The following is a 58001-nucleotide window of genomic DNA, read 5'->3' as shown; positions in this document are numbered from 1 at the left end:
TTTCACTTGACTTTCTTAACACACCATCTTCATCCACCTTCTCAAACTTTGCTTGCTCTTCATGTGTACATCTAGAATCACCCTTAACTCTGTCTAGTCACTTTGATCGTCCGGCACCAAGCACCCCGTTTAGCCCCGATCATCCCGTTATTGATTGTCAAGTTGCATCATCACCTACACATCATAAGACAAGCACAGAAGTTTCTCTAACTCTATTTTTCTCCATCTTCGATTAGTCATAATCATAATTATGCATTGTAATATATAGACATGCTCATGCAAACCAAATTTAACTCAACTTAAACTATATCAATGACTAACCACTTGATTTCTCAGGAACATCGGAACCACTATATACGAAATTCACACTCCTTCAATGAAATTACTACCAAAATCCACATCAAACACTATCCCTTGGGAGCTACATTTGCCAGCGAAAGAGGACACTTTTAAGGCACCCTATTTTTAACTGCAGTGTCGGATATGTGGTAAGGAACATAAATGGAAGGAAACACACAAGTGTCATAGACACATAATAGTGTTAAGAAATAGTTTTCAACCGCTCATGCTGTGATATAGCACAAGAACACATGGATACATAGATGTAGGGGAAGGAGCCTTTTGAATTCTTATCTTTATTTGGTATGCCCCATATACTGGGGCATATTTGATATTTTGCCTAGGGGCATATTTGGTACTTCGCCCACACAAGGAACACTACCCTAAGAGGGAAGATTAACCCTCATTTAGGTAAGGATGGGAAGAAGATAAGCTTGCTTTTAAAGCTGTTCTCCTCTTCCCATTAGGGTTCCATAACAATGCCACCTCGAGCAGGGGCGAAGCTACGTTATGTTACCCTGGTGCACGTGCACCACGGTAAACGAAAAATTTGCATTAACTAACTCATTTCACCTTGTATTTAGTTTGAAGGCACTAGGCAAACGACACCATGGCACCACCATCACTCTGACCCTAGCTTCGCCACTGCCCTCGAGTCGGTAAAGAGTGCTGTTTTGGAGTCCACCGCAAAGACCAAGGTTCCATAATTAGGTAAATATTATGATCATGTTACCCCTATTATCTTTTCTTCATGCGCTTAATCAGTCCAGGGCTCAAACCTGGCTCGCATGCATCTTTATGAAGAAAATGTGGTGGCTGGGATATAGCCAGATGTTAAAACCATTAAATTAGATGGTGTCATTGTCAGCTCTTCTAAGGCAAACTGTGCTGCAGAGAGTTTAGATGATAGAAGCAAGGGGTTTATATACACTCTGATAATGTATCCAATACTTCAGAGGCTTTTGAAGATGGCATAGTAAATTGATTCTACTAGTATTCTCTATCTAGAATCAAAATCTCTCACATCCTAAACTTTTCCGTGTGCATTTTCGTTCTACAGCTAGTATTCTCTAGCTACGATGTGTGTAAATCATATTTTGACAAAGTGTCAAAACTCCACAAAGTGCTAATGCTAGAATTATCACACATGTTATAATTCTAGTGTGTAACAGCCCAGTTTCTAAAACCAAAGAAAATAAAAAAAAATTATAAAACAAAAATAAAAAGTTTTGCAAAACCAAATAAAAACCCTAAGTGTATGTATGTGTACACACACACACATGTATGTGAGTATATATTTTATATGTATAAACACATATATACATCGAGGGATAGTTTTCTTATAAAAGAATATATATATATATATATATATATATATATATATATATATATATATTGTTTGTTTGTTTGTTTGACCGATTGTTTTGATAGATTATGTGAGCTAATATAAATATGTATATAATGTATAAGTATATATATACATGTATATACACCAGAGAAATATAGGAAATGGAGGAAAAGGAAAAAAGAAAAGCATTTCAAGTTAATCAGGTCGAAACCCAACTCCCTTCCCTCTCTCTTTTCTTTTCCGGCCTGGCCGCCACCCTTCTCTTCCCTCTCTCTTTTCTCTCTGGGCCACAGCCCACCGTGTCAGCCGACCGGCCCACCAGACTGTCCTCCTCCTCTAGCCTCATTCTCCCTCTCTCTCTCTCTCTCTCGCTGTCGAGCTACGCCACCGAGGAACTCTGCCAGCCATGGGAAGCTGGACGAATCAGACGCGCACACGACCCAGAATGCCATCTAGAAGCTCGCTAACAGAAGAGGACGCAAAGATCACGGACAAGGATCACCTTATCTCTAACGGGATCGAATTGAAATGCCAAGTCCGCTCGTTCAAATCAAGTCAGAGTCCCTCATGAGCTCTATCTCTCCCGGGTATAAAAAGCAACCGAGACCCCTCCTCTAGAGCATCCCAAAACTAGCAGCCGGTTTAGAGCTCTAGGGTTGCCGCATTGCGTTGTCATCGCCGACACTAGTGAAGAACGCTGTCGTCCTCAATCTCGGTCAATGAAGCTCAATCATCGTCGCCGAGGGGTTCATCAACATCACATGAGCACGAGGAAGCTTTCCGTGGCAATCTCAACCACCAATTGATACCGGAGCACCATCCACGATGCCAACCAAGGAGCATCGCCACCGTGTGCCATCGCCGACCTAGTTAGAGACCTCCCCGAGCTCCAACGTGTGTCTAGGTGAGTTCCCCACAAGCATGTGGACATGTTATGCCTCTCATCGTCGATGTTAGGGCATTGTGGTGCTATTTAGACCAAACGCCAGTGGTGCACCGCCGTGGCTGCCGTTCCCACTACTGTTCTCTCGGAGAAGAGGATTCAAGCTCCATCAGCCATCCAATCTTCATTGAACAGCTAAGATTAGATCATCTCGTACCATTTAGTTTGAACCCAGTTAACATTACTTAACCCAAGTCAGCACGCCCACATGGCCACCATGTAGGCGCATCTATCTGACGTGTCACATCATGCTAGAAGCTGAGTCAGCAGCCCAGTCAACGATTTTTTTCCCTTTTTAATTGATTTATTTCTCTGTTGATGTCATATATGTTATATATTGTGCAATAAATAGTTTTTTAGTATAAAATAATTTAGAAAATTAGTAATAAATAGGAAAATAATTTTAATGATGTTTTTATAGATTTATTTAATTCTATTTAATAGTTTTATAATTCAAATAAATGCTAGAAAATCCTAGAAAATCATGGATACCTCTAAAAATTCTAAAAAAAAATTCTAGTTTCATAATTTCACTTTTTGTCGTGTTTTACTCTTTCGGAAGCCATAACTTGTTAGCTATAGTTCTGATTTGATATGTTCTTTCGCCGGATTGTTCAGAAAGGTGTGATCTTGTGTGTGATGATGTTTGTTGTGTGTTATTTGGTATTTTAGATCTTGGTGTTTATGTGTTGCCTTTTCATGTATGTTTACGAGTAGATGCCAACGTTCTGAAGGAGCTAGTAGGACTAAATGATCAGGACTTTGAAGACTCAACTGAGTACAATAAAGGTAAGTTGTGTTCTTGAACATATTTGTCTCAATTTTAAAAATGTTTTATTTTACAAACATGCATGCTAATAATTTTGTCAGGAATCCCAAGAGTTAGACTTTACCCTAGTTTTCCCTTATCATCCTTGTCGCCATGGTTTTGGTTATGGAAGAATAGTTGATGCTTAGCCTTGCTTTGGGATGGTGATCATGATAGTTGCTCTACAAAGCTTGATAATGACCCTATGCAACAATGATAAAAGATGATGGTATAATTTTTGTAGCAACATGGTATATGGATTTGAGGATGTGGTATGATAAGACTGGTATAGGTTGTATAGTTGAGATGTGGTAGTCTTGCTCAAACTTAAAAAATGGTTCATGAAGTGATCTTTCCCTGTAAACCGTGCAACCACAAGCCTGATATGAAGTAGGCATAGCCAAGTAATTTGTATACTCCCAACATTGTGTAAACCATCCGGTTGGGTAGAATGGAAGAGTGTAATTCCAGGATGTTCTATTGGCGCAAGCGAAGGCTTCTGTTGTTGAGGTGTATTCATGTGGTGATGAAACCTTAGTGGGTGTCCACGTGCTGAGAGGGGCATTGTAGAAACTTTGCAGTGGATTCCTAGCACACACATCGGAAGTGTGTAAGAGTTTCCATCGGTCAATGGATGCTCAACAAAAACAGGATGAAACGTCTTATGGGTAAAGTGTACGACCTCTACAGAGTGTAAAACTGGTTAATCAGTCATACTCACGGTTATGAGTGGCATAAAAAAACTACAATAATTAGAACTTTATGTGTTGGTTGACTAGGTCAATTGTGGTGGTGGGAACCATAGTTAAAGTGTTGTCAACTACAGTGGTGGGAATTGTGGTTGAGGTGGTCTTGATAGTTGTTCAACCTTGGTGATGGGAACCTTAGTTGAGGTGTTGAAAAATTGGTTAAGTCAAGATGGTTGGAATCTTGAAGTGGTTGGTTATTTACAATTATTTACTTAATTACTATTACTTTTCAAATACTTCTACTTAAATATTGTTTATGCAAAAGAGTCATATTATCATATCATTGTTTATACATATTATTTCCTTCATAACTTACCGAGTACGACAAGTGCTCACTCTTGTTATCACCAAACACTTAGATGAAGAAGGTATCAAGGAGTTTGCTAAGGATGCATCATTCTAAGATGCATTCTATGTCGATTGTGCCTGTGGAAATGTCGTGAAGGATTAGAGTACACGTAGCTACGTTATAATTTTTTGTTTGGATCTTGGCTCTCAAATGTCACTTTTGTAAGATGATATATTTGATTAAGGTATGCATATTATAATGATTATTATTAAAAAAGTCACTATATGTTGGGATTGATTCCTAGGCTCAGCATATAGATAAGATTGGTTTGTCACTTAAACCGGTCTTGACATAGTGTGAAGAGAGCATCTTAATGGGACAGTTCACATGAAGATAATGTTGTGTTTCAACAAGTCAGTTGATTGCTTGAATAAAGATATTTCACTTGTTCCATAACTTTGTCGTATACATTTTCGTTCAACAGCTTAGTGTTGTCTAGCTAAAACGTGTATAAAGCACTTATTTGCAACTTAAAACAAGATGTGTGTAAACTCCACAAAGTGCTAGTGTAATATAATAGAAATTTCTAGAAGAGAGGATTCACAATAATTAAATGTGATGGCCGGAGTAGAGCGATGTGTTAAAATCAACAAGTCAGGTTGTTGTCATGCCTGAATCTTCGGTGGCAAATAGTGTTGCAAAGAGTTTGGATGATAGAAGGAAAACAGTGTTGCAAAGAGTTTACAAAGAGTTCGGTGGCAAACAGTGTTGTAAAGAGAATTTATTATGAATTTTACAAGCCTCACATCACCTGATGAACAGTAACTACGGAAGTTCCGCATTTTTGCGGAAGTTCCGTACTTTCCAGAAAAGCTCCATTTTGAGCGAAAACTTTGCCAAATCGATTTGCAATCCTCTCCAATCCAAAGGGGAACATGTTTGAGATGGTTTATGGAGTCTAGAATTCACTCATCAACCTAGCAACTCGATTCCCAACTCAAATCTTATCTAAATCCTTATTTTGGTTCAAAACTTCAAAACTCATGAACTTTGCTCCAATTCAAAATCGACCACCCAAATCACGAATTCATGTTATGGGGAGCCTAAGAGACTTACCCAAGATGCTTGTGGAGTTGGGTGACTGCCGGGGAATGGAGGAAACGGACGGAAATCGAAGAACTCTGGTGTTCCTCGTGCATCAACCAAGAACACCAAAAGACATCAAATCCGGTTCGAATATTTCGAGAAAGAGTAAACAAATTTGAGGGATAGGAAGCTTATGAGCTAAGGATTGTGTGAATACCACATACTCACCTCGAATCTTCTCCTAGGAGGCGGATTTGAGGGAGAAGGAGAGGAAGCTTGAGAGAGAGGGAAAGGGAGAGCTCCCAGCTGTTGCACGGGTGGAGAGAGAGCACGTGAGAGTGATGGAGGAGAGAGAGGGCAGGTGGGGTGCTGCCCACTTGAGAGAGGGAGTGGGTGAGGTGAGGAGCATACGTGTTAGAGAAAGGAGTCTGTTTTGACTGCGAATTCAACTCTTTTCTCTCCCGAATTTTCTTCCCTCATCCAATTGATTTTTAACGAAGTGCATTAGTATTCTCAATTACAATTACGCAAAATTAAATATAATACCTAAGAAGCATGATTATGCTTAATTATGTGGTTAAGAATTTGTGACGTGACACATGCCCTTGTTCTTTTTTTCACTAGGTGAGATCAAAGTAGTGATGATCTTTTTTATGATGACCAAATAACCTAGGGTAAGTTCATAAAAGAATATCACATGAAATGATAAAGATGCATACAAATAGAGCATTATAAAAGAACTCATTTTTTCACAAAATAACCTAAGGTTGTAAATATTTTTATAAATTATTATATCACATGAGAAGAATGTTAGTAATTTTTCTGATTTTTTGGAATTTATTTGAGACATTAAAAATTGTTAGAAGTTATAAAAGTAAGTTTCATTGGAGAATTTTAATTAAATATTGCTTAGACTTTTTGATCAAACCAATTAAAATATGTTGCTAAGCGAGACTTGGATCTCATCTGATGAACGAGCGATTGTAGCATATTCTTACAATTTATTGAAACAATGGTATAATTTTACAAATAATAAAACAATAAAATATATAAATAAAAAATCATGGATGGACCGGAAATGGGGGATTGGGGGCTAAGAATTTTGGGGCCTTGTGTAGCCACACAAGCTGCACAAATACTTGGTACAAATCTGCTTTTGATTCCATCTATTAAAGACGTTCAAATGGGTCGTGTTTACTGGACCGGTCCATGGCCCAACACTGTAGTTATGACCCAGGCACAGCACGAGGCCACGGGCCATGCCTGGGCTGAGTGTGCCGACACTGCACGGCCCGGCTGAGATGGGCCAGCACATGCACCGCCCAGTTCGGTCAGGCTCGGCCAGCTGGGAGCCGTTGCGCGTGCGGCCGGCCCAGCTAGGCACGAGCGGCACGAGAGGGCACACGGGGGAACACCCGGGTTAACGGGTTAAACGAGCCGGGCACAACCCGTTTAACCTGTTAACCCATTATTTTTGAATTTTCTAGCCGTTTTGTTACTGTTTAGGCTCCAAAAAATTCAAAAAAATTTGCAAAAATTATCATTTTTCACCTATAAATAGAGGAACACCCTGTCCTTCCATTCCACACCAGCTACAACATTATCTCTCTTGTTTCATCCTCTCACTCTTGTCTCAAAGTTCTTTAGAATTTGCAATAATTTGACAAAATTAGTTTGAATTGTTGCCAAAAGTCCGAGAAAATTCAAAACTGTCATCCTGCTGTCTTGAAGAAATCTTGGTGAATGTTTACATCATTGTTCTATCTTGTTTTATTATTGATTATTCCTAACTCCGAATATTTGAATTTTTTTAGTGCTATTCGACATTAATCATGGACGCTGATGATCATGATAATATTTTCATCGATCATGATTTTTTTTCTTCAAGGACTCACAGGGGACTACGGCCCCTTCAATAGCAGTGCTGCAAGTGAAGGACCCGAAGGTTAACCTCCGGTTAGTTCACATGCAGCAGCACCTCCATCATCAGGCTCTACAAGTGCGCACACATTAGCAAGCATTGGCTCTAAAAGATCAAGAGCGAGTACTTCCGAAATTTGGCAAGACTTTTAAAGGTTCTACAAAAAGGAAGATGGGGTAACTATCAGGTATGCTAGGTGTTATACGACTTTGCCTTTATTTTTAGATCCTAGAGCTAAAATTGCAGCTTTTTTAGGGTTATCGCAATTCTAGGTGATGCTCTTGGTCACAATTATTCTAATTTTTACACTAATATTCGTTGTAAGTTATTCAAAATTTATAGTAAATATTAAACAAAGTATGGCGGAGTTCGTCTGCAACGACCTCCACTAACATCCACAACAAGTAAGAAGGCGATAACGTGGGGGAAAATATTTGGTGTAGGTTATTCATCAAGAAGTTTAGGCTCTTTATCATGATCATCTACGAGCGCCGGAATTCCAACATCCGGAGGGGAGCTAACTAACTTCATCGACAGCGACGTTATCAGCCATGAACAAGAAAACTTCAACATACTGCAATGGTGGTATGAGCACAAGACGAATTATCTAGTGCTTTCACTGTTAGCATGAGATTTATTAACGGTTCTCGTATCTACAATTTCTTCTGAGGCTGCCTTCAATCTTACTGGAAGGATAATCGAAGAGAGAAGAACAAATCTGTCAAGTGAGATGGTTGAAATACTCGCCATAGTAAAAAATTATGAATAAGCTAAAGCACGAATGCAACACAATGCAGAGAACACTGGGCTTGAAGATTCATTCCAAAATTTATATCTAGATGTTGATGATAACGTGTAATTTTTAATTTTCTGAGCTAGGTTGTACTCTTTTTTCCTTTGTTAGAAAGGTTTTTAACGAGACAATCTATCAATAAAGCTCATTTTTTAATTAATTATGTGTCCCTGTTATTTCTAAGTTTTTTATTTTATTAATGATTTTTCTTTATTTTTTTCGAAAACGATCCGCCACATATCTCTCATCTTGACCTATAAATACCATCTCAAGCTCCTTATGATCCCATCGACCACTCATCTCTCTTTTTCTACTTGGTAGCTAATAACCATTTGCCTACTTCAAGAGATCAATTCCATATTTTCATTCATGGATGACGCCGAGAACTCGTGTGCATGGTCATGGGTGTGGCAACATTTTGAAAAGGTATTTAGAGAAATTATCGGGGAACATGTAATATTTGCTAAGTGTAATATATGCAGCTATGAATTAGGTACCAGATCTCCAAATGGAACGGAACACTTAAGGAAGCATATTAAATATTACAAGCAAAGTTCTAGAGTTTCTAACGAAATCATGTAATTTTCGGAGCATAGCTATAGGTTGTACTCTTTTTTCTTCTAGTAGAAAGGTTTTTAACGAGGCAATAAATCAGTAAAGCTCTTTTTTATTTATTTTCTATATATTTTTAATTTTTTTAATTTTGTAACTATTATTTTTGATTTTTTTATATTTTTAAAGTGCTACCGAACTAAACATACCTCCATCGTGCCCGCCAGCTCAGCCGTGCGTCGCCGTACCACCGACCTGCCACCGTGCCTACCGAACCCATCGTGCCGACTGTGCCATCGTGCCATAATCGTTCCTAAACTGACTTGGCACAGCGCGATAAAAGATATGATGTGAGCCGAGGACGCGTCATGCAAGCTGGCACGATACGGTTCGCTATAGTAGTTGAACCTATCGAATCGTGCTGCAGTCAGATTGTGTTGAGCTAGCTCCGTGCCGAGCCAGCCAAGTGGCTTTGGTCATCTCTGCCATCTATTATTGGTTAATTTAAACTTTGTCTGAGATGTTGAACTAATTTATTCGTTAGTGAACCAGGCCCTAAAACCCCGCTCCGTTACACGCGCAGACAGGATAGGATTTGTCTCCCTCCCCCCGCGCCTCTCCATTCTCGCCATGGCCGCGGTCGCCTCCCTCCTGCCGGCCTCCGCCGCTGGCCCCCTTCACCGAGTACCCGCCCCGCTCCCGCGGCACGGCCTCGTCACCGTCCCGCCCTCCCCTGCGCGCAAGGACGGCCCTCGCGGGTGCAGCATGGTCGGCGCCAGCGTCAGCAACCGCCGCGCGCCTACCGTTCGACGGAACGCCGCCGCGGAGACCTACGTCCCGGGATCCGGAAAGTACATCGCGCCGGACTACCTCGTGGTACGATGTGCCGCCGAGCTCGATCAGAAACCTTGCGCGCTCCATGCTCTCTCCGGTTTGGTGTGTCTGAGTGGGGCTTTTCTCTGTTCGTGGGTTGCAGAAGAAGGTGACGGCCAAGGAGGTGGAGGAGCTGGTGAGGGGGGAGAGGAAGGTGCCACTCATCGTCGACTTCTACGCGACGTGGTGCGGGCCCTGCGTTCAAATGGCTCAGGACATCGAGATGGTACGCCACGCCCCCTGCCAGTTTGGCATCCTTAGGTTCTGTCGTTGCTGTGTGATTTCGATTATTTTGGGCAACACAACTCCTGCCTGTAGGTTTCTTGGCTCTTAATCTTGAGACCGGTGGTATAAACTAGGTATGCCCATTGGTGGCGCCATCCGAGATGGCGATGAGATGAAATGGAAAGGAATGTGTTGCGCTACTCTGTTTTCTCAACTCGTTTAGGCAATGTGCAAAGCTTCTGAATATTTTTCAAAACCTCCATTGGACAATTTAGTGTAACCAGTACCAGACTGGACATCATTTGATAGTTTGTATAGTCTGTTACTGCACAAGACTTTATTGATAAGAATTTGGACAGTTTAAAATCTCATCTGAAATGAACTGAAAACAAATTATTTTTGAAATAATGAAAGACTTGCTTCCCTACAAAATATTGGTATACTGGCAATTAGTGATTCCTTTGAACAATATTGCATATACCAATTTAGGATGTCTAGCTTCTATTAAAGCATTGTCAATTGTCTGGGACTTTGTTCAGTTATTGTTGATATCCTGAAACTTGAGCTGCTAGCACTTCCCTGTGCTCTGAGTTTGGTGAACATTTGTTCACATTGGGATAAGTATCATGGGAAAGATGGCCTGACATCATATCTGAAGGCGGTTAGGATAAAAAGCATCCGTGGAGCCCTTCAGTGGAGAAATGTATGATTAGAAAGGCCAGGGAAATAAACATATTGAGATGAAAGCATATTTGGGAGAAGATAGACTAATTGTTCTGCCTTTCTTGATACATCTCGCAGTATCTTTAAGCATTTCTTGCTATATATTGTTGCAGCTTGCAGTTGAATACGAAGACAACGCCCTATTTGTGAAGGTGGACACAGATGATGAATATGAATTTGCAAGAGACATGCAGGTAAATCCTGGCACGCTTTTGAGCCAACAAAGTATTGATCGCAGTTTTCTTTAGGTTTCTCCTTTTTTGCTTCATCTTCTAAATAAGCACGGAGGGGCTAATTCCTTTGCTATGATCAGAAACATCATTGGTAATTCTTTAGCATTGCTGAAACATACAGGTAAGAGGACTTCCGACACTGTATTTCTTCAGTCCAGATCAGAGCAAAGACGCCATACGCACGGAGGGGCTAATTCCTATTACTATGATCAGAAACATCATTGATAACGAGTTATGATTGTTGTCTGTACCAGCTGAGTTTTTTCTTTCTTTCTTTGGAATGAAGTTAGTCTTCTGTGCTGGATTCGGCTTTTGTATTGCTCCAGTGGTAGGGTTTCCAGTGTGCAAAATCTGCAGGTGCAGCATGTTAGCGTGTAGCATAGGGATTGGTACTTGAGACTCAAGCCCAAGTCACTTTTGTTGTCGCTGTCCTTCAAGTGACATGTTTGGGCTCAAATTAATCCATCTGAAGGGCTAGAGTGAATCCATGAGGACAAATAAGGTGTTTGGTTACTACGAATAAGGCGGCGATATACCAGTCAATTCGATTCCTCAAACTAAAAAAGTGGTCACGCTGTCAATTCGATTCCTCGAACTAAACAAATGGTCAGGGCCAGAGTTTGAATCAGGCACACAACAGAATCAAGCCTGGTTTGAATGGTTAGTGAAGGTGGTTATATCTTTTGTCATTAGGGATTAAATTTTAGATTTTCTTCTTATGTGTCTCACTAAGATGGATTTTTTTTTGGTTGGTGACGTACTTATCAACAGCAAGATGTCTATGATGATTTTATCAATATTCATATTTTCGGTCTTTAGCAGGTGTTGCATCGGTGTGTAAAAAAATCAGACACACGATGCACGCTGCTCCGAGATTAATGAGATCGGCTACCGAGTGCGCCAGGGAACAGCCCAGCCCAGCCCAGCCCATTCGATGAAGGATGCTGCTCAAGTTGCAGCGTTAAGGCCCCGTCACGTCCGAACAGCCTTTCTAGTCTTCCAAAACGGTTCTGCCGAGCGCTGTGCCTGTCTCTCCTCCTCCGCCGCCGCCGTTCACCTCGCCGCCCTTGAGGTATGCTTTTATCCCTCTCTCCATCCCTCCCTTCCTTCCCCTCTCTTTCTGTTTTCTGTCGTATCTGCTGGCTTCCATCCGAGCGAGGCGAAGCGAGACAGGGAGAGGCGTACTTCTTTGGGCCACGATCCGATCGTCCGATGCCGCCGTCCCTTCATGCGCCCGTGCCAGAAATGGAGGGGAAAAGGAATCAGATTTTCGCCCTCAGTAACCTGCCAACGACGATGTTGCGCTGCTTGAATTCGCCTTGTGCTGCTCCTTTTTTTTTGGGGGGGGGGGGGGGGGGGCGGGCGGAGCGCATCATCGAATCTGGGATGTCAATCTCTTTCTTCCCTCGCGTCTGCTGCGTTTGCGGTGCGCTATATACCCTGTATTCACTGCGCATCTTTGCATGGATGCTCATCTTTTGAGCGTTATTGATTCCGTTCCCTGGTACTGCTGCTGCCGATTGTGTTCACTGGATCCCGGCTTGTTGCTGCTCGATTAGTTAGGATACCAGTTTGTCTTGGTACAAAGAAATGTAGTCTATGCAGGGATCTGATGAGAGCTTTGAGAACTTGATTTAGTTTCATTGACCAATCAGTTCACCCAAAAGCTTAAGCCGATGAAGAAATGTGGACAATATACTTAAACATTACGCCCTGCCCTCACGCATAGGCTCCCTAGTGTAGAAGTGGGCTGACATTATTTATGTATTTTTTTTAAAATGTGTTAGCCAGATCTGTGCCCCAGGATTTTGGGGTTTGTAATCCCGAGCTGAACAGAGGCAAGCCAAAAAACCAAACCAAATCGATCATCTCAGTCTGGTATTCAATACGGTACATGAAATTTTGTAACTTTTTTTGGTTCGTGGAGCTCGCAAACCAAAGGAAACTGGCCAAAGAAAACCCTTTTTCAACAGCCCACCACCAGTCCAATTCTAACTGCCCCCATGTTATGCGGTAGCGTAAACATAGTGCAGGCTCTCTGGCATTCCCAGCTGCTCATCCTCCCTCTACCTTATGGTGCTGCGCCACCCTCTCATCCCCCATCCCAACCTTTGTGTCCCCTCACCCCTTGTCTCCATCATGCCAACCTGGCTCTCTTTGTTGCACCTCATCATCGGCCATCTCCTAGCCACTGCACAGCAACACTGCAGCTGCCACCATCCCACCACCCACCCAGGTTCCAGGATCTGTATGTGCTGACTTCTTTGGATCTTAAGACTCCTCTTGGATATATTGCTGTTAGTCACTCTTCTTCAGACTCGGTTGCTGCTTACCTTAGTAAATCGCCCCTTGCTTTTTCACTAGGATACGATTGTATATGTGTGTGTAGGTACAACAAGAAAGATTGGTGCAGATGGTCCAAATGTTGGGCCTTGGAAACCTATTCAATTTATTTGGTTGAGGCCTGGATGCCTTAGGTTCATGTAGTTTGTTTTTCAAGTTTTAGATGTATCTTGGAAATGGATCCTTGGATGTTCAGTTAACCAGATACTGCAATGACAAGCGGCAACATCCTCATGTTATCATCTGTTTTCAATTTTGAGATATGATTTTTTTTCTTGGAAGTCATGATATGAGATGAAAACGGAGAGAAGCAAGCTTACTAATAATAATATTATCAGGTTTAAGTGGCTTACTAGGCACATTTTGGTTTGTGGGCTGTCCATGTGTAGTAGGCTAGTGGTTCATTCTCCATTGCTTGTTTGCTGCTTTGTAGCTTCATTTGTCATACTTGTTATTGTGGAGAAGGTTGGCTAAACTGGAAATATTATGCTACAAATGGGAGTCAATAAAGATATATGTTTGCTAAAGTGGAACTGTAATAGTTGGTTCCTGATATCCTTACTATTCACCTAAGTACATTTTATACACTCTTGCTTTCTTGAACCACAATGTTATACTCCTACTTTCTCTCTGCCCTCCCTTCTCTTCTAAATATGTTGTTCCATACTTTGGTGCATGTTTAGTTAAGTTCCATTACGTATTTTTTGTTAAATATATATATGTTCAATTGTTTCATTTTGATATCTTATTAGGCACTTTTCCAAACACTAAGGAGGTTTTGTATTGTGTGCATAAAACACAGTTTATGAACACTTCACTAGCCATGTCCAGTATTTATGAGGAGGAACCACCTACAGAGGTTTCCGCTGATCCTTTATGTTCAAGGAACAGCATTGATGAGGATGATGACTGGGTAATAGTCAAGAAACAGCGTATCACCGTATTAATTCCTCCACCATCACCTGATGCTGCAAGCCCTCAAGAAGATAGGCCCAAACTAAGTTCTAAACAGTCTAGCTTAACAAAGAGCAAAAGAGACTCAGATGCTACTAGAAAGAAGCACCCAAAGCAGATGACTGCCAATACATCTCAGAACCCCCCTCCAGAGGATGTCAATAGCGAGAAAGCTCAAGTAAACCATTCTGAAAGTTTAGTCCATATAGATGTTTCAAGGATGAAGAGTGAGATATCACCGCACAGTCCTACTGCTGCTGTTGTAAAATCAGAATGGATTATGGGTTCAGGTCTTGCTGTTCAAGGATTGTTTCATCAAGGCAGTGAGAAAGTGACAAGTTCCTTTGGAAACATGGATAAGCCAAGGATGCCAATTGTTTCGTCCCATGTTGCGAATAAGATAATGAGAGCACGGCTTCTTAAGAGACGGGTTGCTGGTTTTGGCGGACTGAGGAATTGGCTTTTCGATTGTGGTCTTGGATGGTTTGTCGACATATTGGACAGTGAAAAGCTTGGGATGTATCAGCTAGTCTCCCTTACAATGAACCAGCTGAAAGAGATGGGCCTTGTCGCTGTAGGTCCACGGAGAAAACTGATCCATGCCATCGACAGTCTCTGCCGCCCACACCAGGTTGAGATGATTTCTTGATCCCCAGCGCACTTTAGTCGGTTAGAGATTTCCAAAGCTACAACATTTTAACAGCCTTTCATTCTGTAAGAGCTGATAACTTTGTTGGACGTGTTGGGTCTCTTCCCAGACAACTCTGAGATGTCTCGGTGGGAAGTCACATAATTGTACAACTGCTGTGCTTTGAGCTGCAAGCATTCCTGCGGTCTGCAATTCGAGGACCTGACTCATGAAACGAACTTGAGTCAGGACCAAAGACACACAGACATGCACGGGTGCTAGAGTCTGTGCTAAATAGTTTAATAAAGTTTAACAAAAAAGTACCTAAAAAAAGAAAAGTTTAATTAGGCCGCCTGTAACGTTTTATGTCTTAGCTGATGTTTAAGAGAAGAGAGAGTAAGATATTAATATTAAGAAATAAGCTTTCAATACATACATATATGTTTTTAGTTTCTTAAGGTCTCACAAAACAATTAATTATCTCAAAGAGCTATTGTCTTCCATAAAAAATAAGCTCTTTCTCTTTAAATTGTTTGTCATATCAGATTTTTTATTTAGATGGACATCTAATTAATATCTAAGATATAAGTTAAGGTGGAGCATTAGGATTTAGGAGAGACCTTAAGAGTAAATTATACGTCCAGGTTTCTAGCATCTGTCGCATGTCATTCCTCGGAAAAGTTTAGCTTGTCCCGAATACTTCATATAAGTTTCAGCGTAGTCCCATCTTGTTCCGCAAGTTGCAGTCTGGTTTCAAAGTTGTTTCAGCAAAGTTCCAACATATTTCAAAACTTTTAGTTTCAAAATGAACAGCTGCGCTGAGGAGATGCGATGGACATTCAGCGGCAAATTGAAGGGGCAGTTGCGTGATTTGTAAGTGGTAAGGATGTTGGCCCAAACCCACACCACTCAACTAAAATGTAAATTTATTTAGCTGATAATTCATGCTGTCCATGGGTTATAGTCAATGATTTTTTTCTTACTTTGCCGTGTCCTTCTCGACCTATAAACCACTTTTTTAATGGAACAATGCACTCGTAGAACTATTCTACCTACTAGGTGGTGTCTATATTTATACAGAGGCAAATGATTTCAGTATTTTAAACGATTAGGTCTTTACACGTGTGATAGAGGTGTACTCACGTGTAACGTGCGCCCGTCTTCTTCTAATCATTGACTCCACCTCTAGCTAGGTCCATCGATGAGCACCACCCACCATCTTTACCATTGCCTAACCGGCTATTGACGCTACCTTCTTTACTCTACATCCACTTGATCTATTGATATTTTTTCCCAACACCTACTTGCTTAATTCATGTGTTTCCATCGCAACCCATCACCTTATTGTGTTCTCAAACACCACATATTCATGTGGTCACCACTAGTGTTGTCATTATGTATATATTATCCTATTATTATAATGCTAGAGCTTTATTGTTTGAAACCAAATTTTACTCTAGATATTTTACTAGCTAAATACGAGAAAAATGCACCGGATGCATAGAGTTACCATGATAGCATGACTAAACATATTTCTAAAAGTTTGCTTGAATATTGAAGTCGTCTTTAAAATGGTTATCCTATTGTTGTAATGCTAGAGCTTTATTGTTTGAAGCCAAATCTTACTGTAGATATTTTACTAGCTAAATATGAGGAAAATGCACCGGATAAGTAGAATTACCATGATAGCATGCCTAAAAATATTTCTGAAAGTTTGCTTGAAAATTAAAGTCGCCTTTAAAATGAAGAATAGTGCTAGAGTTTTACTGTTAGAAGCCAAATCTTACTCTAGATATTTTACTAGCTAAATACAAGGAAAATACATTGTATACGTAAAATTATTATGGTAATATGACTAAAAATATTTCTAAAAGTTTGCTTGAAAATTAAAGTCTGTCTTTTGAAATGGGCCGTAAGGGAGAGACCCAAGTAAAACCCTCCCACGAAGAAAAAAAAACCCCGCCTCCCCTTCTCCCTCGCTACAATCATCCATGGCGGCTCCGCCGGCAGCCGCAAACCCCAACCCTAACCGCAATCTGAAGCGGAAGCCAAAGCCAAAGCCGAAAGCAGCCGGCCCCTCCGCCCTAAACCCTAACTGGGCGCAGCTCCAGTCCAAGCTCCCCCACCGCCCCGCAGCCACCCGCCTCGGCAAGCGCAAGGACCGGGCCGGCCCTCCTCCACCGCCCGAGACTGCGGAGCAGTCTTCTACCACGGATGCTGCGGCGGGTGAACCGGAGGTCAAGCTCGAGCCGACCTCCGACGACACCAGGTTAGCGTGCCCTCGCATCGAGATGCTTGGAACGCCTGTTTGAGATGTTTGGTTTTTGACTTCGTGGTTTGGGAATGGTGGTGGGGGTGGTCAGCTTGACGAAGGTGGTGGCGGTGGACTGCGAGATGGTCGGAGTAGGCGCCGGCGGCAGCAAGAGCGCCCTCGGCAGGGTCACCTTGGTAAGCATTATCATTTGTTACTTTATTTTTTCTTATTTATTTACTGTGTGTAGTAATGATATGCTTAGTTTCGTTAAAAAATGCTTAGTCACCTATTTATGCTATGAGCTAGATGGTGCTTGGGAGTTGGGGTGATGGCACAGCCATATGTCTGAATTTGTTCATTAAAATTGAATCAGAAGGGCCAGGAAGTCCCAAAGCTGTTAATCATGAATCAGCAGTGTGCTGGCATGATTTGTCCATGGAGTGACATTGCAATTATTTTCTACCTAGACTTCATTCGGATGTGGAGATGTGTGAACTTGCGTCGGAGAATCCACAGTTGGAGGGTGGTTACTCATAGATTTTTGGTTTACCAAATAGGTGGTTTCAGTAACTCTGCGACTTAGATGGATGTCACATCATATGCTTGGAATTGGATGGCTTTATGTGGTTGCTAGAAAGTGGTTGTTACAGGCTTGCATTTGAAACTAGCAGTATTCAGGTTTTTGTTTCAGTAATATGTGGTTACTTATGTTTGGGTTTGGCAATACGGTAATGCAATTTCCTTCCCTTTGGGGTTTCTATGACTTGTTTTATTTACCTGATATTTAGCTAATAAAGTAGTGTAATGTAGTTTAATTTAGATAATGTTTAGCAATAGAGTAGTGCAATGCGGTCCTTTTCCCCTGTAATGTGGTTGTCTCTTAGATTGTTATGTGTGGCTACTTGCTAGTGCTTTGAAAATGCTATAAAGTAACTGTTTTACTGTAGTAACTTAGTGGTCAATAACTCTTGCATGAATTTCAGGAGTTGGAGTAATACAATAGGATGTGCATGTCATAAAAAAAATCATTTGAATGTTCTAGCGATTTGTGTACCAACTTGATTTTCTATATCCCTGAATCCGGAGTTAAAAATATGAGACCGACTTCATATTAAATTGTCAATGCTCAGTGCTCACCCTGTGAGAGGGAATATTGGGTAGAATCGATAACATTTATTTGTAGGCGCCCTGTACTGAATAGTGGAACGAAAGAAGGAAGCAAATACCATACCATTCTTATGTTTTACTGACGGCAAGAAGAACATTGCATTGTTTTTAAAATTTATAGGATAGCTGCACATAAATCATTGTGTAGTTGCTTTGTGCTGTCTTATGTTAATTTGGGTGCATTTATACTTAGACAGTTGATGTGATGTAAATGGTTCAAGGCTTCAAGTAGTGAAGGTTATTCTTGAAGTTTGTGAATTATGTGCTTAAGTTTGATGGAAAACTGATGAGAAGTGTAGGCCATGTTTACCTAGCCTTTCTTGGGGAAAGAGTGGGCAAGGATTTCCTTGTTTTTGAGAGGGAGAGCCAAATTTGCTCCTCAAACAATAAGGATTTCCTTGACTAGTAGCAATGCTGGACAAGGGAACCAAACATGCCCTAATTGCTTTTTGTTCAACATTCTGTATTTCTTGCTATATAAGGTTATATAGCTTGCGATACAACAAATGTACTTAATAAAATTTATTTGATATGTCCAAACATTTGGGCAATGTAAATGCAGTCCCGCCTTTGAAATATCATCTTCTAATCTTAATGTGCTTTTTGTCAGGTTAATTCCTTTGGAAATGTTGTATATGATGAATATGTTCGAACAGTTGAGAGAATAGTGGATTACCGTACCCGTATCAGTGGGATTAGACCTAAGCACATGAATAAAGGTATATACATCATTATATTGTCAGTCTATCACTATATGATATTTTGTTTATGTAGAGGGTGGCAATCTATATGGGTTATGCAACTATCTTATGTCACTGCAGCCAAAGAATTCTGGATTGTGCAGAAGGAAGTAGCTGAGCTGATTAAAGGCAGAGTTCTTGTTGGGCATGCATTGCACAATGATCTTAAGGTTGTTGGTGGCTTTAACTCCATTCTTTATGCACCCTGTGTTCTTGTCTAATTTAATTCACATTTTCCAGGTCTTGCTACTAAGCCACCCAAAGAAGGACATAAGGGATACCTCAGAATATGAGATTTTCCGAAGGTTAGATGGCCTGAACATCTACTATGACATGATTATTCTTGTTACGATTGCCCAAAACTGTATTGACATGTGAATTTCAATTCACTAGGGAGGGAAAGAGGCGATCGTTGAAGGATCTTGCTGCTCAAGTGCTTGGGGCTAAAATACAGCAGAATGAACACTGCCCTGTAAGTGATATTATATGCATGGTTATTTTCTGTGCAATGCAGAGTTCTATGTTCCAACCTTGAACAGTTACTACTACATTCTCACACAGTCACCTAGCCGCTTCCTGCTGGAGTGAAACTCGTTGTCATTAGCCTACTTTCACGTTGATGTCAGTTCTGCTCATGATTTCTTGCATGGCCATTTCTGGTACTCTTACAGATTGAGGATGCCCGAGCCGTGATGTTCATTTACAACAAGCACAAGAAAGCATGGGAGAAGAACATGAAAGAACAATTCAGGTTCAAAAAGAAGCTCAAGAAGCGTGGCAAGAAGAGATCTGCTGACTCCAATGGGAATGACCCCAATGTCCCCACTGTTTTTCTATAGGGACTAGAAAAGGAAACCTGGGAGCCTGTGCAAACCGTTTCCCTACTTGACATGAATTTGACTATGGCAAAGGGTATGGATATGATAAATCCTAGTGGAAATTTGTCTCAAGTCAGTATGCTAAGTCAAAATCGCAGCTGAACCATGAACTTCCAGAGAATACTTGATGATGTCGTGATTCCATATGTTGCTTCATAATTCTGTGTAGCATTTGCCCCAGGGAAAAAAAAAATTGCAATGAAAATTTGTACTTCAACATTCATGTAATGCAGTGTAAGTTCACACTACATTCATGTATTGTAACAAACATTTTCACCATCAACTGAAAAATGTAACAGGTGATAAGATTGGGTTACTGAGAATTGGATTTTGAGGACTGGGTTGCCTCGTAGCAATTGTAGATGTCAGAGCTCTCTGCTCCTGCCGTTTCCTAACTGTAAACTGGTGTTGGTGCAGTGGCAGGGAGTTGCTGTCCAGCATGTGCAGGATGACCACCATCAGTACCGAGCAGGCGAACATCGGGATCGGCCCGAAGATCCACATCAGCAGTGTCGTCGCGAAGTAGAGAGCTCGGAGGCCCATCGACCAGAAGTTGCCGCCTCGGATCACGGCGTGCTGCACGTAGCTCGCCGGGACGTCGGAGTCCAGGGTGGTTATCAGGAAGCTGGCTTGGACATAGTACCTGTTGCGCAGCAACCAGGTCAGAATCTGTTGCCATGGCACTCACGATTTCACAACGATTGGCGTCAGAGGCTAGCAGTAGCAAAGAAAGGCCACCTTGCAGAGTGGATGAAGCAGGTGAATGACGCCAGGAAGCAGACGAGGAGCGAAATGTACTTGACGGTGGCCGTCGACTGGCTCCGGTCGCCGTAGACGAGCTCGGTCATGAACACCTTGGTGGTGCTGCTCACCCACGCCCCGATGAGCGAGCCCAGTGCGATGGACAGCGAGGCCAGGTTGGTCGACGCCGAGATGTTGCTGGAGATGACGCTCAGTGCCAGCCCCGTCTCGTCCGGAGTCGCCTGCAGCAACAGTCAATCTCAACAATGGCCACTGTTGGTTCAACTCACACTCCACAAAACTTCTACTAGATGTGATGTGAAGAAAGACTGAAAAATGAACTGAAAATCGTCGAAAACCAAAACCGGATATCGCGGCTCTTGCTGGAGTTTACCTGGACCATGCGGCGGACCCATGCGATCTTGTTGTGGTTCTCGTAGCCGATGATGGTGGTGCTGGGATGGCGGAGGATCCGGTAGAGGAGGAGGAGGTGGTAGCTGAACATGATCACCAGCCCGCAGGGGACGAGCACCAGGTCCAGGGAGCCCTTCTCCAGCTGCATCTCCTCCTCTAATCTTGTGTTGTCTGCTTAGCTATTGCCTCTCTCTCATCTCTCGCGTTTTGTTGCTACTTCTTTGTGTTGTGGAGAGGACGTGAGATCGTCGTGGCTTGTGGTTTGTGTCTTTATTTGGATTTTGTGTGTGCGCTAGTGGCCGAGTGATGGGGCTGATTGCTTATGAGTTTTGCTCAAGAGTTGCAGTCGTGGTACTGACGGTGTTGGACAACGCTTGGGAGGAAAGACACGAGTCATCGACGACGGCAAGCAAAATTCTGTGAGATTGCTTCGAAGAAAGGCCGGGAGATATAATTGCTTCACGGGTTACCGGATCTGCGGATGTCTTTGATCAAGAACCGATAACAGAAAATTTTCATCTTACCGCTGTACTAAGTACTAACTCAGCTCTCTCTTCTGCCATCCGAAAAATGGCAGAAACTGTTTCTCATGCCAGATGCTACGATTTTTAAAGCGCACAACTTTCTCACTGAGACCCGCAAAAGAAGATAAGCTTTTTGTGCCGAAGTGGTTATGCGAGCCACGGTAGTTGATTTCTAATGTAATAGCAAACTAAAAATATAAAATACCAACGATTTCTTGCTCATGTGCTCCACGATCAAATGCAAATTTTTGAGCAAACCTAAATAATATAAATTTAAATAAATTGAATCGATTGACATATCCTCGATATTGAAGACTAGAGAACCCCTAGCATTCACCTGGTTTAGATCCTTAGTTAAAAGTCTTAAAACAATCCTGTCGAAAAGGGTAAGAAATAATCTCCGGAGAAGCGCGGTAGCTTTCTAATGCAACATTGCAATAACAATCCTTCAATTTAAAATGGTCACTGTTCTAAACAAAACTTGAAATAAACTGCTCCCGAAAATTGAACTACAGGTAAGTGTTGTTGCTTGCTAGCGGGTACCGGGTACACTACGTCACGAACCCGTTACGTCGCGCCCTGTGTGCACCATGTGTTTGCTTGCACTCAAGAGCCACGAGCCTATTTGAGTGGAGCATTTAATCGAATCCATCAAGTTAAATCCCAAAATACATTCGGTGGTCACTGTTCAGATTAGCTGGATTCATATTGCCTAAGCTGTGAGAAGCTCAGTGTAAGCCAAGCTCGCAAGTCATGCCACATGGTCGATCGACGACCATTGATTGAGGCAAAATTTGCTACAGGATATAGCTTTTCTTTTTCGCCTATACTTCAGGGGTACTCTCAAATCCGCACTTAGCTACACAACACTACCGTAATATTGCACATCAATTTTGTTACATGCAGTAAGGATATAGGACCACCAAATAAGATTTTTTTTTTCTTCTTCCTCCTTTTCTTCTTCTCCTAGTGAATCCACCCTAGTTACATGATAACACTCTTGTGTTATAATATACATCGGTGGTTTACAGTGGTTTAAGACAGTGGAACGTTTTACCGTTTCCACTAACTAAATACTAATTTGAGAACCCTACATTAAAAGGGTTAAAGATATGGGAACTATTTCTTGGTGTGATGGTAGAAGCTGAAGGTACAACTCTATCCATCAGATTCAAATCTTAGTGTTCAAGATTTACATAAGTACGAGTGTTTTTAGCGATATTATCTGTAGATGTGTGATAAGATATACTCCCGTGTGTCAATTTAGTGTGTAGTGGTGTGAGAATGTGACACCTTGTAATCGAAAAAATAATAATAAAGATACAATGTCTTGTGGCAAAAAAAAATCCTTTAATTGAACACCTGGCTAGGTTAGGCCTACCCGTGCTCATTGGTGGCAGCTGTGTGGCACCGCTCTATTTGCCGGGCTCGAGCTACGTCAAGCTCTGGCCTGGAAATCAAACCCGTCGGACTAGCGTGGTTCATCTACCAAACAGTAACTAAATAAAATAGCTAAATATTTATCAACATATTTATTAAAAAATGCTCTCTTCATTCTTTTTTATTTGACATCGTGGAATCTATGCTATCAAACTTGCTATGCTAGAAAGATATCTTTTTTCTATGCTATCAAAAGCTTTGCGCGCCATTTTATAAGGAGAGAATGCGACAAGGCACGGATAGTACAGTACAACGCATGGCCGAAGCCTGCCAGATGAAAGAAAGAAATAAAAGAGGCTACTGTAACTTAGGTTTACATTTTTTTAATGAAATAATAGGACTATCCCCTACTTAGTTATATATTATAAAAAAACATACAAAAAGGAATTACAAGTCAAAAAGAAAAAAGAAAATACCTATACAAGTTACAAGCCAAAAATAAAGAAAAGGTTTACATTTCATAAAGAAGGACCAAGCTACGGCGGACAGCTTCACCGAGTCCATAGAGCTTCCAGCCTAGACGACGCTCCAGTGGAAAGTCAGAGCCGCGCTTCTTCTCGGATGATATGGAACAAAGAGGCACCGTAGAGAGGGTATGCTAAAAAAAGACCTATCAAGATTGACTATATAAAAATTATATTTCTAGATTTGTCTTAGAAATATGTTGATGAAAGAATGTTTTATTACTATATATATATATCAACTGAAGTTATACAAATCTAGTGACTTCAAAGTTAGATAATACTAGGGGTGCGGATATGATAAATCCTAATGCCCTTAGCCACATCGCTACACCTTAAGGTTCATTCAGACTTTGTACACTGGTGATCTTCTTATACTTCCTCCTATATCATAAATACTTATTATTTTTTATTTTTTCAATTTTCAACGTGCAACTTTGATTATTATTTTTATTAGAATATAATTATAATATCTAATAAAAATACAATATTATAAAAGTATTTTTCAAGAAAAATCTATATATGTGATTTTTATATTTTAAAACTAAATATTTTAGAAGCTATTGACGGTTAAAATTTTAAAAGTTTGATCCGATCTTGATCAAAATGATAAGTATTTATGATTGAAGGGAGTATACAAATTGAACTGACGTGGCCTCATGCATTTTTGAAGCAAGACAACATAATGGTTGGATTGTTATCAAAGGTCTCTCCGGAGCATTCGATCTCCGGACTCTCAGCAGGAGACCCGACTTCCGGAGGCTACAGGCTCCTTCAGGCCACCTCTCCGGTATGTACGTAGCCTTTTGAAGACTCAAAAGCTACAGTAAGCCCCTCCAGAGCCTTCGGCCTCCGAACTCTCAACAGGAGGTCTGGCCTCTGGAGGCTGCAGACCCCTTTGGGCTACCCCTCTGGTGCCTATGCGACCTTCCGAAGCCTAAAGATGCAGTAAGTCTCTGGAAACCATATCAGGGGAGAAAGGGGACCTAACGTGAGGTGACAGGCGATTAATGCCGGTGCAAGTGGTGCTTATCCTGACACCCCAGTGCGGTGAAGGTCATCCTAACACCCCCGGTAGAGCAGCGCCGGACCCCATTTGGCGACCGGCTCACCCCTCAGGGAGCAGGCACCACAATAGTTACCACGGTAGATATTTATCTTCCATATAGGGTAAAAAGTAGTTATCCAGGATAAGACCCAGTAATTCGGTCAGGTCCTAGATATTTGTATATCGTGATAACTTGTACACTAAGCTACGCACCGCCCTATAAATAGAGGGTTGTGGTCATCTGGGCAAAGGGGTGGGTCACAAGGAGAACACTCAAGGCAACACACATGATACAGAGGTGCCCAAACACAAAGTCACACTGTGATACTTCCTCCAGACTGATCTATTTTTCCACTATCAATACATTTGTGGTGTTCTTCCTCTTAAACTTCGTCTCCAAGCTTGAGTCTCCTCCTTAGAAGAAACTTTCACCATACTTGCTGGGGCAAAACGATCTCTTGCTCCAACAGCGCGCCGTCTGTGGGGATGCAGATAAAAAAGCCATGAGAGAAAAGAGGTTGAGAAGACATCAAGAGAGCAAAACATGTCATCGGGTCTGTAGGCCGAGACGACACCTTTGAACACAACTCCATGCGGAGCATGTCTGGAGGATGCCGAAGCCACCCTCCACCCTTCGGCAATCATTAGCATCTTGCGGGTGAAGAAGCCGCAGTTGCGTCGGCCTGGCTGCACACAAACAGCGGCCATGGCATGCTGTGAACCGCTCCCGAGGCTATCCGGAGGCAAAACACGTACGAGTGTGGCTTCCCATGCCCATCCAGCCTCAAGCGAAGGCTACCCATGTGAGAGCTAAGGCAAAGGTAAAATTCATGAAAACCTCTGCACACATGATAAGTGCATGCACCCATTTATTGTGTAGCAGCTGAGAATACCTTTACTTATTACTAGTGTTAGAAGGTGGTCAGAGGGACCTGCAAGTGAACTGGCTAGTACTCCTGCTAGTATTTTCATCGTTGCATGCTCATCTATGGGCAGGCGTCCACTGCATCTAGTCGCTATCAGCTTAGGGCATTGGAATGCTGTGTTTATTAGCACCCAAGATCTGCGCTCAAGCTAGGAAATATCTCTTAGGATAGAGCTTGCCATGGTTCTCGTCCTAGAATGATCAACACGTTTCCAGGTCACGGGGCGTGCGTCACAGCCTGCTGCACCCACATGCACTCTGTGTGTGCTCCTGACACACGCAATGTCCGCGGCAAGGCATGGCGCCGCAATGCTTGACTGAGAGTCCTTGCGTTTAGATCATGTCCCATGGATATTTATTCTCGCGGTAGAAATAAGAGTAGTTTATATACTTGCACGCTCTTACACCTCTTGTCAGTGGTAGCACTTAGTATTTAAGTCTTTTAGTCATGGGTAGCTCGCTAGGCTCGACCATACCATAGAGGTTAAAATATCTCGATGGTTACCTGCTAGCCACTCCTTGTTTAAGAGGCAATACCTTTAAGTCGGTCCAAACTCCAAAGCATGGGTCAGAAAGGTTCGCCACATTTTACGGCAGTATGCACATAGTGGGTAGTGGACATGTTTTACCACGCTAGCACGATATGCTTCGGCAGTAACATACGCGTACGCATTAGGCTTTTTATGATGACACATGCATGAGTTTTACCGTTTGTAGCCAAGTATCGCATGTCTGGTAAGTCATCGTGGTCATAATTCCTTGCTGTTGTTACTCTGACACATGCACAGCGTGGGCCTTGCAAATAGTGTCTCGTACACGCCTTTTCCATTGGACAACATGGGCTTCTTATCCTCCCACCTAGGATTTTGCGAACTGCAACGTGTTGTGTTTCCTTTGCTTCTGACTGGTAGACTTATCTCTGCGGAGGTGCTAGTCACGCCTACTTCATAAAGTTGCCTTATCCTTTTAAGTTCTGCAAAATCAATGTACGAGCAGTAAGCTTCATAGCGGGCTACATGCTGATAGATTGTGTGTCCTCGCTTGGACTAACCATAAACAGGGACCCTCCAGAAAAGCACCAGCTCCACTCATGGCGATCGGAAGACTCTGAGCTGAAGGCCATGCACAACCAACACGCCACTGGAGGCCCGTGCTCCGTGCCCCCTCCTCACCTCTAGGCCGGAGACCAAGTCCAGAGCTCCACTGGGCTTGAGCCGACCCTCCAAAGACCGCCTACCTCTACAGCTGGAGCCCGCGTGCTTGGCAGTCAGCGCCACCTCCACTGCCAGGCCGGAGGCCACCTCCGATTCCGACTCAGCCTCACTACCTCTACTGAAGCCATCGGAGGCCCCTCCGTATCCGATTGCGAGCACCGGCTCTGAGGCTGAGTCTGGAAACCCCTTTTATACTCCGTTCCACTCCGGAGAAACCACCTCATGCCGGAGCTTCATAGGTCGGAGGGCCACTCTTCGCCGGAGCCTCACACACTGAAGCACCCTTCACTGCAGAGCCCGCTACCTCAACGCCTTAGCACCCTTCGCCAAGGCGTGCTACACTCGACATCGAAGCACCCCTTGCTACAGGACTCGCTGCGCTCGACGCTGGAGCACCCTGCGCTGCCGGGCTCACTGCGCTCGATGCCGGAGACCTTCCGTCGATGTCGGAGCACCTCCGCTGCTACCGGAGTCGCTCCACGCTGGAGCCCTCCCATCGCTGCTAAAGTCCATCAGTGCTCTACACCAAAGGCCTTCTCCTCCGTATTGAAGCACCTCCACCCTCTACAGAGTCCATCCTCTCCATACCAGAGTACCTCCACCGCTGGAGCTCCTTCGGTCCACTACCGAAGCCTCTACAAGCGGTGGCCAGAGCCTCTACAAGCTTAGGCCGGGCCTCCTTCGGCTCGCAGCCGCACATGAGACTTCCTTTGTTACACCGCCACACCGAAGGCACACTCCAGCTCTGACTTTGGCCAACCTCCACCACGCTGGAGCCACTCCTAGCTACGTCCGAAGCCTCTACAAGCGGTGGTCAGAGCCTCTCCGTGCTTAGGTCGGGCCTCCTCCAGCTCACAACCGCGCAGGAGACTTTCTCCGTCACACCGCCACCCCAAAGCCTCACTCCGACTCTGGCTCCAGCCCAACCTCATCGCCTCGTCGGAGGCCATCCAACTCATGGCCAGGCCGGAGACCCTCTTCGGCTCCCCGCCACTCCGGAGGTCCTCTCCAGCTCACGGTCGCGCCAGAGACCTTCTCCAGCTCCCTACCACTCTGAAGGCCCACTCTCCGCGCTCCACTCTGACGCCCCTCCAGTGCTACAACGATGAAGCCCAGTCGCGGTCATCTGCTTGTCTCACTTCATGCAGGCGGGCAGCAGCACGCTCACAACGTGCGAATGCAGGCAGGCAGCAGCACACATGTAGTAGGCACGCAGGAGGACAGCGTAGCAGTGATCGAAACCTCCAAGTGGTGAAGCTTTGTAGGAGGGTTGACTCTGATACCAATTGAATGTACTTGATGTCGCCTAGAGGGGGGGTGAATAGGAATTTCTGAAATTTAAAACTCAGCAACGGATTAAGACAGAGTCCGGATACTCCGGTGTCCGGAGTATCCGGTCTTATCAGGATTATTCGGCTTATACAGGTGTACGAAATCGAAATGAATCTAAGCAAGTCTACTTGAGTCTAAGTTACCACATGTTCTAATAGATGTATGATGACCTTATCAACAACACCCTGGAGTAGAACACTCACAAACAAAAGGATTTGGGAAAATCCCCAAAAACAACAAGAACAAGTAAAACTTGCAAAAAAGTAAATGAGACAAATAATTTATCCCGAAGTTCGGCCACCTCACTAAGAAGTGCCTACGTTTCCGTTGAGGAGCTCATAAAGAGTCGGGTCTCTTTCAACCCTATCCTCTCCTAACGACTACAAAGATCAAGCTAGGTGTTCTTACTCAAGTCAACGGGTGATTACAAAATTTCCGTGGCACTCCACAATTCTTGGGTGCTCTACGGGCGACGCCTTACCGTCTAGAAGCACGAGGCTTCAAGAGAAAAAGATCACAAATGAAAGCTTGACGGCGAACTCAATGCTCAAAGATTGGATTTTGGTTCACCAACTCAAATCTCTCTTCCAAACCCTAACTCTCAAATCTTGCAATAATCTAAGCACTAGAGAGATTTGGAGGGGCTCTTGAATGCTTTGGGAGGCTTTGTTAAGAAGTAGCTCAGTAGCAACAGCAAGCATTCAATGCAAAAAGGTGAGGGAGTATTTATAGCAGTCCCTCAAAAACTAGCCGTTACTGTTCTGATTGACTTAACCCGGAGTATCCAGTGTACAGCGGAGACTCCGGGTGGTACTTCAAAACCAAGCCAAGAACAGTGTCAGAACTAGCCGTTACAGTTCTGTTGAGCTGACCCGGAGTATACGGTGTACACTGGAGACTCCGAGTGGCACTTAAACGCCACACAGAAAATAGTTCCGGAGACTTACCGTAGTCTCCGGCCTCTCCAGATACCGGAGTATCCGGTGTACGCCGGAGACTCCGATATTTTAAAAATAAATCGAAATCGAGACTCTCTCGTGGAGTCTCACTCGGAGACTCCAGCCAAAAACACCAGGTACCGGAGTATCCGGTGTACCCCATAGTCTTCGGACTCAGAACAACTTAGCCTATTTCCCGGGGTCTGTGGGTGAATGTGTCTCTCAACTTTTGGTTCTAAGAGGTCACTTTGAGCACTGATACACCATCAAAACTATCAATTGCATCACTCTTGATAGTACGGCTTTCCTAAACTTAATTTCAAAAATAAAATAAAATTAAATCCTATTGAGTGCTACAAACCGCTTCTCTTTTTCTTTTTTTAGGGACGCCAACATCATATAACTTTACCAATAGAACTAAAACATGTTCATAGCTTCAATAAACTCATTAGTCCCTTAATCGGTTTGTCATCAATTTACCAAAACCCACTTAGGAGGCCTAGATGCACTTTCAAGATGTTTTAATAACCTCCGCAAAATCGGAGAGTCTTCCAAAACCTCCGCAAAATGGAGATGTTTCGAAAACCTCCACAAAGCGGAGATGTTTTAAAAACCTCCTCACCGATAGCATAGCCTCGGTGATGGAGAGGTCTTAAAGACCTATCATCTAAAAACCCTCCGGTATCTTGAAGGTAGTGCCTCCGTGCCGGAGAAGTATATCCCTCCGCCCTCTTTAAGGTCTAGCTAACCTACGTGGCGGAGAGGCAAAAACCGCTCCGACATCTTGAAGGCACTGCCTCCGTGCTGGACAGGCATATTCCCTCCACCATATTTAAGGTCTAGCTAACCTACATGGCGGAGAGGCAAAGAATATTCCGGTATCTTGAAGGCATAGCCTCTGTGCCGGACAGGCATATACCCTCCGCCATCTTTAAGGCCAAGCTGACCTACGTGGCGGAGAGGTAAAAAAAACTCTCTGGCATCTTGAAGGTAAAGCCATCGTGCAGAAGATGTATAAGACTCTACACATAAAAATCTGTGGGCCACTCTACCCACAAAAAATGTGTGATCCACTTATTCATACATATGCACACATCATACATACATACATACATACACTCATATATCATATGTACATACTTACCTACGTACATATACATATGCTTACAGGTGGTACAACCGTCTTAGAAGCTTCCCTGCCTTGACTAAGGTCATGATAATAGCACTAATAGAACGCGCCCTCTACCCGCTCACGGCCAAAAGACGCGAGGGGGACCGGGGAGTCAGGGAGCTAGAAGGCTCAGTCGATCCTGCATAGGTTTTTAATTTTTTGCTATTCCCTGTGAGAGCACATTATGTTCAAAAATAAAACCCTTCGACACCTTGAAGGCAAAGCCTCTGTGCCTAAGAGGTAAAAAAAACCCTCTGGCATCTTGAAGGCAAAGCTTCCATACCAGAGAGGTAATTATTCTCTAGACAATTACAGGCACAATGCAGGAGTGGAAATTCCCACAAACATGACTCAGACTCGGAGTACGTAGGCTCCGGACAGCTCCGCCTCCGTTATGCCCCTCAGCTTCGCCGATGACTCCACTTCCGGCATCTACCGCTAAGAGGGTAACGGGTTGCCTCCCACAACCCCGTCGTCGACTCCGTCTCCAGGCTTCCACCCCCGGGGGCTTCGAACAGCTCCGCCCCAGTTACACCCCTCAGCTTCACTGATGACTCCACTTCCGGCATCTATCGTTGAGGGGGTAACGGGCTACCTCCCATAGTATCATCGTCAACTCCATCTCCGACTTACACTGCCAGGGGCTACGGACGGCTCCGCCTCCATTACAGCCCTCAGCTTCGCCAATGAATCCACTTCCGGCATCTACCGTTGAGGGGATAACGGGCTACCTCTCGCATCCTCGTCATTGACTCCGTCTCCAGGTTTCCATCGCCGAGGGCTTCGGACGACTCCGCCTCCATTATGCCCCTCAGCTTCGTCGATGACTCCACTTCTGACATCTACTATTGAGGGGGTAACAGACTGCCTGTCGTAGCCCTGTCGTCGACTCCGTCTCTGGCTTCCACTGTCGGGGGCTCCGGATGGTTCCGCCTCTATTACGCCCCTCAGCTTCGCCGATGACACCACTTCCAGCATCTACTGTTGAGGAGGTAGCGAGCTACCTCCCGCAACCTCATCATCGGCTCCACCTCTGTCACACCCCCTCAGCTTCGCTGATGACTCCACTTCCGGCATCTACCGTTGAGGGGGTAACGGGCTGCCTCCCGCAGCACCATCGTCGACTCCACCTTCGTTACGCCCCTCAGCTTCGCCGATGACTCCACTTCTGGCATCTACCGCTGAGAGGGTAACGGGTTGCCTCCCGCAGTCCCGTCGTCGACTCCGTCTCCAGGCTTCCACCACCGGGGGCTCCGGACAGCTCTGGCTCCGTTGCGCCCCTCAGCTTTGCCGATGACTCCACTTCCAGCATCTATAGCTGAGGGGGTAACGGGCTGCCTCCCGCAGCCCCTTCGTCGACTCAGTCTCCGGCTTCCACCGCCGAGGGCTTCGGATGGCTTCACCTCCGTTACGCCCCTCATCTTCGCCAATGATTCCACTTCCGGCATTGACCACTGAGGGGGTAATGGGCTGCCTTCTGCGGCCCCGTCGTCGACTCATCTCCAGCTCACGACGCTAGGCTCCAGATGGTCTAGCCTCTAACGAGCCCCACCGTGCTTAACGCTGAGGGGGTGGCGTCCTGCTCCCCACGGCCTTGCCATCGACTCCGCCTCTAGCTTCACCACGATGCCCCGGCAGGCCTCTCCCACATCGAGCGTCATCACGGGCTCTGGACCATGTCATCTCCATCGAACCTCGTCGCCAGCGGTGATCGTCGAGAGGTTTTTACATGGACAGGAAGCAATTTGGGATAATCTAACTTCAAAGGGGTTGTAGCTAGTTCTATTTACATTTGTTTGCCCCTCGGGACCTCAAAACTAGCGGATGAGAGGGTATTGTTGGGGGAAAATAGACCAGCCTGAGGATAATGGTTGACGATTTCTATCAAAGGTGCCTCCGAAGCCTTCGGTCTCCGAACCCTCAGTAGGAGCCCGACTTCTGGAGGCTGCAGGCCCCTTCGGGCCACCTCTCCGATACGTACTTGGCCTTCCGAAGGCTCGAAGCTACAACAAGCCCCTTCAGAGCCTTTAGCCTCTGTACCCTCAGTAGGAGGTTTGGCCCCCAGAGGTTACGGACCCCTTCGGTTCACCCCTCTGGTGTCTGTATGGCCTTCCGAAACCTAAAGATGCAGCAGGTCTCCGGAGACTATATCAGGGAAGAAAGGACACCCCCCTGCAACTGACCTGACGCGAGGTGACGGGCGATTAATGCCGGTGCAAGTGATGCTTATCTTGACACCCCAATGCTATGTCGTCCTGACACCCCCGACAGAGTAGCACCGGGCCGCAATTGGTGAATGACTTACCCCTCAGGGGGCAGGCACTACAATAGTTACCACGATAGGTATTTATCTTCCATATAGAGTAAAAAGTAGTTATTCAGAATAAGGTCTAGTAATTCGGTCAGATTCTAGATATTTTTATATCGTGATAGCTTATACACTAAGCTACGCACTGCCCTATAAATAAAGGGTCGTGGTTATATAGGCAAAGGGGAGGGTGACAAGGAGAATGCTCAAGGCAACACAAAGGACACAGAGGTGCCTAAACACAAAGTCACGCTATGACACTCCCCCCAAATCGATCCATTTTTCTACTATCAATACATTTGTAGTGTTACTTTCTGTCAAACTTCGTCTTCAAGCTTGAGTCTCCTCCTTATAAGAAATTCTCACCGTACTTGCCAGAGTAAGACAATCTCTTACTCTAACACTGTGTGAGCTCCTTCCTTGCCACTTGGGCCTCACCTCCCTCATTGCGACGAATTTTGCCGGTCTAGGCATCGGCTCAGATAGTCAAAAGAGCTCGCCGAGGGTGGTGGGGAACGCATTGAGGGCCTTGAGGAGGAGGCGGGGAAGAGAAGCGGGAAGTAAGAAGGCTACATACAGGGATAGGTTGGTCCTTTCGCATCCCATTTAACCGCTCTTGAAGGTTACATAAAACTAAACTAGTGGCAAAAATGAAAGAGCAAATTTTCAGTGCAGATAAGAGAAAACTATAAGATTCAATGGCACGGAAGGAATTTTCTCATGATCTGAAAGGTTGTGATGGTCACAGGATAAGGTGAGTGCTACGGCAGATGGGCAGAGCGCTAATCTCCTGTACTTTTCAAGGTTATGGGCGTAGAATAATTCTAGCAATGGCCTTGGTTAAAATCAAATCACCCCTTCAGGTATTACCTTACCTTCTTCCAAATCTGATTCTGGTGAAAACAAAAATGAAAATTTGCCGTTCCGTTTCAAAATGCTCACGAGGGCAGCAAATGACGGTCTGGGAAATGGTATTTATTCGGGGATTGAGTATACGGCAGGCATCCTCTGACATCTGACAGAGAAATCAGAAATGCATGGCTTCCACACAAACGGCAACCCGCGGCACAAGGCACCAAAGCCTCTGGCCATCACCTGCATAACTCAAAAATCTATTCTTGTGGGTGCCAATGGACAACAGTGATCGACGAACAGTAAAAGTCAACGGCGAGTTGAACATGAACAGGGTCCCGTGAATTGCAGCATACCATCTTATGTGCTGAGGTAAATGTATATGTGCTGGTAAATTGCAGCATACCACCTTATTCCTCTCAAAGAATCATGCTGGTAAATGTATATGTGCTGAGGTTCCTCGGGCGTTGTATTGAGAATTTGAGATGATCCGAAATTTTACAGAAATCCGTAGGAATCGGTACAATTTCTTTTATTATGGTTAAATTCTACATTGCAAATTTTTTGGAAATTTTTTGTGCCCCAAAGTACACTTTTTATAGCTGTTGTCTAAGAATAAAACTTTGAATCTTTTTTGCTGTGAAAAAAAATCAGTGAATCATTTGTTTTTTAGTGTGTTGTGGCTTCTTCCATGTGGATTTCTATCTCTGAAGTAGTTGATTTGTAGTTAGGTACTAAGTTATGAGTATGTTGCTACCTTGTGGTTAGATAACAAGAAGTTTACTGTAGTTAATATGATAAGTGTTGCGGTTTTATAGGCTATCTGGAAGCTAAGAAATAGTCTCTGTTTTTAGAATGCAATCTGGTGCAATATGAAGATTATCTGGAGGAGAATTGCCTCGATGCTCAAAAGCTGGAGAATCATGTGTCCTACTTGATGCCTTTCACATTTTGAGCTCGTGCTATGCAAAATGGAGGCTGTGCTTTCAAGATCGGAGAGAGTGCTCTGGTGATGAATAGGGAAGTGAAGGGAGCAGGAGCTGCTCTTGTCGCATGCCAGCATCACACATCTGAACTAGGTGCTCTTGAGTCTGAAGGAAACGCGGTGGCAAAAGTGCAGTGACAAGAAGAGAAGGTGTCTAGAATTGGGTTACTCTCTTGTCAGCATAGCGAAGAGGTGTGAAATGAGCAATAGGATAGTTTTTTTGTTCCTTTTGAGCTAGTGTTTTTTCTGAACTATATACGTTGAACACGTTGCTGTGAACGTTTTGTCTTCTTAATACATTAGGTGACTGAGGCTTTGACCTTGAATTCTAAAAAAAAATCTACATTACAAACAGGGTCGATCATGAAAAGCCACCCATATATATATATTTTTTGCGAGGACATATTTATTTAAACCACCATACACTCAAATAGCCTGTACATTCTACTCATGATCTGCTGCAAGACTGCAACTGAATTGTCTGAATTTTTACAAAAATAGAAGGAAAAAAGAACCTCAGCAAAGAATTGTGTACATGTTCAAACAAGCAAGCAGATTTCCTACCCTAGCTAAATACTAGTAGCAATCAGTTGATCACTCCCCCAGTGAATTAACATCGCATTCACTGATTCACACGGGAAGCCGGAGCAACTTGTCCCCCTTGTGCGCGCTCCGGCTCGGGGCAAGAAGACACCCACTCAGACGCCCCTCATCGCCGTCGCCGTCGTCCTCCTCCTCCTCGCCTTCTGGCGCGCCTTTGCGGCCCCGGTACGCGGCCTCCACGTCGCTGAGGATGGCCGACACCTCCGCCATCCCGGGGCGGCTGCGCCCGTCGTTGCCGACGCACGCCAGTGCCACCCTGGCCGTACGCGCCAGCAGCCGCGCCTCAGCCTTGTCGCGCGGCGGGCCGGCCCGTGCGACGTCGAGCACCTCCGCCAACGCGCCCGGCCCGGTGCCGGCGCGTATCCGCGGAAGCGCCCAGTCCGCCAGCCGGCCGCCATCCCAGCGCCGCCCGGTGAGCAGCTCCAGCAGCACCGCGCCGAACATGTACACGTCGGTCTCCGCGTGGGCGTCGGCGCGGTCGAGGAAGCCGGCCAGCCCGTAGTCGGTGAGCCTGGTGGCGTGCCTCCAGCGCGCGCCGGCGTTGGCGTTCACCAGCAGGTTGCGCGGCCGCACGCGGCCGTGCGCCACGCCGTGCGCGTGCAGGTGCGCCAGCCCGCGCGCGGCGCCCGCGGCGACCGCGGCGCGCTGGTGCCACGACAGAGGAGGGTGGGCGTCGTCCCCGCCGAGGACCCTGTCGAGGCTGACGGCGCCGGCGGGGGCGCGCTCGACGAGGAGGACGCGCTCGCCTGGGCCCTCGGAGAGTCCGACGAGCGCGGCGAGGTTAGGGTGGGGCGGCACGGCGAGCGAGCGGACCGCGGCGGGGAACCGGCGCCCGCCTGGGTCGCCGAGGACGAGGTGCGGGTGCATGCGCTTGGCGGCGATCCCGGGCGCCGCCGCGTACACGGCGAAGTGCCTCCCCTGCCCGATGACACGGCTCGGGTGGAACCCGTCCGTCGCGCGCTCGACGTCGGCGAGCGGGACCACCCGCAGAGGTGCTGTCGTAGCCGCTGGACCGGGGACGACAGCGGCACCGTCGGCGGCTCTCGCGGCGGCCACGAGCCTCTTCCGCCAGAGAAGGAAGAGCGCGACGGCCAGCGCAACAAGGGCCGCGGCGGCGCTGGCGACGACGGCGTGGTGGACGGCGGCCACGACCGCGTCGTGCATGGCGTAGCTGGCTAGAGCGTCACGATGCAGCAGCCAGAATGGGGCGCCGTGTGCGCGTTCGGAGAGCACGTATGGGAGGATTATGTAGCACGCACGCAAGATAGGCACACGTGCGATCATACGTGCATGTAGATGTAGCCATGTCATGTAGGTCAAACCTGCTATGCGTGCACCGTAAACAAATGGGCTGTCAGTGGAATGCCACACAAGTATGTTGTGTAGCGCACATGGTTGAAGCATCTGGCTGACTTTTTGTTCACTAGTCCCTCTCGTGGCAAATATATGTTGTTTTAGAATTTGAGGTGTTGAAATTCCTTAACACCAGCCGCTAGTGATATATACATAACTATTCAGATTCGTCATATGAAAAAACTAACATTTGTTATGTAAGTACATACCCATTGATGAGTGAATAAAAAGATGAGAATTGCCTAATTCACACATAGGGCATGACTTGTAGTGGCGCGAATGAGTATACCTCGGTAAGTGACACGGTTCACCTTACCCATTGGTGGTTTTTTTGAATTTTTTTATTTTTTTTCGAATTTTTTGAATTTAAATTCGGTTATCGTTCGGTTTCTGAAACCGAACCGGACTGAGAAGGTCGGTTATCACGATTTTTGCTCGATTACCGTTGATTTTTTTAACTCTGGTAAGTGAGAGTGAGACGGCACTAGAGATAGAGGAGGAAGGAATTCCCCTTCCTAGTATGTATGGTGATTGAATTTTTCAATAGAAACTTTCATTAATTTTCTGAAATTCTTAGAAACCTTGCATCATGTTTGTTATGAAACTCTCGTAAAAAGTTATGAAAATATGTTCACTCTCGTAAAAAGTTATGAAAATATGTTCAGGCAGGATCTTGCTTGAAACATGACCGAAACCACTTAGAAACGTGAATGGAACTCGGCTGAGTCTCATTGATTTTGCCTCCAAAACTCGCTATGCTGTTCGTTTTACTTCCAACTCGTACCATTGCTAGCAGTGTTCTGTGGTTTGGGTCATCGAATGGGTCTTTGGTAGATACATTTGACCATTAAATTTGTATTTATTATTAAAATGTAATAACCCGGGTAACTAAGGCCATAGTACATTTATATAATTTTCTCACATATATTGTGAAATATAGGTTTCGTATTTTTTTTTGTTGGTGCATTGTGACATAGGTTTTGAATATTTTTCCAAGCTACAATGTAAGTTGGGTTTAAGATGCTTTGATTGCGGCAATCTCATAGTTCTTAGCTAACGGTGAAACTGCTCTTTTCCAAAGGGGCCCTAGGGTTAAAATTTTCTCACCTGTTAAAGCACATCAACCTAGCTTCTACGTACTGTTCTACCTAATTCAGTGCCGTAGTGCACTAGACAAGTTCCTTCTTATGCCTTTATTTAGTAGAAGCAACTACATGTTCCTTGTACATATATATTTAATCTGTTTCACAATATTTATTCATGCACACCATCTGCATATACCGTGAAAACAACAAATTTCGGAAAATTTATCAATCAGAAATATTGTAATAACTATACACCTTTTGTGATATCATTGCAGGAACATTGTGCAATGATGCTTCTTACAAAAATCCACAAACATTGTGAAACAAAGTACACTCTATCAGGCTAAAATAGATAACATGTAATCCCTCCGTTCAAGAATGTAAAGTTTTGGTTGATATTTAGTCAAATTATATGTATGTTTAGATATAAAATTTGTTCCAATAGATTTGTATTTCAAAGTATTTTTAATATGATGTTAATTTTATAGTAATAGACAACATATTATAAGAAAAATGAACTGTCAAAGTTTATTTTTGATGGCTTTTTAAAAATAAAATATGTCTTCCATTTTTGAACTGATGGAGTACTAGTTTTGGGCACCGCATTTACATCAGCCTAGGTTAGGAGTTGGAAGTTTGTATTTTTTATGTTTGTGTGCATGCAAGAGCACTCGGACAGGTACAGGTGGTTATAACTAACGTGATCGTGTAGAGTTTATTAATCCCAGAGCAGGTTAAGGTGGTGTTGAAAAAGCGCTTCTTAGAATAAATTTTGCTCTTAAATTAAATAAATTTGTCGCCACGCTGTGCCAATTGACATATCCGTCATACAACATGAATTTTTAGAAAAAAAATATAAAAGTCGGATTCGCGTTGCAAAGCCATACCAATGACACCAAAGTACATAACTGGTCAAACAGCATCCATTAGATCACTTAATTGCGCATATTTTGTACCTCATGTTTGTGGCTTCTTTGATTCTTCCGTCACTTTTGTATCTCAAAGTCTTGGCTGCAACAGATCTTTAAAAAAAAAAAGTTTCGGTTACAACAGCTTTGCGTGCATGGAAAACCAAAGCGCTCTGTTTTTCAGGACCCTCTGATTCTTGCCCTATCTAATGCACTTGTAACTGGTTGTACGTGCTATGGATGAGATTACTTGTATTGAAGTGCTATGGCTTAATGACCTTGGGTTTAATTATATTTGAGTGAATTACACAAAACTACAAGTATTATACTATTTATAACATAAAACTACAACTATTGTACCTAGTATCATAAAACTATAAGTATTGTACACTAATTTTACACAAAACCCTATTTTAATTAGATTTACCCAAAAAATAATCTTATATTTCTTCAAAAATTCTAGAACTTTTTGTATGTGTTCCATAATCCATGTGAAACCCATTTTAATTAGATTCACACAAAAAAGACATGTGTATAATTTAAACTAAAATTTTCCAAAAAGACTACTTTATAACTCCTAGCAATTGTTAGGCATCAAATAAAATCCCAAAAATATGAAACAATTCACTAATATTCTTCTTATATGATTAAATAATTTAAAAAATTATTTCTATGTTATATGGTAAAAAAGTGAGTTCCTTTGTAAGTATATAAATGGAGCATTACAAAGGAACTCACCTTTTCACCATATAACCTTGGGTTGTAAATAATTTTAGAAAATATTATATCATATAATAAGAATATTAGTGCATTTTACCATATTTTTGGGATTCTATTTGAGGTCCTAACAATTGTTAGGATTTATAAAGTAATATTTTTGGAGAATTTTAGTTTGAATTCTACACATACTTTTTAGGTGATTCCAATTAAAATAGGTTGAAAATGGATTATGGAACAAGTACAAAAAGTTTTATGATTTTTGGAGAAACATAAGACCATTTTTGGGTGAACTAATTAAAATTAGGTTTTATGTAAAATTAATACATAATACTTATAGTTTTGTGTTATTATTTATAATACTTGTAGTTTTTTCAATTCACTCATTATATTTTATACCCACGTGGCTCTGAAAATGAACTCACGTGGTTTTATTTTATCTATCATGGTTGCACTCAAATGATCAATTGAGCCCATACCAACGCACAATGGCATGGCCGAGACATGGTTCTCTGTAAATGTTTCAGAGTATTTTTTATTTTTATATTTTTTTCAATTAAAAATTTAAATAAATAGATTTCTCGTGAAAAAAATTACACAACTAGACGCCTGCAGCCCCCTGAGAGGGCTGCAGCCCTCTGAGAGGGCAGTTAGACCTACTAACCGCCCCCTGGGAGGGCGGGTGGCCTAACCGCTCCCTTAGAGGGCGGCAAGGGGGCTAACCGCCCTCTCAGGGGGCGGGTAGGGCCTGGGAGGGCGGTTAGCAGCCTAGCCGCCCTCTGAGGAGACGGTAATGGTATTTATTTTTCAAAAATTGCAAAATTTTGTGTATTTCATCAAAATTTAAAATAGGGCATTAAGAAAATTTGGAATTAAAAATATTGAAGAGGAGTGAAAACGGTATACTGAGGAAGCGAGAATTTGGAGTAGATTACATAATAGTCGAAGAATAAAAAATTAGTAATTAGCACTCGCAGTATATTACGTGGGTATAAGGTGCGAACGGCGACAAATATTGTATTAAACATAGGGTGAAAATATTACATAAGACTATAACCGCGACGACACGACGAGAAAACGAATGTAGTATGTACGGTTCACACTAAGACCTACTTATTAGTGTGTCGCTCCTAATCATAATATGCCTTAGTGAGTGGAAGTATGTCGGGTTATATTAGATACTCTCTATTGAGTGCATCTAGGATATTTTTTCTTTCGGAGGGCATCGGAACCTGCCACCTTAGCACGGCGGGCTCTCTCCCGCTTCCTTGCCCTCTCAGCCTCCCGAGTTTGAGCCACGGTATGGTCGTAAGTCTCCTTCCTCATACGCTCTTCTTCCTCCCGCTTTAGGCGAAGTTTTTCTTGCTATTGCTCGTACTCCCGACGTCGTAAGCTTCCCTTCTCCACCTCATGTTCATGTCGACCCGCTGCTTCTGTTCCTCATTTTGCTCATTGTCGAGCCATTAAATAAAATCACAAAGCGGTGGAGGGGACTGAACAAATAGAACAAGATAAGCGGTTAGTAAAACAGGGTGCGAAATCGGCAGAGATGTGGCTGATATCTGTTGTTATACCGGTGCATACTCATATGTTCCATATTGAGGCTTGTCATATTCGTAGTTGGCACACATGAAGAAGCATAGCCCATAGGTGTATGAGATATCCTGCGACTCGCGGAGCCTGCAAAGGTCACCACAGAAGCATATCAGTGGTTCGATATCTTGAGGGATGAAAATTCTCCAATGTTTCTTTGGTGGGCTTGGTGGAGCTGAGGAAGATATTGCACTTAAGAGATCTGAGAAATGAGTGGTGCATCAACGTATGGAGGTTCGGCTATTTATGGTTGGGGGAGGCATGAGCATTGGATTCGCTCTTGAAGAAATGAGTGAGTGCAAGGGCTCAGATGGTGGCAGGAGTATTGGATTCCATCTTGAAGAATGAGAAAGTTGTGTCATTGACGATGGACAGAGATTCCATGTTTATTGGTACTTGTGTTGTTATTTATTATGTGGTAAAAGCTGTCTGGTGTTGTCACTTCTTGTCTAAAGCCTGCGCAAGGAGACATGTGTTGTCATGTCATGGTTAAAGTTCAGTAGTGTGGTCACTTCGTGATTAAAGTTACACTCCCGACAGAGTAAGCGAGCTGTCACTTCGTGTATAAGTAGCTTTGTAAGATATACATTGGTGAGGACGATAGAATGTAGCGTGTGGTCATGTCGGATTAAAAAGTGCAACTAGCATGCCATCGTATTGGAATAAAAAATGCAGTTACGACATGCTAAGTGGACCATAAAGATTACACACGTCTGAATATGTAGGAGTACATCGCGAATCAAATATGCATATGTAAGTTACAAAAATAAATGTAAAATTCTACTATTGTCTCCCCCGCTACCGTCAGCCGTACCCCTCATCGTGGTCCCAATGCCGCTGGTTGACCCTCACGTGGCCCCTAGAGTAGGTGAGGGGGTCGGTGGACCAACCTGTCTGGTAGGCCTAGTAGGGAGCACCGGTGTTAAGGCCTCGTCCTGCGTGGGCTGTGTCCGAAGTGGAGCATTGGGTACCTGGGACCGCTAGAGGACGTCGTAGTCAGGTGTGCCCCCGAAGAACTCCCGAACGAGGTCGTACGCGGGGTCCGGGCCAGCCTCATCCTCCTGACCAGGGTACGAGGACTGTGAAGGCTCTCCTGGCGTCCATGTGTACTGGCTGGAGGGGCCTATGAACAAATAATTATATTAGATATGGACAATGTGGAAATAAAAGTAGTAGTAAAAAATGCACAATTGTACCTGCGTGGTATGCCGGTGCAGCAGAAGATGGCCAGGCGGGCGTGCCGTAGTATGGCTCGAACGGTGCTGGTGGGATAGGGTGTGGGGCAGTTGAAGACGGGCCGGTCTCATCATCGAAATAACCTGTGCACAATATTAGCTTAATTTGCTGAATATATTGAAAATGGGGATGAAAGGGGCGCCCAGTACCTGAGGGTGGACGCACAGGGCTCGGTCTACGAGGTTGCGTCGAGGCTTGTGTAGGTGCACTTAATAAAAGTTTAATAATCAATGCACCAGTAAGAAACGAATATATTTCAACGTCGTGCGAATTAAAAATTCGTACCTATTTGCTCCAAGCCTGCATGACGTGGTAAAAGGGTCATGTGGGTGCCGACACCGATGAACAGCGGTGCACATCTGACCTCCGAGACGACTCGACGTGGACCCCACTAGACCTGGGAGGCGCTCCAGCTACATCTGTGGTGGATCGGCAGGAGGTAAGCTTCAAGGCGCGCGCGGTCTTGTCGAAAACCCGCTTGACAAAGCCCGCGACATCCGACGCACTGAGGTGTTGGCCTTGCCGGAGGCGGTCCATGGTACCAACTGCATCCCTATGGATATCGTAAATGATATCGGCCTGGGGATACGAACAAGAAAAAAACAATTTAAATGTACAGGTTTTGTTCCTTGAGTATGGACTACTGACTTGTAAGTAAAACATACAGCTAATACAGCATCCTCGTCCCAATGGACCGGGTATGCCTCCGTAGTCGACGCGATGTGGGGCCGGACACCCTCAGGGGTGTAGGTGACCCGTGTGCGTGTACGTGGAACGTACCACTGTAGGTAGTCGTTGAAGCTCCGCTCGTCGAAGGAACGCGCCTCCTCCACGACATCTTGTAGAGCTTGGGCCCATGCTGCCTCAGGGTTCTCCGTCGATCGGACCTCAAACCAAAAGGCAAAGCGGTAGGAGTCCCGCCGCTGCCAACCTAAACGTATCGAAGTACATCAATAATATGGAATTACATCAATGATATGGCAATTTTGTATGAAAGTATCGAAGTACCTGTGCTTTCATCGATCGCCGATCGTAAGCAGCTCTCTAGGGCCCTGTGGTTGGAACACTCCTAACTCCGTCTGGTGCTCGGCGAACAAGAAGCTGCGGTGCCTCTTGTCCACTGCAGGGTCCAGAAGCTCGGGGGTCGCAGGTTCCGCCATATGTGCATTTGAAAGACATGTACATTAATGCATTGCTAGATGTAGATAGGAACAATATACATTGAATGCAAATTGAATATACAACCATATACAACATGAACATATTGCGACATGTACTTACAAATGAAGGTTCAAATGCTACCAATCGAAGTACAATTAAGACAGCAAGCTATGCTAAATACAATCACACTACAATGCGTCATAATACTCACCTAGACAATAGGTGCATCAACATGTGCATTTTTAGGACAATACTTGCACGTGTGACCTGTTTCATTGCACTGACTGCATCGCTTGACCCTAGGACCCGCCTCGAATTCATCCATATCGTTGCGAATCCGCCGAGTTTGTCTGCGGCCAGATGCGTTCTTCATCTTTTCCAAATCAGGCACATAGATTCTTGAAGGCCCTGGATTACTTGTAAAAGTTTCAACAATGCCATAACCATACAGCTCATGATTCCAGGTGTTCAATATTTGATCCTTCATGAAGTACTTTGAAACATATTGCCTGGGAAGCATATTGTGCTCCGCACATGCAGCTATGACGCGTGTACAAGGTTTGTGGAGTAATTGTGGCTTCTGGCAACTACAAATGCATGTCCCACTCCTTAGCACATACTCTTGAACATGTCGCTCACGTCTTTCACCCCTCCGACCCTTATCCCGGCACAGGACACTGAACCTGTGCTCCGTAATCCCCTCTTGATTTGCGTGATGCATGTGGATCTTGTTAGTGGCCTTCTCCATATACTCACATAGCATCTGTCCATAAAGCATACGATTGTCCTCCATTACATTTTTAGCAGCTGCATACCGATCAATAAAATACTTACAAGTCCCATGCAAAATGCCTTCTACAATTCCAACAAGTGCGAGAGACCTCATTCCTCGCATGACCCAGTTATAAACCTCTGTAAGATTTGTTGTCATTACTCCATACCATGCACCACCAATGTCGTACAGCAGAGCTCAATTTTCATTTGGCTCATTACGTATCCACTGTGAGAAGCTCCTAATAGCTGACCCTGACCTCCTTACTATCTGCGGAGTATCTGTTGGGAGAGGTCCAAGAGAGTATATGTTGGGAGAGGTCCAAGAGCTATCGATTCATCACCATTTGGTATAGTCTCCGCTGTCTGTTTTAGAGTTAGTTCATCAAGTCTTGCCCATAGGGCATTGAATTTCTGTTGCTAGTTTTGACTGCACAACTTTTTGAAAAGCTTCATCAACTCTTTGTTTTTAAACTGTCTATAGAAGTTCACACTCATATGGCGCATGCATCACCTGCTCTTTAGGTCAGGCCACTGTGCTGCTACACCCCGTCGAACACTACCATGTTGCATATCTAGCAAAGCCTGCAACAACCCTGCATGTCTATCATGAATCAGACACACATCTGGTTGGTCAAAAATAATAGCATGTTTCACCCGCTCAAGGAACCAATACCAGATGTCCCCGTTCTCACTCTCCACGAAAGCAAACCCTAGTGGTAGGACTAGGTTGTTACCGTCGACCCCAGTTGCAGACAATATCTGTCCTTTGTACTTCCCAGTCAGGAATGTTCCATCCAGGCATATGATGGGTCGACAATACCGAAATGCTTTGATGGTTGCAGCGAATGCAAAGAAAGCACACTGCAATACTCTTTTCTCGCTGTACTTCGCATCAGTCGAGGGGTAATGCTTGATATCATAGTAGCTGCCTGGGTTCCTTCCACAAATTGTGGCTAATTGACGGGGTAGATTGTGATATGAATCTTCATATATTCCGAACCTCATCTCAATAGCCTTCTGTTTCGCCCTCCATGCCTTCGCATAGTTTATTGTGTACTGGAACCTTTGCTCAATAGCACAGATTATTGATCATTGCTCATACCTTAGGTTGTCCACAATCTCCCCGTATATAACAGTTGCAATAAAGGCAGATGACAGGTTCCGGTGGGCGAACTCTATTTTCCTCAATGTGACAATTATGTTCCTTGACTATTGAGCACTGCCAGTAGTCTACCTATTTCCCTCTGAATGTGTGCACCTGCCAAGGATATTGAGGCACCAAACACTTCACACCATACTCCCTTTTACTGGATTTAACAACCTTGAACTGCTTCCGAAGAGACAGCGACCAGAATTTAACTGCATCAATAACTGCCTCCTTTGTAGGGTACATAGCACTTTGATACACCTCGTTCTCAAGATACTGCCACGGTGTCCGATCAGCCTCACTAACCACCAGCTTTGAAAATTCATGATCCCTCCACTCTATAGGCACTGGAGCATTACCCTCCTCGTCAGATGAATCCTCATCGGCAAAGCCTTCCTCCAACTCTTGATCCTCCAACTCCATCTCTTCAATGATGCTAGGGATATGCTCCCCTTTATAGGCTATACCCATTGGTTGCATCTCTGAAATATCTCCAACATCTGCCCTGGTCCCGACATTAACCTGGTCCGATTCATCTTCCACTGCCTCACTTGGTCCTGCTACTGCTTCCGCAGAGTTCACCTCAATTTGATCTTTCAGGTACGCCTCAGCTAACAAAACCAGAGGCAGGTCACGTTCACAAGATATATCTATATACTGCCTCCAAGTTGATGTGACTTCGATAGGAATAAGCTCGCCAAAGTATCCATAACTAGCACGGCTAAGGACAGCTTTCAGCTTCAGCTCATGTTGCTGCGGATCCAGTTGGAAAAACCGCATGAGCCATTTGCACACACCCACAATGGTCCTCTTATTAGCTTTACTAAGACCCTTCATGACATGACGAAATCCAAACATATCTACACCGTTAGGACCGTACCTAATTTCACCCTCACCATAATATATCTGAAAAATTAATTTATCTGCCATCCCTAGAAACACCCGCAAACATAACCAATATTAAAGCTGACGAACTATATTTCTCAGTATCGGAGAAAATAATTTACTGACACCGATTCATACATAACAATAGGTTTTCAATAATAATCCTACCCAAACTTACCTACAAATATTACTCTATACAATCTACATTTAATAGCTATTCTACCGTGTCGAAATTAATATTCACAATATACTACCATTTTCTAAACGCTACATCCTAGGTTCTTCTATTATCATACAGTGCTAGCTCCTAGGTCGCATAATACAACCCTACAATTATTATTCTATAAAATCTACATTTTCAAAACTAACATAGTACAAATAATATTCTATATTTCACTGCTATCCTACCATGTTCTAAGTAAATTTGACAATTTTCTACTAAACATAGCATTTTCTAAACCCTAGGTAATTCATGTCTAAAACCTATGTCATATACTACTACTGCACTAATTAACAACAATAAAAAGAAAAAAGGACTTACCGAAAAGTGATCTTCAAATCCGCGAATTAAATGCAATAAGGCTTCACCGGGCTCTCTTCCTCCCCTCCCCTCTCCTCTCCTCTCCTCTCCTCTCCTCCCTCTTCACAATTTTTTCTTTTTTCTGAATAAAATATGATTTTTGGCTATTTTTAGCCCCTTTTATAGAGGATGGTGGAGGGGCGGAGGCCGGCGGGTGCGGGCGGGTAGCCCCCCTTACCGCCCCCTAAGAGGGCGGCAAGGAGCCGTACCCGCCCCCTCAGGGGGCGGTAAGGAGTGGGCACGGGCGGGCACCCCCTTTCCACCCTCTAAGGGGGCGATTAGGCCACCCGCCCTCCTAGGGAGCGATTAGCAGGCCTAACCGCCCTCTCAGAGGGCTGCAACCCTCTCAGTGAGTTGCAGGCGTTTAATTTTACAATTTTTTCCACGAGAAACCTATTTATTTAAATTTTTAATTAAAAAATAAAAAATACTCAATGTTTCAGGGGTCAGCCCAAGCAGAGATTAGGCCTTGGGCCTGATGAAGTGATGGTATGGAATAGGCTCAGACATTGTTCCCTCTCTTTCTTTTTTTTCAGAGAGAGAGAGGTTCATTCAGCATAATGTGTTTCCATAATTTCATGCGTCTACCAGACTACACCTCAGGTGGGGTTGAGGCTTGATTCCGTGGCCACTGGATTTTGTCGTTACAGATAAAATAAATCTAGCATCAAGCACGTTAGATAAATATCTTATCATTACCTCATTGTGGCCGAATCACCACACGAGGATGACAAAGTTAAGGCTCCTAGTTGAGCCCTCACCCATACCTTCACACCCATGCATGACTAATTGGATGGAGAAATATTGTGCTACTTGTTGATTATCTTTGGCATCACACTCCATGCATTTACATCGCAGCAGGATATGTGTGCATTACTCAACAATTATATATATTTATACTCCTATAAAATATACGAATTATAGTAAAATCGAACGATCTACACTATTTATCTAAGTTGATCAAACAGTCACCGTGCAAACATTTCTTCTTCTAAAAATATATTTAATTTCATATTAATTATCTTCTATATCTAGACGTCTAATATTTACATTTTATACATTCTATAAATACATTCAATATCTTATTATTTACCTTACGTATCTAGACGTTTAATATTTACATTTCATATATTATTATACTGAATTGATTCTACGTACTCCGTTTCTTGTAGCAACGCATGCATGCAAGGCGGTGTTACCAATTTAATCGCTGATTGCATGCATGTGGAGTCGCGGCTAAGCCACATGGCAGTACGGAGACTAAAATTGCGCCACGGGAGCCATTTTCCGTGACACAAGGCCAAACCAAAATCGAGTTGTAGGTGGTTGAACGGAGATATCGGGTCTGAAAAAACTCTGCATTTTCATTCAAAGCCCCTGGAACTCACACGGGAAGGTTTGGAGACCCCAGCGGCGGATCAACAATGTATGGGAGATCTGGAAGAGATGGATCGAGGCATCTAGTTTTCAACAACGGATCGTCTGTAGAACTGAGAAATCGCTGCTTTAATTCGGGTGCAAACGTGGTCTGAGGTCGTCCTAGTTTTTCCTACGTTCCTTTAGTCTTTCCTCTATGTTACATTAGGTCGTGAAATTTTTGTCTTCTTTTATTATAATATGTGTTACGGAAACATATTAATGTTTTGTTTGGCAGACCTTCTAAGCAGTTTTTCGGCTGAAATTAAGAGGAGCTCTGTAAAATAGTAGCTTCTAGTTTTTAGCTCACTGAGTAGAATCCGTGAGAGTTATTCTCTGAAATAAACTAGAAGTTGAGAGCTGAAAAAAACAGCTTCCTCTGATTCACTTCCCATACAAAATTATTTTCTTCATATATTTTATTTTAGATAATCACTTGAGAATCACTTTCAGCAGAGAATCACTTCTTAAAAAAATCACTTCCCGTAGAGAATTTGGATTAGAGAGTTCTTTACCAAATATGTCATGTTTAGATCAGAGAGAGCTCTACTAAATATATCATGTTTGGATCAGAGGGACCTCTACTAAATAGACCTAAATCATGGCATGAGTGGCTCTGCAGGAGGAGAAAATGGTTCACATAATTTTCTGAAAGGTTTGCCACGAAGGCTATAGATGGTTCACAAATTGGAGGGAGAGATAGAGGGGAGGACGATAGCTTTTCCCCTAGACCACGAGTACGGATCACATTTGCTACGTAAAAACAAGTAAATGAGCTATGCTATCCGTCAAATATAAACACAAATTTGTACATCCGTGCAATGTGCAACCTTTGATATTGCGACAGTTCATTAATCATTAGACAATTTATCTTCATTGGAAGACCAAAAAAATTCGAAAAAGGGTACTAAAAGTAAAGATTTTCAACTCAAATATAGTATTTCAAAACTCTATCCAATTTATTCGACATTAGATAACTTATTGAGATTGCAAAATCGTAAACAGTTTGCAAAAGCAAGGAAATTCCATAGTGTCCCACACAAACTCATGAAATGCCACTAAATATTATTTATATCGATTTTCACAAAAATTTAATGTTATACTACAACTTGCAAGTGCCTATCTAATGAACTAGCTACATGCTTTCATAGGGATTATATTTAATCAATATCATCCTTCTGTGAGAAGTGATATGGTTTCTCTTATGTTTAAGTAGGGTTGACTCTTTAAATAGAGTTTCCGATGAAATATGCTTCCTCTGTTTTAAAATCAGGGCGCATTAGCGTTTTAAAAAAGTCAAAATTCATAAGTTTTTAATAACAAATAGTCAAATTATGCGCACGTTTAACGTACAAAAGATGTATCAATATATTTGTATTTCACCTATCTTTTAATAAGATATTAGTTACGTAGGAATTGATAATATATTGTAAGAAAAATTAATAGTCCTAGTATACTTTGAAAGACTTTCTTAAATCCTATTACGTTATGGAGGGAGTATTTTTTGCTCCTAAAAAGATGAGGAGACAAGCATGAATTAATTGAGTTCTTGTGATCCAATGATGATTATGTTTGTATTCGTTCCTTTTCACGTTTGACATTATATGTGTACTTCTATTCGTCCCCTCGAGCCGCGACATCCATGTTAAAAAAATGAGAATTATTCATCCATGTTAAAAAAAATTATTCGTCTTAAAATAAATAACGTTTAAGCATCTTTATAATATTTAAAATATATATAGTTCAAAAAATTTAAGATAATTTTAGTCTAAATTTTCTAATTTTACCTTTCCATTATGTAATCCCCTTTCCAATACCAATATCATTTCTCATGCAATTAATGATATTAAAAGAGATAAAATGATCATTTTACCTTTTGCTTGATATTTTTCTCAACTTTAAAACATTATGAGGATTATGGCAAATATATCATTCAGCATCAGCATTAGATCCGTTCTCATCCCTACTTGAGGCAAGATCGTTTGATTGTGATTGGATCAGAAAGGGACATGCAATTCTCATGAATATCGCAGGGATAGTGTGTTTTCCCTCGCCAAAAAGGAACAAAAAAACCATGCGCTTCCAACGTGCCCATGTGATCAAACTTTGAGGAGTGCAATACCTCTTTGCAAAGAGACACAAAACCATGGACCCACCAGTCAGCCGCCGCCCACACTTCAAAAGTTAAAACCCCACTCCCTTCTTGACAGCGGTTAAGCTCCCCACCCCCACCACTCCCACCACTCCACTCCACTCCACCCACGCCTCCCCCATGACTCACCTGCTCCTGCTCCGCCTCCTCTGCCTCCTCCCCCTCGCCGCCGCTGCCGACTTCTCCGCCCTGCTCGCCGCCAAGTCCGCCCTCTCCGACCCCGCCTCCGCCCTTGCATCCTGGAACCTTCACCACTCCCCGTCCCCCTGCCGCTGGCCGCACCTCCTCTGTTCCAACCCCGGACAACACTCCTCTGCTCCGGCCGTCGGCTCCCTCTTCCTCTCCAACCTCTCCCTCGCCGGCACATTCCCTTCCCCGCTCTGCTCGCTGCGGTCTCTCTCCTTCCTCGACCTCTCCTACAACTCCCTCGCGGGGCCCCTGCCCGGCTGCCTTGCCGCGCTGCCGTCGCTCAGGCACCTCGACCTCGCTGGCAATGCTTTCTCCGGCGAGGTGCCAAGGACATACGGCTCCGGGTTCCCTTCCCTAGACACGCTCAGCCTCGCGGGAAATGAGCTCGCTGGCGAGTTCCCGGGGTTCTTGCTGGCCAACGCCACGGCGCCGCTCAAGGAGCTCCTTCTCGCGTACAACCCCTTCGCGCCGTCACCGCTGCCGGATGTTGCCGGCTCCGTCTCTGGTCTCACGGGGCTGCACGTTCTGTGGCTCGCCGGTTGCGGCCTTGTCGGGGAGATCCCACCGTCGTTGATCGGGAGCCTGACGAGCCTCGTCAATCTCGACCTCTCCACGAACAACCTCACCGGAGAGATCCCGGCGAGCGTCGGGAGACTAGAGAACGTCGTGCAGATTGAGCTCTACTCGAACAAGCTCACTGGGAGGGTGCCCAAAGGGCTGGGGGCGCTCAAGCGGCTGCGGTTCTTCGACGCTTCCATGAACCGGCTCTCCGGCGAGATACCGGCAGACCTGTTCCTTGCGCCGAGGCTGGAGAGCGTGCACCTGTACCAGAACGAGCTGTCCGGCCGTGTGCCTGAGACGGTGGCGCAGGCGCCTGCGTTGGCCGACCTGAGGCTGTTCACCAACCGCCTTGTCGGGGAGTTGCCTTCGGAGTTCGGGAAGAACTGCCCTCTTGAGTTTCTGGACTTGTCAGACAACCGGCTCTATGGCCGGATTCCGGCGGTACTGTGCAGAGCCGGGAAGTTGGAGCAGCTCCTGATACTTAACAACGAGCTGGTCGGCCCCATTCCGGTGGAGCTCGGGCAATGTCGGACGCTGACGCGGGTGCGGCTGCCGAACAACGGGCTGTCCGGTGCTGTGCCTCCGGCCATGTGGGGCCTGCCGCACCTGTACCTTCTTGAGCTCGCCGGGAACGCGCTGTCCGGCACTGTGAGTCCGATCATCTCCATGGCAAAGAACCTGTCGCAGCTGATCATATCCAACAACCGCTTCACTGGCGAGCTGCCGGCGCAACTCGGCAGCCTGCCGAGACTGTTCGAGCTGTCGGCCGCGAACAACGGGTTCTCCGGGCCGCTGCCGGCGTCGCTCTCCGAGGTTTCCACGCTTGGTCAGCTTGATTTGAGGAATAACTCGCTCTCTGGCGAGCTGCCACAAGGTCTTCGACGGTGGCAGAAGCTGACACAGCTGGACCTTGCCGATAACCACCTCACGGGAACCATCCCGCCGGAGCTCGGCGAGCTCCCTGTGCTGAATTCCCTTGACCTGTCGAACAACGAGCTCACCGGCGATGTGCCAGTGCAATTGGAGAACCTCAAACTGAGCCTGTTTAACCTGTCCAACAACCGGCTCACCGGCGCTTTGCCTCCTCTGTTCTCCGGTGCCATGTACGAGGGCAGCTTCTTGGGCAACCCGGATCTGTGCCGCGGAATGTGTCAAAGCGGCCGTCGAGCAAGCCCCGGTCGCCGCGGCCTCGTGGGCAGCGTCGCCTCCATCCTCACCGTCGCCGGCGTCATCCTGCTCCTTGGCCTGGCGTGGTTCTGCTACGGGTACCGGAGCCAACACAAGGGGTCCGCCGCGGAGGCCACTGGAGGTAGCAGGCCCAGGTGGGCGCTCACGTCGTTCCACAAGGTAGAGTTCAACGACGACGACATCCTGGGCTGCCTCGACGAGGACAACGTAGTTGGCATGGGCGCGGCCGGTAAGGTGTACAAGGCCGTCGTCAGGCACGGCAGTGAAGACGCCGTCGTCGCCGTCAAGAAGCTGTGGGACGGCGGCAAGGCCGTGGAAGGCACGAAGGACACGTTCGATGCTGAGGTGGCGACTCTGGGCAGGATCCGGCACAAGAACATCGTGAAGCTCTGGTGCTGCTTCCGCAGCGGCGACTGTCGGCTGCTGGTGTACGAGTACATGCCCAACGGCAGCCTCGGCGACATCCTCCACGGCAGCAAGGGCGGGCTCCTGGACTGGCCAGCGCGGCACCGTATCATGGTCGGCGCCGCGGAGGGGCTCGCATACCTGCACCATGACTGCGCGCCGCCGATCGTGCACCGCGACGTCAAGTCCAACAACATCCTCCTCGACGCCGAGCTCGGCGCCAAGGTCGCCGACTTCGGTGTCGCCAGGGTCATCGGCGACGGGCCGACCGCCATGACAGCTATCGCCGGATCCTGCGGCTATATCGCTCCCGGTGAGCTACCTGCAACTTGACACGCTTCGCGCGATTTCTTGCCGGCGGCAAGCTGACGGTGATTTTCTTGCGCGCGTGGGTGCGTCTGATCAGAGTACTCGTACACGCTGCGCGTCACGGAGAAGAGCGACGTGTACAGCTTCGGCGTGGTGATGCTGGAGCTCGTCACCGGCAAGAGGCCCGTCGGTCCAGAGCTCGGGGAGAAGGACCTGGTGCGCTGGGTGTGCAGCGGCATCGAGCGCGACGGGGTGGACTCCGTGCTCGACCAGAGGCTCGCCGGCGCGTCCAGGGACGACATGGTCAGGGTGCTCCACATCGCGCTATTCTGCACGTCCAGCCTCCCGATCAACCGCCCGTCAATGAGGGCCGTCGTGAAGTTGCTGCTCGAGACCGCGCCAACGCCGCCGCCGCTAGCACCACCCCCACCGGAGAGCAAGCTGAAGACAAGTGAGGGAAAACCTCTTGATGTCTGACATTGTCGCTCTGAAAATTTGTTAGTACCTACAGAATCTAGTACTTGCTTATAAAATGAACTCAACTACAAGCTTGATTTGTCCAAGGCTTGATTCATATTGCACTTTAATAGCTCATTTTGATATCTTTATCGTGTACTATTTTCTTGAAGTATGTTAATTTATCTCATGGCAAAGAATTGGTTTAGAATATGACAAAAATTTGACTTTGTGGACCATTCGCATCTTCCAGTGCTCATGGCTGGTCATGAAAAGTGCTTCTGTTGTAGTTCAGTTTTTGAGCTTAATTTATACATTCAGTTATCAGTCATCACATGACTATAGGTGACAAGGATTGGAACAAAATTAACCACCGATTAGCACTGCTGTTAGCTGCCATTTCTGCATTTGGCTGCCCTTCAGTAGGAAACATTCAACTCTAGTGGAAAAGGGCAATATCAGAATAAGACCCTATACACAAGCTGTGTTGGCCTTCTGATTTATGTTTCCTCTGTTTTTTCTTCTTCTTCTTTTTTGCTTGTATCATTTTTTTCTTGAACACGCGAGAGAGCTGCACGCCTTTGTATTATAGATAGACTAGCCAGACGACAGTGGGAGAATAATGTTTACTGCCCCCTTTGTTGGCATGCTCCTGAGACGGCGCTACACATTTTCGCGGAATGCAGATTTAGTAGACAGGTCTGGGACTCTGTCGCGCATTGGCTCTCTCTACCAGGTCTCGTTCCAGATTCGTGGGCTCACGCCGAGAATGTGCATACATGGTGGTCTACTATCTCCGAGGGCGCTGACTCCCCTAAGAAAGCTGTGAAATCCATTCTAATGCTAATCATTGGATCCCGTGGAATGAGCGTAACGCACGCATCTTCAGACATAAGGCTTCAACCTCGGCCGCTACGATTGCCACGATTAAAGACGAGTTCAGACTTTGGGTTTGTGGTGGGGCGAATTGTAGCTAGTTTCCAGCCTTTTACGGGGTTTCTGTTGTTTGCCTCAGTTTGTATGATCTTTGGCTGGTCTTAGCCTCTCCTTCTTATTCAATAAAATATGTAGATCTTCTACCTGTTTGTTTCAATAGATAGAAGAAAAGAGGATCCCTTTATGAAGCCCCTAAAAGCAGTAGCAAAAGAACACGAAAAAAACAAAACCAAAAAAGTCACAGCTACACACGCCAACCGGCCAAGAGCGAACTCCAGCGTGTGTTCGGATCCAAAAAAAAAAGGGTGAGATCTTGTTGTGTTTGCTTTTAGCCTGCATCTGCCTGTGTTGATGTGCAGCTGTGGACCATGGCTTGCAGTGCATGACTGAATGCACAATGATGATGTGTTCTATTGCTGGGCGAACTCCATGGCACTAATTCCAGACGCTGTTGAGAACAGACTAGACAAGTGACTCTTCCTTGCAGCTTCTGCTTCCTTGTGTTGTGCACAACTCGACAGGAGATGGTAGGGCTCTCTGCATGTTCAGCGCTGCTGCTTCCAGTTTCCACGGTTCATGCATACACCTTGTGTTCCTTACATTATTCCCATCTGTTTTAGTCCAATCGCTGTCAAAATTATAACTAATAAAGCTTCAAAAAAAAATCAGGTAATACTATAAGCAAGCCGGCACATATATGTCCCACATGGTGCACTGCTAGCAATGTCTCCGTGCCATGCCATGCCATTGCTATTTTCTTTTTGAGGGCTCCGTTGCCGTCTTTTCAGAGGAGCAGAGTGGCACGGCACGCGGCTGAGGCTGAAACGAGCCGGATGGGACTACACTACAGGTGCACGCCTGGCTGCCCAAAGTGGATGTGGTCTCCAAAGACAGGCCATGATCCCCTACTGGCTAACTGCTACTGGACTGTATGCAGATAAATCTTTTTAGCTTGTGTTCCAGTGCTACTGTCGTTTTCCTTCACAGGTGAACACCCCTGCCTCCTGAACCCCGGAAGGTGCAGCCACGCTGCTAAAAGCTGAAAAAGGAGCAAAACCTGGGACCAGGAGGAAGGACATGGAAGATTCTTGGTTAACCTTCATTGGCATGTTTTGCAGCACCTATTTTTGCATCAAGTTTTGTCTTTCAAGTGAGGAATGAGATGAGAGGAGGAATGCTAGTATGGTCTTCGTCGCCTCTTGTTTTACACAAAGGCAACACCGGGCCATGAATGAATGGAGCACGTACAGGGAGTTGCAATGCATGGTTATATCTATCCATGGGCGATGGGATCCATGGAGGTGACACCCATGGAGCCACCCCCCCCCCCCCCCCAACATGCTGAACCCATGAGAATTGCAAAAGCCATGCCCAGTGGGCTCCATGAATCTACTCCTCCAAGTTCTAACCCAAAAGGCACTCACCACTAGTTTGAATTTTCTATTTCTTTTCATGGGAAATCCTGCACTACCTACCCAACCCCATGCAGCACAACAAAAAGCAACAGAAATGTGAGGTGCAGTTAACTGTATAACTAAGAAAAAGGACATGAAAATCTATCACATACTCTCCTTTCGGTTGCACCTTGCACATATAAGAACCGCCATGATCTGCATGCAGACTGGGAGAGGCACCAGCAATCTATTGCTATTATCATCTACCCTTTCGCTTGCTTCTTTTTGCTTTTGTGTCTCCAGTTACATTGCCCATTCCAAAGTTACCATCAGGTCATGGATTTGGCATTTTAGCCATTGGAATTTGTGACACATCAACATCATGAAGCAGGGCCAGTGTGACTGATGGGGACCGGAAAAAGGTACACCATGTTCTGGTTGTAGTGAGCAAAAGAAAAGGAGAGTCGAAGGCTGTACGAGATAGATTCCAGAAGTAGAGGCCAAATTCAGATCCAATAGGATCGGTAACATCAAAGGCGTTCACAAATTTGTAATTGGACAATGAATCAGCAGAACAATCTGACGTATATATAACCCAATTTCATTAGAGCAAGTGTTTGATCGTACAAGCAGGGACAATCTCCGGTGTATTCTGATATTAGTAACATTGATCTAAATGTTGATGCTATTACTCTATCATGTGAAAGGTTGTGAAAAGAATATAAATCATAGAGTGAATTGCATAAAACACTAGGTTTTAGTGTTATATTCTCACATTTTACTAGATTTTAGACTTTCTTGTACAAAACACCATGTTTTAGCCCAATCATTCTTACATTACACCAAATTTTATATCTCACTTCCCTTGGTCCCATATGGCAGTGACACAAATACTTTGGATGTGCCACATGTGCTGCCACATCTGTAGAGCTGATGTGGGTGGCAAAGCCACATGATTTGAACCCTTCGTTTGCTTTAAGCGGTGCTCTCATGTATTTCAATTGCCCATAGAGAGACCGAGTCGGAGCAGCAGTGATCGAGTCAAAGCGGCGGCATTTAAATGCCTCATTTTATCTGCTATGATGCTTCAAATTTTTATGTGTAAACCATAGTTCAAAAATCTGGAGATCGATAGCTGCTCGACCGGCTGGAGAGTAGGGATTAATCGGTTAATTGAGGATTAATTAAATTAATCGGTCGATCATTAATCGGTTGGTATACACAAAGACTAGGACAACAAGGTGTTACTTTGATGGCTTGATATTGCAGTTTTGATGATAAATTCTTGATTGGAAGACGATAAATCTACAAAATAAATAATAATCTATAAGTGTGTGCTTCAAATATAAACTATAAATTCCATAAAAAAAGGCAGCAATCATTCTCATTCAATTAAACACAAAAAATAGACTTAAAAGTCTAAATACAAATAAAAAGGACAATAGTCCGGCGCACATGACAAAGGTTCACACATGATAGCAATTCACACAATTAGGAGCTGAGCGTGAGGGGCGCGCTAACTGGAGCTGAGCTGCAACTTGGACCTGTGCGAGTGAAAAGACAATGATGTTATCTAGAGTAGAGGTGAATACCCGTTTTTACAAAAAATCATCCACTTTTACTGTTGGCATAAACTTGTACACTAACGAATTTTTCACAAGTAAAAATTCTAAATATACTAGACTCAACTAGTGTACAATCATTATAAAAAAATGTGAAAGTTACAATCCTAGAGTGACAAAAAAAATTCAATTCTAACAAGATATATGTAAGAAAACTCTAATTGAAAAACCCTGAAAATATTATACACCGGATAATCTGGGTTGACCCGGATACTCCAGGTTCAGATTGTACAGAATCCAAAGTTTTCGAGTTAACTCGGATACTCCGGGTTCAGCAAAAAAATAAAATAAAACTGAAATTAAAGTGCATCTAAAGAGTTCTAGCTCAAACCAAATGAAGTCGTGTGTTCCAAGTGATAATTCTAAGTAGATCCACAGAGTAACTACAATCAATTTCACACGAACAAGTAGATCGAGTAATATACATAAATATTAAGTAAGAACACCAGAACAAGGAAACAAGTGAGGAGACACAAGATTTGTTCCGAAGTTCGAATACCTCCTCTAGAGATTTCTACATCTCCATTAAGGAGCTTGGTCACACTTGAGCCGGGTCTCTCTCAACCCTTTTTCTCTCCAAGCTCGGTCACAATTGAGTTTGGGTTTCCACTCTTGATTTCTTCTCTTTCGGAGATAAAATCGAAGCCTTCACAAACTTCCCACGGCACACCACAACCTTGGGTGCTTGCTAGTAACACCTAGCCGTCTAGGAGCTCAAAGCTCCAAGAGTAACAAACGCTTCGTAAACTTCTTGCTGATGAACCTAAGTGCTCAAGACGGGAGATACGCTCATTTGCCCTGAAACTTGCAATCTCTCAACCTAACTTATTTTTCTTCTCAAATCACATACTAAAATGGAGTGAAAAAAAGTTCTTTTGGCTCTAAAGATGTTATTTTTTGTTCTCTTGCGGCAGCAACAAAGAATGGGGGTGAGAGAGTATTCATACCTAACCCCCAAAAACTAGCCGTTACACAGCTTTTTGTAATGACCCGAGTATCCGAATCGAATTCGGAGTCTCCGGGTTGGCACTAGAACGCATAACCGAGAGCTCTAGCTAAGTAAAGTTTGGAAACTCCTACCACCAGGAGTATCCAGATGAAACACTCAGGCTCTAGTAGACCACCTGGCTCG

The 58001-nt window shown here is 44.5% G+C and overlaps 6 protein-coding genes across 7 annotated transcripts; 4 read left to right on the top strand and 2 right to left on the bottom strand.

The window, feature by feature from the left end:
- The first annotated feature begins 9371 nt into the window (after positions 1-9371).
- LOC133898783 (thioredoxin-like protein CITRX, chloroplastic) lies at positions 9372-11189 on the top strand. Of its 2 annotated transcripts, none has more exons than XM_062339514.1 (4): positions 9372-9704; positions 9805-9927; positions 10763-10843; positions 10986-11189. In XM_062339514.1, exons 1-4 carry the CDS (start codon positions 9459-9461, stop codon positions 10992-10994), a joined length of 459 nt encoding a protein of 152 aa, XP_062195498.1. In that variant the 5' UTR covers positions 9372-9458; the 3' UTR covers positions 10995-11189. The 2 variants fall into 2 exon arrangements, with proteins under 2 accessions (XP_062195498.1, XP_062195497.1); XM_062339513.1 differs by having other exon boundaries at positions 9375-9704; positions 11004-11189.
- Positions 11190-11523: 334 nt separating this feature from the next.
- Positions 11524-15155, top strand: LOC133898781 (uncharacterized). The gene is made up of 2 exons (XM_062339511.1): positions 11524-11954; positions 13978-15155. The coding sequence occupies exon 2, from the start codon at positions 14031-14033 to the stop codon at positions 14826-14828; it is 798 nt and encodes a 265-aa protein (XP_062195495.1). The 5' UTR covers positions 11524-11954; positions 13978-14030; the 3' UTR covers positions 14829-15155.
- Positions 15156-16590: 1435 nt separating this feature from the next.
- On the top strand, positions 16591-20162 carry LOC133898780 (uncharacterized). The gene is made up of 7 exons (XM_062339510.1): positions 16591-17076; positions 17171-17255; positions 18839-18947; positions 19050-19138; positions 19209-19273; positions 19362-19440; positions 19640-20162. Exons 1-7 carry the CDS (start codon positions 16799-16801, stop codon positions 19805-19807), a joined length of 873 nt encoding a protein of 290 aa, XP_062195494.1. The 5' UTR covers positions 16591-16798; the 3' UTR covers positions 19808-20162.
- On the bottom strand, positions 20057-21280 carry LOC133898782 (uncharacterized). Its single transcript, XM_062339512.1, has 3 exons — positions 20982-21280; positions 20585-20829; positions 20057-20489 (listed from the first exon to the last, which is right to left on the bottom strand). Exons 1-3 carry the CDS (start codon positions 21147-21149, stop codon positions 20126-20128), a joined length of 777 nt encoding a protein of 258 aa, XP_062195496.1. The 5' UTR covers positions 21150-21280; the 3' UTR covers positions 20057-20125.
- A 13245-nt stretch (positions 21281-34525) lies between these two features.
- Positions 34526-36001, bottom strand: LOC133899562 (serine/threonine-protein kinase-like protein CCR1). Its single transcript, XM_062340560.1, has one exon. It carries the CDS (start codon positions 35964-35966, stop codon positions 34830-34832), a length of 1137 nt encoding a protein of 378 aa, XP_062196544.1. The 5' UTR covers positions 35967-36001; the 3' UTR covers positions 34526-34829.
- A 13748-nt stretch (positions 36002-49749) lies between these two features.
- On the top strand, positions 49750-53063 carry LOC133898453 (receptor-like protein kinase HSL1). Its single transcript, XM_062339154.1, has 2 exons — positions 49750-52465; positions 52559-53063. Exons 1-2 carry the CDS (start codon positions 49930-49932, stop codon positions 52936-52938), a joined length of 2916 nt encoding a protein of 971 aa, XP_062195138.1. The 5' UTR covers positions 49750-49929; the 3' UTR covers positions 52939-53063.
- The last annotated feature ends 4938 nt before the right edge of the window (positions 53064-58001 follow it).

The sequence above is a fragment of the Phragmites australis genome, chromosome 18 (genome assembly GCF_958298935.1).
Source record: "Phragmites australis chromosome 18, lpPhrAust1.1, whole genome shotgun sequence".
Lineage (NCBI taxonomy): Eukaryota > Viridiplantae > Streptophyta > Magnoliopsida > Poales > Poaceae > Phragmites > Phragmites australis.
This window is presented reverse-complemented; position numbering and strand designations above follow the sequence as displayed.

Coding starts and splice junctions, on each gene's coding strand:
- LOC133898782 (XM_062339512.1), bottom strand. CDS start 21,149: ATGCAGCTGGAGAAGGGCTCCCTGGACCTGGTGCTCGTCCCCTGCGGG. Junction 20,830..20,981: donor GGGTCCGCCGCATGGTCCAG/GTAAACTCCAGC, acceptor CTGTTGCTGCAG/GCGACTCCGGACGAGACGGG. Junction 20,490..20,584: donor TGCTTCATCCACTCTGCAAG/GTGGCCTTTCTT, acceptor GCTGCGCAACAG/GTACTATGTCCAAGCCAGCT.
- LOC133899562 (XM_062340560.1), bottom strand. CDS start 35,966: ATGCACGACGCGGTCGTGGCCGCCGTCCACCACGCCGTCGTCGCCAGC.
- LOC133898780 (XM_062339510.1), top strand. CDS start 16,799: ATGGCGGCTCCGCCGGCAGCCGCAAACCCCAACCCTAACCGCAATCTG. Junction 17,077..17,170: donor CCGACCTCCGACGACACCAG/GTTAGCGTGCCC, acceptor GGGGGTGGTCAG/CTTGACGAAGGTGGTGGCGG. Junction 19,441..19,639: donor AGCAGAATGAACACTGCCCT/GTAAGTGATATT, acceptor GTACTCTTACAG/ATTGAGGATGCCCGAGCCGT.
- LOC133898453 (XM_062339154.1), top strand. CDS start 49,930: ATGACTCACCTGCTCCTGCTCCGCCTCCTCTGCCTCCTCCCCCTCGCC. Junction 52,466..52,558: donor CTGCGGCTATATCGCTCCCG/GTGAGCTACCTG, acceptor GCGTCTGATCAG/AGTACTCGTACACGCTGCGC.
- LOC133898783 (XM_062339513.1), top strand. CDS start 9,459: ATGGCCGCGGTCGCCTCCCTCCTGCCGGCCTCCGCCGCTGGCCCCCTT. Junction 9,928..10,762: donor TGGCTCAGGACATCGAGATG/GTACGCCACGCC, acceptor ATATTGTTGCAG/CTTGCAGTTGAATACGAAGA. Junction 10,844..11,003: donor AATTTGCAAGAGACATGCAG/GTAAATCCTGGC, acceptor TGAAACATACAG/GTAAGAGGACTTCCGACACT.
- LOC133898781 (XM_062339511.1), top strand. CDS start 14,031: ATGAACACTTCACTAGCCATGTCCAGTATTTATGAGGAGGAACCACCT.